The sequence below is a fragment of the Lynx rufus genome, unplaced genomic scaffold (assembly GCF_022079265.1).
Source record: "Lynx rufus isolate CCGP_SWC_20201006 ecotype Redwood Valley unplaced genomic scaffold, mLynRuf1.p SCAF_4, whole genome shotgun sequence".
Taxonomy (NCBI): domain Eukaryota; kingdom Metazoa; phylum Chordata; class Mammalia; order Carnivora; family Felidae; genus Lynx; species Lynx rufus.
The window spans coordinates 118,664,288-118,735,244 of NW_025814856.1; the positions used below are offsets into that span (position 1 = coordinate 118,664,288).

At 43.9% G+C, this 70,957-nt stretch overlaps 3 protein-coding genes across 7 annotated transcripts in view; 1 reads left to right on the top strand and 2 right to left on the bottom strand.

Moving 5' to 3' along the window:
• Window positions 1-7,232: 7,232 nt before the first annotated feature.
• Window positions 7,233-7,666, bottom strand: LOC124523442 (spindle and kinetochore-associated protein 2-like). The gene is given in 2 exon segments (XM_047095235.1): window positions 7,233-7,624; window positions 7,627-7,666. Coding segments are annotated over 2 exon segments (432 nt in total).
• Window positions 7,667-24,873: 17,207 nt separating this feature from the next.
• On the top strand, window positions 24,874-56,953 carry NFE2L3 (NFE2 like bZIP transcription factor 3). The gene is made up of 4 exons (XM_047096995.1): window positions 24,874-25,700; window positions 50,396-50,572; window positions 54,487-54,570; window positions 55,174-56,953. The coding sequence occupies exons 1-4, from the start codon at window positions 25,131-25,133 to the stop codon at window positions 56,410-56,412; spliced, it is 2,070 nt and encodes a 689-aa protein (XP_046952951.1). The 5' UTR covers window positions 24,874-25,130; the 3' UTR covers window positions 56,413-56,953.
• Window positions 56,954-60,698: 3,745 nt separating this feature from the next.
• Window positions 60,699-70,957, bottom strand: part of HNRNPA2B1 (heterogeneous nuclear ribonucleoprotein A2/B1) — a 10,353-nt gene continuing 94 nt past the window's right edge. The window contains exons 1-13 of one of the 5 annotated variants that reach the window (XR_006965285.1): window positions 70,886-70,957; window positions 67,939-67,974; window positions 67,731-67,841; window positions 67,377-67,523; window positions 66,899-67,109; window positions 66,669-66,770; window positions 66,493-66,573; window positions 65,755-65,817; window positions 64,355-64,474; window positions 63,978-64,100; window positions 63,293-63,375; window positions 61,782-61,919; window positions 60,699-61,240 (exon numbers count right to left, since the gene is read on the bottom strand). The exon at window positions 70,886-70,957 is cut by the window's right edge and continues 94 nt beyond it. Coding sequence is in view for 1 of the 5 variants with exons in the window: in XM_047096996.1 (XP_046952952.1) it covers window positions 63,314-63,375; window positions 63,978-64,100; window positions 64,355-64,474; window positions 65,755-65,817; window positions 66,493-66,573; window positions 66,669-66,770; window positions 66,899-67,109; window positions 67,377-67,523; window positions 67,731-67,841; window positions 67,939-67,974; window positions 70,886-70,891 (1,062 nt within the window). In the remaining 4 variants the exon portion in view is untranslated. Of the gene's footprint in view, window positions 61,241-61,781; window positions 63,137-63,292; window positions 63,376-63,977; window positions 64,101-64,354; window positions 64,475-65,754; window positions 65,818-66,492; window positions 66,574-66,668; window positions 66,771-66,898; window positions 67,110-67,376; window positions 67,524-67,730; window positions 67,842-67,938; window positions 67,975-70,885 lie in introns of all 5 variants that reach the window. The other 4 variants (XR_006965284.1, XR_006965287.1, XR_006965286.1 and 1 more) reach the window with 4 other exon arrangements.

Consider the following 70,957-nt stretch of genomic DNA (forward strand, 5'->3'; position numbering starts at 1 on the left):
CACAACAAACGTGCCTGCTAACAGTGAGTGAGCTTGTGGGTTCGCATGCACAGAGGGTGAAAGTTGGTCTGGGTTTTGTTTTTGTTTTTGTTTTTTTCTCACCCTACATTTCCCCTCCTAATGAGTAAGGTGTTTTGTAAAGGATAAAATCAAGCCAGCCTAGAAGGCCTTCAGGGTTTGACAAACATAGGGAGAGATTCTCTCGATTACAAACAAGGAATGGAGTCTGTGAAACTTAGGTGTTTCCGGGTCTCAGAAAGTTGCAGGACAGGGCAGTCCAACTCCACGTGAAAATGTACTAGGGAAACTGGTCATCAGAGTTAAAGCTGAGATTTTTCTTCTAAGGGAAAGCATAACTTGAACGTTTCCCCCATTTCCTGGCCCCACGGCACTGCGGGCTGCTCGCATTGGCTGATGGGTTTGGTGTCCAGACTAACGAGAACCTCCGCGGGATTTAACTGGGATGCCACAGCCGGCCTCTAGAGGTCGCATTTCCTAAAAGAACTTGGGCTTTCCCCGGAGGCAAGGGGAAGAGAGTTGGTGATCGAAGCTCCGGACCCCCAGGTTAAGCCCCCTGAAAACCACCCTTTTGGAGAGAGTGTCCCCAGAAGAGAGGAAACTAAGGTACAAAAGATTGGAGAGCCGTGTGCTTTATTTCAAGACAAAACTGGAAGGTGAAGACAACTGCGCAGGGGTGTGTCCCGCCACGGCCACGGCCCCCAGCCCACCCTCGCTCTGCCACCCCCAACCCCCACCCAGGGCAGACTGTCCCCTGCTGGCTAGAGCGCTGTGGCTTAAAGAGCGTGTCTTTCGTTTGGGGGCGGGGGGGGGGCGGTGAAAAGAGAAGGGTCTCTAAGCACTCTAAGAACAGGGTGAGGAAGCTGGGTCTCTGAGTGGAGCCGGAGGAGGGCCGTGATGTGAAAAGTCAAGCAGCCTTCAGACCCACCCGCCACCAACCAGGAACGGGTTGGGACAGAGGGTTACGACGCCCTGCTCAGCACATTTGCACCTAAGAGAGAGGAAACCAGCCAGGGGTGGGAACTGCTGAATCAGCGCCTCAGTACCAGTGTCTTTATTATTATGATCTTGGTCCTCAATTGTCTCTCCTTTGTCCCCTCCTCTGGGGGTATCGAGGAGAAGGGGTAGATATAGGTTGCTAATGAATTTCTCATATTTCTGTATTTATAACACACAGGAATACATGACTGAATAAATTGGATACAAAGAATGCATGATTCTTTGAGAATTATATGAGAATTCTTGCGTGCAAATTATGTGAAAACCATATGAAAATTTACAGCCTTGGTTGGCTCTTTATTCAGCAAAAAACATTACTTCAAGTTGGTCAATGCAACGTATACCTCCCTTTCACATAGACAGGTTTTCAGTGCAGTTATTGGAAGTAAAATATTTACACTGACCTCCAAGCGTTTTATTTTAGACGAAACGATAAAACACACCCATCTAATAATTTAAGATCAATATGAGGCAGAACAGAATTAGAACCTAACTAGCGCAGAGGTGGATGAAAATCAGGACAGTGATCTAGAGAAGGAAAGCATCAATGGGAGCGGGGGTTTCTGCTCCAGTAAAAGGTTTTGTAGAGAAGAAGCAGGACTCCAGCTGAACTCTGAAAATAATTTGGTTAAGTGTATATGGGAGTGGAGATGAAGGAAGGTTGTTGGAGAAGCAACCACAAAAGTACAGAGCGCACAGTATGGAGGTTCCTTAAAATTTTTTAAATAAAACCACCCTATGATCCAGCAATTCCATTCCTGAGTATTTATCTGGAGAAAACAAAAGCACTAATTCTAAAACACATATGCACCCTCATGTTCATAGGAATATTCTTTACAATAGCCAAGATAGGGAAATAACCTACGTGTCCGTCAGTGGATGAATGGATAAAGAAAATGTGGTATACATATATATAAAGCAATGTTACTCAACCATTAAAAAAAAAAAGTGAAATCGTGCCATTTGCAACATCACAGACCTCAAGGGCATTGTGCTAAGTGAAAGCAGTCAAATAGAGGAAGACAAATCTTGAATGATCTCATTTATATGTGGAATTTTTTTTTTCATGTTTATTTATTCATTTTGAGAGAGGAAAACAGAGCATGAGCAGGGGAGGCACAGAAAGAGAAGGAGAGAGAGAATCCCAAGCAGGCCCTGAGCTATTAGCACAAAGCCCAAGGCAGGGCTCTATCTCGTAAACCATGAAATCGTGACATCAGCCGAAATCAAGAGTCAGCCACTTAACCACCGACTGAGCCACCCACACAACCCTTATATGTGGAATCTTAAAAAAAAAAAAAAAAAAACGAGCACACAGATTTGTGGTTGTCAGAATGGGCGGTTGTGGGTGAGCCAAATGGGTGAAGGGAATCAAAATGCACAAACTTTAATTTATAAAATAAATGTACAACGTGGTGACTATAGTTGATAATACTGTATTGCATAATTGAAAATTGCTAAAAGAATCGATTTAAAAGTTCTCATCACAAGAAAAAAAGTTCTGTAACTATGTATGATGACAGATGTTGACTCGACTTCTTATGGCAATTGTGTTGCAATATATACAAATATAAAATCATTATGTTGCACATCTGAAATTACCATAATATCGTGTGTCAGAAATTACCATAATATCATATGTCAATTATACCTCAATTTAAAGAGAAAGTACAGAAGCAGGATGAGAGGGGCTGTCTGTGCGTGGGACAATGAGATAGATGTCTGTCTGTTGCTCTCCATAATCTGTGACACTGACAAGAATATCCCCCAAGTTACCTGCTCCCTCTACTTCATCATTTAAATTAATCTCCCTCGCTTAATCTTAATCCCCCAAATTGCCAGCCCCTTAATCGCTTAATTTAATCCCCCAAATTGCCTCAACATATCCATGTATTACCCTGTTACACCCCCCAAAAAAGCCCCATGAGCCAAAAATAGAATGGCTCAAAGGGTATCCATAACTTGTCCAAAGTCATAGGACCCCAATTGACATTGGCTGAGTCCAGAGCCTGTACCACTAACTTCTACGCAATTGTATACACCAGGGGTCGGGTGATGGGCAGCACCGAGTGGCATAAAGCTCTCAGATATGTGTTCTTGACCTGCACAGGGTTTAGAAAAGCAAAGTGACCAGACAGCCTGGCTGCCCAACCAGCCTAATTTCTATTCTCCTCCTCTCCTTGCTTCACACATTTATGAGACCTAGCCAGGCAACTGTGCTTGGGATCTTGGGCTGACACTGAGGCAGGGGAAGGGGCAATGGAAAAAAAAAGCCTGTTCTTGAGACTCTTCTAAAAGAAGACTTCGCAAACAAAAGACAAAAGAAGGGAAAGAGATAGGACAAGTCAACAAGGTTTTTCAAAGGCTGTCCGCTACCATCAGAATCCCCTGGGGAACTTGTTAGAAATACAGAGCCCTGGGCCCGGAGAACACGTACTGAGTCTTGGAGATGGCCAAGGAGTCTAAATTTTTAACGAGCTCCCAGGGGTTTCTGATATGCCTTTGTAATTTGAGAACCATTGAATTATACTTGTTCCAGAAAAATTTCTCACAATCATCTACTTTTCCCTTTTTGCAAATATAACTGTTTGCCATATCTAGTGGAAAATAGCATTCACCATCAGTTTCACATATGTCCTAGAAAACCCTCTAATCACCTAACTTTCCTTTCTCTGAGCACTTCTTTTTATCTTTGAGCTTTGGCGTGCCAAACTGAAGTCAGTCCCAAATACGTTCTGGACCAGCCCTCACATCAAAGGGCTTCGTTGTAATCCAGCTCATCTGAGCCGTTTTCACCATTTATTTTCGGTCTGTCATTACCAAGGAGCTGGTCAGTGGCACTGAGAATAAATTTTTCACACTGACCGAAGCCCAGGGTTCATGAGCCACAAGACATATTTGAGGGCCACAGGCAGTCACTAAACCTCCTCCTGCTCATCCTCTGGGAAAGGTGGGCAAGAGAAATCCCTCCAAAGCCTCAGGGCAGTGAGGGGTGCCCATTCCCTTGCCCCTGACTTTGGAAAAAAACTTTACATCTCCATACATTTCCTTTGAAGTTCAGTATGCCTCGACAGACCTTCCCTGCCTGCCACACCCATACACATCCTATTCATCACAGCTCAGAAGTAGTGACCATCAAAATAGTAATCATAAATAGGTTTTGCCCCTCTTATTCTGTCCTACCTTGCTGTAATTTCCCTTTACAGCACTCATCAAAATCTGCAGTGATGTATTTCGTGTTTATTTCGTGCACATCTATGCATCCTACTTGACTGAAGGCTGCATAAAGGCAGAGATCATTTGCTTTGCCCATCCTTGTATTTATAACCTGTTACAATTATAACCTGTTACAATGTCTGGCACATAGTAGGTACTCAATTTTAATATTATTGAATGAATGAATGAATGAATGAATGAATGAATGAATTTACTGACTATTTTCAATGTTGTCAGGCTCTGGGCTAAATGCTACTGATACCGGGTCTGTTTTAATCTTCTCGACAACCTTCTGAGGTAGGTATTATTATTACCCCTTTTGAACAGATAAGGAAGCTGAGGTTCAGTGAGGCTCAAGAATTTGTCAGTCACACAGCTAATAAGCGGGGACCCTTGGATTCAAATATGACTTTGTCTACATCTACAACGCAGCTCTCAGCCACAATACCACACACTTTGAATAATTGCAAATGGTGTTGGGGATAATTAAGATGATGATAAGATAATCATTTAAACACCTCTAAATCAGAAAAAAATCAGAAGACTGATAATACTCAGTGTTGGTGGAGATGTGGATCACTAGGAATTCCTAATACATGGCTGGTAGGCATATATATTAGAAATCATTTTAGGAAAAAGGTTGGCAATATCTAATCCATTACATTATACTTACACTATAGCACAGTGCACGTAGTGAAATATGGATAAGCTGGTGCGGCCACTGTGGAAAGCAGTATAACAATTCCTCAAAACATGGAATTACCATATGATGCAGCAATTCCATTTTGGGGCATATATTTGAAGAGATATTGGCACACCCACGTTCACAGCAGCATTTTTCCCGAGAGCCAAAAGGTGGAAGCAACTCAAGGATCCATCAGTGGATGGATGAATGGATAAGTATACTGCACAGAATGTGGTGTGTGCATATGGATCCGTGGATATGATTTAGCTTTAAAAAGGAAGAAATTCTGGGGTGCCTGAGTGGCTCAGTCAGTTGGGCGTCTGACTTCTGCTCAGGTCACGATCTTTCGGTTCATGGGTTTGAGCCCCGTGTCGGGCTCTGTGCTGACAGCTCAGAGCCTGGAGCTGGCTTCGGATTCCATGTCTCCCTCTCTCTCTGCCCCTTCTCTACTCACACTCTGTTTCTCTCTCTGCCCCTCCCCCACTCACACTGTTCCTCTCTCTCTCTCTGCCCCTCCCCCACTCACACTCTGTTCCTCTCTCTCTCTCTCTCTCTCTCTCTCTCAAAAATGAATCAACATTAAAAAAAAATTTTAGGGGCGCCTGGGTGGCGCAGTCGGTTAAGCGTCCGACTTCAGCCAGGTCACGATCTCGCGGTCCGTGAGTTCGAGCCCCGCGTCAGGCTCTGGGCTGATGGCTCAGAGCCTGGAGCCTGTTTCCGATTCTGTGTCTCCCTCTCTCTCTGCCCCTCCCCCATTCACGCTCTGTCTCTCTCTGTCCCAAAAATAAAAAAAATAAAAAAAAAATGTAAAAAAAAAAAAAATTTTAGAAGTATACTGCCCCGAAAAGGGGGCTCTGACCAGACTACCCATGCCATATTTTACTCCTTTGCTGGGTATCCCTTTTAAGACCATTGGCTGATTGATGCTGGCTGGTTGGTGGTGGACTGTCACCAGGCTGGCAAGAGGTCTGGAAACTTTGAAAACGAGGAAAGGTTGAATGAGAGGGATGCTGGTCTGGAAAGCGCCCATGGGCTTGTTGGAGAGTGTAATCGAGAAGTCCAGCTCTTTGCTTGGCTAAACCACTGTTCTGTTCTCTCTGGGAAATTCATCCTCTTTGATTAAGCGAGTAACCTCAGAAGGAGCCGGATCTACAGAATCAGCCTGGAAAAAGGAAAGGGCAAGTTAGGGGACACAAGAAACCTACCACCAACTACCAGAAAACCTGTCTTATAGACATGGATTCATTCTGGGAAGTTCCAGAGTAGGTTAGAGGCCACAGGGGAACTGTATAAACAGAGCTGGGTAAGCACCTGCGAGATGGGCTCCCTGTGAGGTCTTGGACATGTCCAACCATCTAGATTGGGAGAGATTCCAGAACTAAAGGCTGGGGAGGCCAAAGAAGATGACAGTGTGTCCTCTCCTGCTTTATGCTAATGATTCAAATGCATCCAAATGCTAGGCACCCTGCCCACCAGTAACAGCATTTGGTTTTAGATCCACTCAATGTTGGAGTTGGATTTTCTGTCTAATTCTTCCATAAACCATTCTGATTGTACCATGTGCTAGATTAGCCCTTTTAACAAAAGTTGCGGTCCCTGGAGAATTAAAACTTCTGCCCAGGCTTAGGCTTTACTATTGATAAAGCAAGCCATGCATTCCACTAATAAAAAGCAGTTTAAAGCAGATGCATCTAGTTTATTCTATTTTGCAGACCGGTCATAGGTGCTACCTCCCCTATAAACAGTCCACCATCTTTTCAAGTTTTTTTCCCACATGCTTTTTATTTTTATTTATTTATTTATTTTTCACAGAAAAGCCAATTTATTATTACTAATGTTAGCTTTTGTGGAGGATTTTAGGTCACATATTAGCAGTCTCATCAATAATGTGACCATTACCTATAATCAAGACTTTTCAGAAATAAAATTATATACATATATAATGTATAATATAATACAAATATTTTTTCTACCCATTAATTTCCAAAGCATGCCCATTCATATCTGACTGACCAATAGTACATAAATATCCTTTTATGATAGGCCAGGACATCCATTTTCTCCCAATTATACAAAAACAAATGCAAAATAGTGTTACGTGACTTCCTTGCCTGAAATGATAAGACTGTGTGTACATACATACATTTAAATCCCTTTATTCCCATTCCATGTTTTTGGCTGAACTTTATTCGTATAATATCTGCCCTTCTTATGAAAGACATCTCTATCTCTTCTCTTGTGAAAGGCATCACTATCCAGTTACCCAAGCCAAATCTCCTTCTTCTCCATCCCCCCCACCTCTAGTCACTGAGTGCTAACAAGACATCTTCTTAAATCTTTCTGGGATGGATCTCCTCTCCATTAGAATTCCCTTTTGCAAGCCCACTTCTTCATCAGTCAGAACAAAAGATTTTAATTGCTCTGCTGCAGTTTTCTCTCCTTTAGTCAGTGGTGACAGCTCCACATCTGTTTGCTTTCGTAGTTCTTGTATCATGGTCATCGTCTTATTGACAGCACAAATGCGGTTCTTACTCTCTTTCTGTTCTATACCAATTGGTTTAAAGCGGGCATACAAAGTTTGATATCGAGACTTTATTGCTGACAATTCCTTTAAGAAGGTAACTGGATTTCTCCTGCCTGCTGTATCAGGATGACTAGTCTTGATTTCATATTCCAGCCTGTATTGAATGTAATCCAGATCAGAGCTTTCTGGAACATCAGTTCCAGCTTATCGACCTCCGCCTCCATGTTGAATCCCCCACATGCTTTTTAAAGCATTTCCATATTCTGCAATAAGTGTTTCAATCACCTTTTATGGAAACCCACAAGACACTGAACTTAAGGATTTGTATAAACAGCCACAGGCGGTTGTCTTTCGATACCGTACAACGCACGGTCATGAAGAAGGGACCACAAATAAGTCAGCTGATTGCATGTCACTTTAAAACCACTGAATGTAGACTAAAGGCCGCTGAAAGGTTCTAATCAATACTGACTCCAACTTGAACCCCATGAGAAATGCGAGGTATGATGCCGATGTCTTTTCCTAAATCTGGCGATTTCTTTTCTAAGCAGTAATTAAATCAGTGAAAATGATATAGATTTATGTGAGTTGCTCAAATCTTTTTAGCAGCCATCACGAAACCAAAACCCCACCGATACACTTTACACGTCTGCGATTGGCAAATTTTGAAATGTCAGATCCACGCTAATTTATTTTGCAAGCCACTCCAGGAAAGCCAGGTCTCAGCCCAAGCCTCCCCCTGCCGGTAGGAGAACGGTTCCAGAAAGTCCTCCAGAGCTGACGTCAGGGCCCAGTGGGCTCTCTTTGTCCCTTCGCTGGCACCGTGTGGTGTCCCTGTGAAATTTTCTGCTTCTGCTGCCGGCACTGGCATCAGGTCAAACCTGGTTCAACACTTCAGTGTGTGCTGAGTCAGAACAGGTGCAGGGATGAAGTAACGACTTTGTATCCACATTTGAATATTTCAGCTCATGAGCAAGCTGGCTCAGCTGTGCTTCCTCCTTTCATCTGCCACCCGTTTGCTCAGCCCAGGACCGGTTGTCTGCCCAGCATGACCTGAACAGGTTGCTTCATCCTTGTCATCTGATTGAATTACTGACAGCATGTTTGAAGCTGCCTTTTCGTTCGTAAGAGGCAACTTCTTTCTGCTGTGGAATCATTTCTCCCTTCAGAGCAAAGGGCCCTGGGCCCTGCCGAGACATGGCCCTGAGCTTATGACCGGAGACTGTGGTAGAAGGGAGGCAGTCATGTGTTTGGCCATAGGAGTGTCTCTCCACCTTTCTTTCTTCCAGAGTGGAAGGAAGCACAGAGAAGGAAGAAGCTCCGGCCTCCCTTAGGGACCCAGGAAGGGAAATGAGAAGCTGACTCAGATTCACAAAGAACTTAGCAACGAAAAGGGAGGTCTTCAGCATTTCGTGCTTTCCAAGTGGGCAGTTCCACATGCATACCTACTTTTTACGGTTAATAGGGATTACGAATGAGGGGCTGGCTTGCAGACTGACATGGGCTGAGGTTGCTGCCGATGAGGAAAATCAAAGCAGTCTATTAGAGACGTCAAGTTCTCCTAGACGCCAGTGACGTTTGCCTTTAACACACAAACAGCTTCTCTGACCTCACAACAGAGATGTCTGAGCCTAGGGCTGAGATTCACTAGAATGGTCCGGAGGTGGTGCTGAGAGAAGGCAGAGTTACATAATCAGAGGTGAGAGGCGGAAAGAACTAGATGCCCAATATCCAGAACACTCTCACACACAAGCACAGGGCTGAGGATGTGCCCTGGAGAGGATATGGCCAAGGTGAGAGGGACGAGCACTGGCAGAGTTAGAGAGGAAGGCAGTTGCATTGACAGTCTCAAAATAATTTTTTCAACAAAAAACAAAAGTGTATTTCTGCAGCCCAAAGTGGAAAGGACTTTTGTTTCTTCCGAAACAAACAAAAAAAATGGGGGTAGGTAGATGAAGGAGGCAAAGGAGTCTTGGTCTGGTATTAGCCAATTCTATAAGGAGGTTAAATAGATCCCCAAGCCATCATGAGGGTACAGAGCTGGAGCACTGGGGTGGGCAGGCTGGGGAGGGTGGGAGCTGAAGGGCCGGTTTTCTCTCCCGGGGAAGCTGGGACCAGGGAAAAGCCCCTGGCTGCAGAAAGCCAGGCAAGCCAGTTGGCCTGGACGCCTCTGGACTCGTGATGTGTGGACACTCAGCTGCCTATGCCTGGCAATTTCCAGCACTCTCCCCACCCCACCTTCACCAACCTATTATCAAGAGAAAGGAAAGATATGTTTAATGATCCGAGGGAAGGTTTCCTCTAGAATGAGCCAAATTTTCTCTTCTCATGTAGAAAAGAAAAAGAAAAAACAAGCCGATGGGGCGCTTGGGTGGCTCAGTCGGTTAAGCGTCTGACTTTGGCTTAGGACATGATCTTGTGGTTTGCGAGTTGGAGCCCCGCATTGAGCTCTGTGCTGACAGCTCAGAGCCTGGAGCCTGCTTCGGATTCTGCGTGTTCCTCTCTCTCTGCCCCTCCCCCACTCATACTCTGTCTCTCCCTCTCTCAAAAATAAACATTAAAGAAAATGTTTTTAAAATAAAATACGAGAACCAGAAAAAAAAATTTTTCTAAAGAAAGGAAAAACAAGCTGAGTCATCAGAAAAAAGTTATAATCTTATACTTAGTTGAAACCATAGTGATTATTCTAAAGAAAACAGGTGAGAGACACATGAGACCCACTAGAGATGGAAGCCAGGAGGGGCAATCAGGTAACCCAGGTACACGGTTGACGTGAACTTGGCCACTATCCCCCTTAGAACCAAGACCGCAGCAAACCACGATCTGGGCCAATTGCCATGGAAGGGGGTGCTGTAACCCTCCCTATTGCAAACTGCTGGGGTGTCTGGTGAAAGCAGGCATCATCTTCTGCTTGTGACCTCGAAAGTGCAGAGCACATGGTCAGTACCCTGCATGGCTCGTTGACCAGTGAGAATCTTTTAAAAGCAAATGGATGGGTGAGATGTATTAAAGGGGACAGTTCTTCCTAAAGGCCACATGAAGGGAATACTGTCAAACCTCTGACCCTCAGAAAGTCATTCAAGGAACCTTCTAGATCTTCCCTCCATATGTCTTCCATGTTTACCATCATCTAACCAGTCTGACCATGTCAGCGGTGAGACAGCACCCATGGCAGTGTGACCCGGGAAAATACAATAGGGGACCGCCCTGCATGGGGTCTGGGGCCATGTGGAGTGAAGCCATGAGGGGAAGAGAGAGGGACTGGGGTGGCTCTGGAATCCTCGGGCCACATCAGTGCAGCATTGTCCTAAGGTTTATCCTGACGGGAGGCATCCCAAGGCATCCGGCAAACACTCTAGGGCTGAGGTGATAGTGACATCGATATTTTCTTGCTTGATTTTAGCTTTCATTCCCAGGAACATGATCTCAATTTAGAGTTTCCATGGGAAATTCTGCTAGAAATCTTGCCAGTTCTGCCATCCAGGGCTTCCACAAGTATGCCATCAGCTTATGGCCACTGAGGGAGACTGTCAGGCTGCTTCCAGACAGCTAAGGAACACATTTCTCCAAGTAACCTAGACACTAAGACAGTATTCTCTGAAACATGTATTCAGTACGAAGAATCGTACGGGAAAAAAAAATGTTTGTAGTCACATCAACTTGGGAAATACAGAGCTAAACAAAAGTAAACAGGCTTCTTTGCCCCAGAACTTCCGGGGGGGGGGGCCTCGCCATGTGAGCGGGTGCTGGAATCTACAGCAAGGGTCCGTTGTGTGTAGCCTTTCCCACCCTTCTTGGCCATCAATCCCTCCCTCCCCCACCTTCTTCCTCTCAGAGAACCACATGACCTCAGTTGCCCAGAACAGCGTTGCTTTAATACTAACTGAAAATAAAGGATTAGACCACCTCGAAAGCATGCTGTTGGAACCCTAACGGAATAGGCCGTGATCATCAGTGGTGCCTAAATTCCATAAAGGTGAAAGCCCACAGGGAATGTCACCATGTATGGATCAGGCTGATGCCAACCGAACCCACTGATGCACCCTCATATCACAAAAAGAGAGGCACTCCTAGGTGTGTACACCAAAGAAATAACACAGGCGTTCAAGCAAAAATTGGTACACGAATGTTCATTGCATCACTGTTCACAAAAGTCAAAAGGTGAAAACAACCCAAACGTCCATCGACTGACTGATGAATAAATACAATATGGCATATCTGGGCAACGGAACGTGATTCAGCCATGAAGAGAAATGAAGACCTCACATGTGCTGCAATGTGGATGAACCTTGAGAACACCATCCTAAGTGAAAGAAACTGTCCTAAAAGGCCACATATTATACGATTCCATTTATATAAAATACCCCTGGACACAAAAAGCCATTAGTGGCTTCCAGGGCTGGCGGAGGGAGCGATCGGAGAATGGGTCAAGGGTTTTTTTGGGGGGTGATGGAAAAGTTCTGGAATTAGTGATGGTTGTACAACATTGTGCATGTCCTAAATGCCTCTGGATGGCACACTTTAGTATGGCTTAAATGGTACGTTTGATGTTAGATGTATTTTACTACAAAGAGAGAGAGAAGGAGGGAGAGAAAGCAGTAAAGGAAGGTGTACCTTTCTGATGGGGTGCAACAGGCCGTTCACAGCACCTCCTATGAGATAGTCTTGCCAAAAAATCCAACTCGATTATGCCTCTGGGCTACCAGTTTATAGGAAAACAGGAAAGGGAAACATTCAACAACTCAATGCAGGTGCATTCAGCAAAATGGAAAATGAGGGTCACCTAAGGAACAAATCACCAGGTTTCTTCAACAAATAAAGATAAAGAGGGAAAAAAAGTGGGAGGGTGGACAGTCAGAGTTTAAAAGATTTACAAGACCTATCAGCCGAATGCAATGTGTGAACCATATTTGGATTGTGATTAAACAAGTTAAGTTTGTTTGTTTGTTTGTTCGTTTAAGTATTAACGTGACAACCAAGGACATTTGATTACCGACTGGATTTTTTTTTTTTTAACGTTTATTTATTTTTGGGACAGAGAGAGACAGAGCATGAACGGGGGAGGGGCAGAGAGAGAGGGAGACACAGAATTGGAAACAGGCTCCAGGCTCTGAGCCATCAGCCCAGAGCCTGACGCGGGGCTCGAACTCACGGACCGCGAGATCGTGACCTGGCTGAAGTCGGACGCTTAACCGACTGCGCCACCCAGGCGCCCCTGGATTTTTTTTTTTATATTAAGGAAGTATTGTTAAGCTTGTAGCTGTAATAATGACATTATGGTGATGCAAAAGGATTTTATTTTTAGAAATACATACTGAAGCATTCATGGATGAAAAGATATGTGTGGGATTTGTCATAAAGTAATTCAGTACAAGGAAGGGGAAGAAAATGGATGGCAGTTTAGAAGAAACAAGATTAGCCATAAATTGATAACTGCTGGAAGCTGGGTGTTCTAATTTTGTATTAAGTTTGAAAATGTCAGGGGCACCTAGGTGGCTCAGTCGGTTAAGCATCCAACTTCAGCTCAGGTCACGATCTCGCAGTTTGTGAGTTTGAGGCCCGTGTCAGGCTCAGTGCTGACAGCCCAGAGCCTGGAACCTGCTTCGGATTCTGTGTCTCCCTCTCTCTCTGCCCCTCCTCTGCTTGCACTCTGTCTCTCAAAAATGAATATAACATTAAAGAATTTTTTTTAGAAAATGTCCATCCAAGAAGTATTTTGAAAATACATTGCCGAGCAACGAATGAAAAGAAGGACCTAAGTCTTGGACGTGGGGTAATTTTCTTTTGTCTTTTCTTTTTTTTTTTTTTTTTAACATTTATTTATTTTTGAGAGACAGAGCATGAGCAGGGGAGGGGCAGAGAGAGAGGGAGACAGAATCTGAAGTAGGTTCCAGGCTCCAAGCTATCAGCACAGAGCCCGATGCGGGCTCGAACCCACAAACCGCAAGATCATGACCTGAGCCGAAGTCGGACACTTAACCGACTGAGCCACCCAGGTGCCCCCGGGGGTAATTTTCTAATGATCACATCTCTGGTAGATGTGGGATGTTCAGATTAGACCCAGAAATTGAAAGCCTGGGATTTTTATATTTGCTTTCCATCCTTCCTGCCATGTTTGAGAAAGAAGATAACCATTCTTGTAAAGCAGGGTCGTGTCAAGGAGAGCAAAAATAAAAGCATTTTTTGAATGTTTGCGGCATGCATGTATTAATTTCTTTTTTTTTTTTTTTAAGTTTTTTAGGGGCACCTGGGTGGCTCAGTCGGTTAAGAGGCCAAGTCTTTTTTTATTTTTATTTTTGTTTTTCTTAATTATTTTTTATAGAACACAACGGGGGAGGAGAAGAGAGAAGAGGGAGACACAGAATCCGAAGCAGGCTCCAGGTTCTGAGCTGTCAGCATAGAGCCCGACGCTGGGTGCAAACCCAGAGACCGTGAGATCATGACCTGAGCTGAAGTCGGTTGCCCAACCAACTGAGCCACCCAGGTGCCCCTTAAGCAGCCAACTCTTGATTCATGATCTCACTGTTGGTGAGTTCGAGCCCTGCGTTGGGTTCTGTGCTGACAGTGCTCAGCCTGCTTAGGATTCTCTCTCTCTCCCTCTCTCCCCCTCTATGTAAACAAACAAACAAACAAACAAACAAATAGAAATGTATTATTTTGAGAGAGAGAGCATGAGTGGGGCAGGGGCAGAGAGAGAGAGTTCCAAGCAGGCTCAGTGCCGTCAGCACAGAACCCGATGCGGGGCTGGAACTCACCAACAGTGAGATCATGACCTGAGCCGAGATCAAGAGTTGGCAGCCTAACCAACTGAGTCACCCAGGCACCCCTGCATGTATTAATTTCTTATTCACTATCCTCTAATAGCTTCCCATCCCACTAAGATTAAATATAAATTCTTTACCATGGTCCATGATGTCCAGTATGATTTCGCACCGAATACCATTCTCCCTTCCTGTTGCATAGGCCTCCTGCTATTTTTTGAAAACAGTTGGTATTCTCCTGCCTCAGGGCCTTTGCACTCACTATTCTCACCACCTGGAGTACCCTTTCCCCCAGCTAACTGCGTGGTTCTCTCCTTTATCTCCTTCAAGTCAGACTTTCCCTAGGCACTTCCTTAGGGAACACAGGCGTGTGCTCCCGTGCACATACCATCACTTGCCTCTCCTTTATCTCTTTCCCCCTGCTTTATTTATATCTTGTAGCATTTATTACCCTCCCCCCACCCCTGACAAATTACTTGTTGATTGTCTGTCTGCCCCCAGTGGACTGCAAACTCCAATAGACCTGGGCTTTGTTTTATTCACAAAACAATGCCTGACACACAGTAGGTGCTCATTAAATATTTATGGAATTAATTAATTTAGTGCGCACCCAAAACTGTGTAGGTAAACATGCCCATGTATTCAGGAGGGGGGGGATGGCTGTGGCTGAAATGTGTTTTCATACTGGCCCAGTCCCTCCTGGGTTAGCTGGATCTAGTTAAACTGGGCCAAGATGTCTGCAGGGTATGCAAATGCTTTGCAGTGGAAGGAGATTCAGTCCATTCCAGCGTAGAGCAGGGATCTGGAGGAAGTGTTCTAGAATTCTGCTGAGGCTGGGGTGACTCTTCTTTTCTTGAGAAGAGTGAAATTAGATGAAGGCCCAGCTAAGGAGTGGCAGCGTCTGCTGGGGAAAAAAAACTTGGGAGAAATGACACAAGCGGACAGAGTGTTTAGGGGTCACAAGAATGCAATGGACTCAGAGTCTACAGATGGTTCCAGGTGCTTCAGTGAATTTGTTTCCGGGGAGAGCACACCAATTCACAGATGAATAAGCGATTCCGAGTGGTAAATATTGGACAAGCAACCATGTGTGGGAGGAGAATTGGGCCCTGATAGCTGTCGAATGTATTTGGAAGAATTTCACTCCTGCCCGAGATGACCTCTTGAGCTGCTCTTCAGGTTGCTGTCCAGAGGAATCTGGGTTTTTTTTCTAAAGGAATCCAGGTAGCTAATACCCCCCCTTAGCACCCAGGTCGACAACTCACATTTCAGAAGCTGGGCTTTGTGGGTTATGTACGCCTGCACCCTAAAACTGCAAAGAAACTGAGTTTCCATATGTCGGAGAAGAGAGTCGTGAGCCTATCTCCTCGAGAAACAGCCCGGTTGAAGCCACAGAGTGGGGAGAGGGACCCGTGTCTTCTCAGCTGCTCACTTCCTAGAAAGCTGTACGGCAAAATAGCGTGTTAACGATGTGAATATTTAAATCAACAAGGTGGTCCTGCTGAGCACAAGATTCCTATAGGAAACATTTTGGTAGAATAAATAATCCTTAATGTACAGTTTCAAAAATGAAACACATTTCTGTACTTCCAGTTCCTACATGGCAAAGCATCTCTTGACATCAGCCAGTTTCTGATCTGTAAGCCACCTCGCTGAATTTCAGTGTCAGCTACGCCAAATAACATCTCTTGGCTGTGAAAAGATTTTCTGGCAGGCTCTCAGAGACACGGACAGATGGCATTCCGTTGGGGGTACTCCCAGCTCTTTGTTTTAGCAAATATTGACACTTTTGTAGGAAACAGATCCAGATCCTCTTTCTTCCTAACTCATCTTGGCAATCCTGAAGGTTTGGAGAGAGATAGTTCCATAGAATCGGGACAGTGCACTTGCCACAATTACAAAAGGCATATAGCAAGGAGGGTAATGGTCATGGTTGATTGATGCTCGCAAAGGTCACAAACTAGTAAGCAATATTCTGTGATCACAAATCACTTTCAAATAGCAATGAGAGAGGACAGGTGGGGAGAGGGGACCACGTGAAGGAAAAGCCTCTCCAAAAAAATTCCCATTACTGTAGCAAGTGGTTTTAAGATCCCCAAAATATGTATAAAAAAGAGTGTATCGTGGAGTTATAAAAGTGAAAATATAACAACAACCTAAACCTTCATCAGCAGCAAACTGTTTGACTAAATCAAGATACATCCATATTATAGGATATATTGCAGCCTATAAAGATGACAGTATGGACCTGTATTTGTTTAATATGGAAGATGCAATCAATAGAAGTGTTTTTTAAAATTTTTTAATCTTTATTTATTTTTGAGGGAGAGACAGAGTGTGAGCAGGGGAGGAGCAGAGAGAGAGGGAGACACAGAACCCGAAGCAGGCTCCAGGCTCTGAGCTGTCAGCACAGAGCCCGACGTGGGGCTCGAACTCACAGACCACGAGATCATGACCCAAGCCGAAGTCGGACGCTCAACCGACTGAGCCACCCGAGCGCCCCAGAAGTGGTTTTTTAAAAGCAGGTACGAAAACCAAGTTGTTACAAAAACAACTTATCTTGACAAAATTATTATAGAACTCACATGTTATATACGTTATAAAAATTATTTTTATAAAATGTGTGTGTGTGTGTGTGTGTGTGTGTGTGTCAGAGAGAGAGAGAGAGAGAGAGAGAGAGAGAGATTGCCTGAGGCTTTTGCTGGGGGCCTTGCTGCAAGAGTGAGGGAAAGAACAAAACAAGTCAGGGCAGAGGGAGCCTTGCAGGTAAGACATGGGGACAGGGTAAAAAAGGTTCAAATGGCTTCCAAACCAAGCCTCCCGCCCATCTGTCCTTATCGGAACAGGCCTCCCGAGAGCCAACATCAAAACTCTCTGTTTCAGCATCACCCCTTCCATACCTCGGTTATGAGGGTGCCATGAACTCAGTGGTACCCAGAGTATCCTGATCTTTACTCAGGAAAAATTACTTCCTATATAATAACAAGAACAATGCCAAGATGAAGAGAAATAGTAAACTTGACTGCATTAGTTTTCTAGAACTGCCATGGCAAATTACCACACGAAAAGCTTGGTGACTTGAAACAGAAATGTATCTGTCACATGTGGTTCGGAGGTGACATGTGCAAAACCAAGGTCCTGGGAGAGCTGTGCTCCCCCGGAATGTTCTAGGGGAGAATCCTTGTTGCCTCTTCTGGCTTCCAGTGGCTCCTGGCGCTCCATGGCTTATGGTGGCATTGCTCTGATCTCTGCCTCTGTCTTCACACCGCCTTCTTCTCTGTGTGTCTGTGTCCTTTTCTGTGTGTGTCTGTGTCCTTCCTCTGTGTGTCAGTGGATTCAGGGCCCACCCTAATCTGGTATGATCTCACCTCAATCCTCACCTTATTATATCTGCGGAGACCCTATTTCCAATTTAGGTCACGGCCTGAGGTTTGGGGTGGATGTGAATTTTGGGGGGACTATTCGGCCTACTGTAATATCATAGACAACATTTGTTCAGCAAGCAACAACTCTGACTAGAATTTACCTGTTTAAGGAGCACCTGCGTCACACATCGGTTAAGCGTCCAACTTCAGCTTAGGTCATGATCTCGCGGTTTGTGAGTTCGAGCCTCACGTCAGGCTCAGGGCTGACAGCTCAGAGCCTGGAGGCTGCTTGGGATTCTGGGTCTCCCTCTCTTTCTCTGCCCCTCCCCTGCTCGCACTCTGTCTCTCTCAAAAATAAATAAGCATTAAAGAAATTAAGAATTTACCTTTTTACAAAAGGAGGCGGAAGGCAGGTAGGGATCGGCAGGAGGCTCAGAATCGGTTCTCCATGGCCCAGAAAGCCCTGCCTCTGTCGTGTAGTTTGGCAGAGCGCTGCCTTGGAATTAAGATCTGATAGAGATTCTGGAGTACAGGACAACAAAACTAGGAATTAGAGAAAACTAGCAAGGACAAAGAAACAGTTAAGCAGGAATTATTAATGATGTGCATTACCAAAGAGAACATTACAGCTGCTATCAAAAATATAAATATGCTTGAAGGAGATGATCAAGTAAGTGAGAGACTTCAGGTGCTAAACTAACCATCAGTTCAAAGAATAAAATACCCGTCAACTTTACTAAATAATGGTCAGGGTCGTTGGCCTCAAAACTAGTTTCTTAGTGTAAAGGGGCACTAAGTGGGGCCTCTAGAAACTGGACTTACATTGATCCCCACTCAAGGATTCTTAGGTTTTCTACGCTCTGTATGATCAATGACTTTCCCCACAACCCAAGTTATGTGCAGCTTCCCTATCGTCAAATAATGTGACATTGCAGGATAGAGATCAACGTGTTAGCCTTTCCAGATGTCATCACCCAGGTAGATGTACTAACAAAAAAAGGAAGACACATCAGAAAGTCAGGGGGAGACCCGTACATGTTCCCCTTCCAGTTGGAGATTTAACCAAGAGGAGAGTGTGTTTTCTTCTCCAGAGCTATGTGGTGGTGCTTTTTTAGGACCAAAGGCCTCACAGTCAAGTGAGAACACGAGTTTGGTAGCAATCAAACATGGTTCCTCATTCATTGCCAAGACTTTCAGAGACATTGACGGCAAGAAGGGAACTTAGAAAGCTGTCAGGTTCAAGTTCTCTCTGTGCAGGTAAGAGGCCCAAGGTCCAGATATGTAGGGTCCCCCTTCCAAAATGACTTGTTTAGGTGAAACTAGGATTAGACTCAGGAGTCCCAAGCTTTCTTCATGATATGCTTTGAACATTCTCACCAAGCAGCATTTCTTTTTTTTTTTTTTTTTTTTTTTTTTAAATTTTTTTTCAACGTTTATTTATTTTTGGGACAGAGAGAGACAGAGCATGAACGGGGGAGGGGCAGAGAGAGAGGGAGACACAGAATCAGAAACAGGCTCCAGGCTCTGAGCCATCAGCCCAGAGCCTGACGCGGGGCTCGAACTCAACGGACCGCGAGATCGTGACCTGGCTGAAGTCGGACGCTTAACCGACTGCGCCACCCAGGCGCCCCAGCATTTCTTTTTTTAATTTTTTTTTAACACTTAATCATTTTTGAGAGAGAGACAGAGAGAGACAGAGCATGTGCAGGGGAGGGGCAGAGAGAGAGGGAGACACAGAATCCAAAGCAGGCTCCAGGCTCTGAGCTGTCAGCACACAGCCCAACGCGGGGCTCGAACCCACCAACCGCAAGATCATGACCTGAGTTGAAGTCAGACACTTAACTGACTGAGCCACCCAGGCACTCCAGCATTTCTTAAACACCTAGAGTATAAATGGGTAAAGTGTTGACCTACTTTGAATATGCCACTCTAGGTTTGCATTAGTATATTAAGTCACTGTGAGTGCTAAAATAATATCCTCAGTCGAAAAGAGTAGGTGCTGAATGAGTGGTTTCTAAATGAATGGAATGCAGAATAAGACCAAAGGACAGTGGCTCCCCAGATGTGCCAAAGACAGATATTCAGGCTCTCCTCTTGTCTTGGAAACACTACGAGTCCCCACCTTCCAGCTTCCTTTGCTGCTAAGTGTGGCCATGTGGCCGAGTTCTGGCCAATGGAATGTGAGTAGAAGTCATGGGTGCCACTTTCAGGCCCAGCCCATCAAACCCTCCTCCCATGCTTGGTCTTCACTCTCTTTCTTCATCACCAGCCAATGGAGAAGATGCTGAGGACGGGGAAGAAGACAGAGCCACAATAAGGAAACGGCCTGTGTCCTCAAATGACCCAAAAAAGTGCAGACTCTCCTTATCCCAAACACTTTTTTGAACAGTGAAATAAGAAGTCAACTTTCACTGGGTTAAGCCACTGAGATTTGGGGGTCATTTACTGTAGTGGTTAGCCACTCTGATTCTGTTTGTGTGGGTGGTTAATCAGAACGAGCCCCACAATATTTTAGGTGGTAGGCGCTTCAGTTGTGATGGACAGGACCAAGGTTGGCAATGCTAATTTCTTTTGTTCCCAAACGTGGATGGTGCAAACTCGTAGATTTCTCATTCCCTGCTGATCAGCCTCACTCTGTCTCCCATGCCTCTCTTCATAATTCCCTTTCTGTTGTCTGTGTGTCTTAAACACACACACATACACACACACACACAACGATCAAACTCTGGAACTTTAACCTGAATATAAGAATTCTTATTCATACTACAGAGACCAGGTGGGAGGAAGCAAAACCCTTTAGATTGTGAGTTCCTTGGCATTGGCCTAGCCTTAAACAAACCTATTTCTCACATAAGGAGTCTGAGGCTCCCCAATCGGTGGTGTGTGTTTCATCCTAACAAGACTGTAAGGTAGAAATCAAAACTATACCCTAAATACAGGATTGGTTATTTTTGTGTAATAGATCAAAAAGGAAGAGCACGATACAATTAGGTATCAATTGATTCATCATCACCAAGACTGGTACCAGATAGCAAATGAGGCCATTCTTAAATCTATTTTGCAGAAGCCTTTGGTAAAATGTCTTAACAACTGCAGAGCCATTTAAATTCTAGTGACTAATATCTGTTTGGAAACTAGCGATGCTTAATTCTTCCTCCTAGGTAAAATGACTTCTGCCTGAATTCATGTCGTGGACTTTTAATGGGCTATTTTGCTCAATCCCGGAATTTCTACTACAAATTGAAATTTTTCTGTGGCTAATATTAGCGAAACTTTCAAAAGAAGGATTGCAAAGTTCTAACGTGTTTTCTTTTTTGCTGATTTTGGATAGATACTTACAAGGAGTTGCCACAGAAGAAAGCACGGGAGCTCAATTCACAGCAGCTCTTGATGGCTATGTTTTCATAGTAACTATCCTTCATGCCAAGTTACAATCTTACATTTATGATTGGGGTAAACGAGATTATTGTATCTAAGGACCAGGATGTGCTGCTGCAATGCTACTTGGTAGTTATAAATTATTCATTGACTATATCACTAACCACACAGAACAATTACAGTTGCATTTTCAGTGTTTCTTTCCACTTGTCTGATGTCCTCTTCTGACACAGGGTATGTTAGTTATCTAGGCTGTGTAACAAATTACCCCAAGATTTAGTGGTTGGAAAGAACATTTGTTATCTTAGAGTTTTTTTCTGGGTCACAATGTGCCACTTAGATACATCCTCTGGCTTGAGGGTCTTCTGCAAGGTGTAATCGAGAAGCTAGAGTGGGCTACAGTCATCTCAGACCTCAACTGGGATAAAATGTACTTCAAAGCTCACTCAAGAGACCGTTGGCAGGCCTCAGGGTCTCACTGGCTATTGGCTGAAGACATGAGTGCCTTGCCACATGAGCTTGTTCATAGGGTATTCGCAACACAGAGGCCCTCTCCAAGAAGGCGAGAGTAAGAGATGGAGAGAGGAGGTGAGTGCTATGGTCTGAATTCTTGTGTGCCCCCAAAATTCATGTATTGAAACCTATCCCCCCAAGATGATGTTATTAGGAGGCATGACCTTTGGGAGGTGGGTAGGTCATGAGGATGGAACTATCGTGAATGAGATTAGCGCCTTTATAAAAGCCGCTGAGAAAGCTCCCTTGCCCCTTCCACCAGGTAAGGATACAACCGGATGTCGGCATTCTGCAGCCCGGAAGAGGGTTCCCACCAAAACCCACCCACAGTGGCACATTGAATCTTGGATTCCCAGGCTCCAGAACGATAGACTTATGAGCCACCCAGTCCTATGTTATTTTTTTATAGCAGCCAGAACAAATTCAGCAAGCAAAAAAGAAGCCACTGAGTCTTTTTGTAACTTAACCTCGAGGATGACATCCCATCACTTTTGCCATAGTCTATATGTTAGAAGTAAATCACTAGGCTCCGCCCACACACAGGGCAAGGGGAGCCCAGGAAGTCATCTTAGAACCCGCCTACCTCACAGGAATGCCATTTAAAGCCGTGCTTTGCAAAGTAATCCTGATGAAGGAGCCCTTTTCTTCCCCCCCCACCATCTGTTGAACGTCGATACTTTTTTAAAATAAATATTCATTTCTAAAAAAATAACAAAGGCGTAAAAAAGCAAACCCACTGGATGTCGCATAATGTCAAACTGCTATAAAAACTTCTAAACGCTTTTGATTCTATTACTTACCTCATGAGGACCAGAAACAAATAGTTTGTGGATTGGCACCAGTCTCTGACCATCCTTTGAGTAGCAACAATTTAAGGATTTTAATAAATGCAGGTTACTTTTCAAGGCTGTTACAAGACAATCGTTTGTACTTTTCACTTGGCTACTTCTGGATGGTGGGATTCCAGAAATTTTAAAAAACCTGAGTAGAAGTCATTCCTTCTGTTTGCACTCCACTCTCTCTGCAAACCTAAAACTGGGGTCTTTTGTTTTGATTAAAGTCAAGAGTGTGTGGGACTGATCCTGAGTCTCCTGTTTAAGATTTTACTGCAAGGTCCTTTATAGGCCCTCCTCGTCACTAATCTGTGAGCTAGAATTAAGGCACTTTGGAATGAAGCAGTCTGACAAATAATATGATTATCCACGTGCTTATTTATTTATTCTTTCTTTCTTTATATTTAAAGATTTTTTTTTTATTAAATAATCTCTACACCCAACGTGGGCCTCAAACTCACAACCCCAAGATCAAGAGTTGCACGCTCCACCGACTGAGCCAGCCAGGTGCCCCTCCATGCACATTTTTGAAGATGAGGGACCAACCCCTTTCCCAACTAATGTTAGGAAGTTTGAGGGCCCTTCCTGATGCTAGTCTGTTACTCAGATCCCTGAAAACGCTTCTCAAGTGTAAATTCCTCAACTCAACTGAAAACAATCTTTCTGGAGCACCAACTCTGTGCAAGGTTCTGGAAGATAAGACCTTGAAGAGAGCCCCATCCCTGTTCTCACCTGGTTTACAGCACTTCCTTAATGGTCACGTACATCTCAATATTTTCCCACGTGAGTACATCCTTTCTCTTGTTTCTAAGTGTGTCACATATCTATATCTAATCTCCCTAATAAAATCATAAACTCACCAAGCAAAAGTATCCATTTCATGTCCTTCAGTCTTCGGCAACAGCATCAGGCAATTTAGTAGGTCCTTGTAAAAACCGGAATTCGGTGGACATTCACTGAGCCCAGAGCCTGAATCCCCAGCCCAGGCACTAAGTGCTGTGAACAAGGCTTCTGTCCCAAACCTCACTAGGCTGGCGGTCATCCCTCTTCTTGCCTCTTTGTCACCCCTTAACCCATCCTTCAAGGCTTAAAGCAGAAGCAACTTTAAGAAGTCTGCTTCTGCCCCCCTGATTCTCAGTGGGGAAAATGAAATCTAGTGTGAACTTTTCACACCGGGCCCAGAAGAGAGAACTATGTCGAGAAAGGGGCTTTTAAAAACAAGTCTTTCTTGCTCAGCTCCTCACACAATTGCCAAACCTCAGTTGGTCATCCCCTTCTATTCTCTCCCTGCTCCAAGGAAGGGAGTGAGGGTTAGTAAAAGCTACTTTTGCAAGGCCCCGTACTGAGTACCATGTGAGCACAGAAGTGAGCCAAACAGGTTTTTTTTGTTTTTGTTTTTTTGTTTTTTTTTATCCTCAATAATTTACAATGGGCAAATGAGACATGTCCTCCACTATAATACAAAGTGGAATGGGCCAAGTGTTGCACTGTGGGAGAATATGGGGGGGGGGGAGAGATTAATTCCAAATGGTGAAAATTCAGAGGATGTATTTTTGGGGTAAGCCTCGGAGGACGGGTGACATAAATAATGAGTAACACAGAACACTTTCTATGCCAAGTGCTGTGGTTAGTGGTCTGCATGCATCTCATTTAGGGTTCACAACTCTCCTGGGGAAGTGCTATTATTAAAACCACTTTACAGGGAGGAAACTGAGCCACAGACAGAGGGAGAAATTTGTCCAAGCCAGGCTAGTAAGCGGTGGAGGGGAGGATTTGAACTCATACAGGGTAATTCTAGGGCTGGTGCTCTTAACCCTCTCTTAAGGAACAAAGGGGACCACGTGGCAAGGTCTAGCAGTGTGCAGGGCTTGCTCAGGAAACAGTGAGCTGTGAGGCTGGAGCACAGGGCCTGGAGGGGTGAGGTGGGGGGTGGGGAAGAACAAGGGTTTGGATGGGATGCTGCTTGATCTCAATGGCAGCTGTGGAATCTATATGTCAAACTCCGGGCTTTACAAAGAGTATTTCATCTGACTTCACCACATCCCTACTGGACAGGTACTATTATCCCCATTTTACAGGTAAGAGAACTGAGGTACAGACAAGTTAAGCAACTTAGTCAAGGTCACACGACTGGCTGATGGTGGGGCCAGGATACGAAGTCAAAGGTCATACTCTCAAACCCACTGCGCCAGCCCAGTGTTCTCATGTGGGCGGAAGCCCTTTGCATGCTGCCCAGGGTGTCTGCTTTCCCCTAGTTTACATATCCTGTCCCTTCGCACCCACCTCTACCCCTGACCCCCACCCCCACCCCGCGCCTTCAGATACAGCAGCCAGGCCCCCGGGCACTGGGCTGGGGCCACCTGGTGCCCAGAACAACCTCTGCTCCCAGAAAGCTTTGCGTTCCCCCCGAATAAAGAACCTTTGAGCTGGGGAGCCCCGCCCCATGCGGGCCCCTCCCACGGGCGCGAGCCTGGGGGCGGTCGTGGGCGTGTCCCCGGCGGCAGCGCCCGCGGCCCGGGGCGGAGCCTAGCTGGAGGGGCGGGGCTTGCTTTCAGCGCAGGGCTGCGGGGAAGGCGGGCGGGTTGGGTCTCCGGGCAGGTGGCTCCTCTTCCGCCTCTCCTGAGCCCCTGGCACAGCGCCGGCTGCGGAGGGAGCGTCTTTGTGCCCGGTCCCGGAGCCCGCGACGGCCCCTGCGCGCCTGGGTCCATTGTTTCGCTTCTCGGTCTCTTCCGGGCAGGTGCCCGCAGAGCGCCGGGCCCGCACGTGCCAAAGCGGCGGCCGCAGCAGCGCAGGGACCCGCGGGCGCCAGCAGGGGCGTCCCGGGGCGCGCGGCGGGAGATGAAGTACCTGAAGCCGTGGTGGTCGGACGGCGGCGGCCTCCTGCACCTCACCATCCTGCTGAGCTTGGCGGAGCTCCACCTGGACCTTGACCTGGACCTCTACCTGCTGCTCCCGCCGCCCACCCGGCTCTGGGATGAGCTGCTGCTAGCCAGCGGTCCGACGAGCTCCGCCTATGCACTCAGCCCCTTCCCGGCCTCGGGAGTGTGGGGGCGCGCGGACCAGTTGCACCCCAAAGGCCGCGAGCTGGACCCCGCGGCGGAGTCCGCAGGCCGGCTGCTCCGGGAGGTGCGCGCGCTGGGGGTCCCCTTCATCCCCCGCACCCGAGTGGATGCGTGGCTGGTGCACAGCGTGGCGGCCGGGGACGCCGACGGAGCCCACGGACTGCTCGGCGCCGCCGCCGCCGCCTCCGCCGGGGGAGTCGGCGCCAGCGTGGACGACAGTAGCCAGGCTGCGCCGGGGGATGGCGGGGACCCCCGAGAGGCTGCGAGTAGCCCCTTGGACGCTGGGGAAGAGGAGAAGGCATCCGCAGAACCGACGGCTCAAGTGCTGGACGCCGCAGCGAGCCAGGTAACCGGAGAGCTGGGACTCGAGCACGGTGCTGGGGGAGCTGGCCAGGAGCCCTGGAGTGTTGTGACGGACCCGGGAGGGAGCACACCCGCTCTTCTTCCACCCTCAGTCCCTGGGTGGTTGCAGTTTCGGGATCACTCTCGCCTCCCTTTTTTGTGAATCCAAACAAAAGCTGTTAGTGCTGTCGCTGTGGCTTTTGGGTGTTTGAGAAAGAAGTGGGTGAAATCATCCGTTTGTCCGTAGGGGATACCTTTTTCCTGTGTTTGATGGCTGTCAAGGCTAGTTCGGGGCAGTGGAGGGGAGAAGGGTAACTGGTGATTTTCTCGCCTACGGTTTTCGTTCAGTACGTCGTGTACACGGAGATGTGTTTTTCCGGAACCTGTGTCCGAACCGGGGAATCCAAAAGTGGCCTTGGCCACCAGGAGGACACGTTTCTCTTTAAGAGCTCACTCTCCCGCCTAACGTGATGGCCCCTTCCCGGATTTTAACCCAGTTGCAGTTCGTTTTGGTGCTTGCCTGGATTAAAGTGCCATGGTCAGTGTTCAGTCTGAGGCCAGTTGGTGGACGGTCTGCTGACCTAACCATCCCCAGCTCCTAAAAACCCTCCTCCCTCCTGGAACCTGTGTAACTTCTAATTAGCATAAAGAAAGCATGTGCCCTGGCGGTCACCTAGTGACTTAAGTGCCCTTTGGCTTATGGGTTCAAATCCCTTGGGTTAACTTCCTTTTGAAACAGAGCTCGCTGAGATAGACTGATGGAAGTATCTATGTGGTGCTCCCACTAGCTGCTGGAGTCTAAGGACACTTAGTTCCAATTTTCACAAAACCATCTTGCCCAAAGTTCCTTCATAGTGACCTTTTTAATTGTCTCTTGGCCCAAATCTGAGTGTTAACGTTTGGTATCGATCAACAGGTGTTCCTTGGACATTGTTTTTGTGGAGCGCAATCTCATGCACAATGGGAACTGGGGTAGACGGGTTTGTTTGCTGCTCTTCAGAATTGCCCCGTTTGTGTAGGCAGTTGCCAGACGAGCTTCTCCACCCTCTCCTGGAGGGGTCATTGTGCCGAAGTGCTTGTGATTCACTGTTATGCAGATCCGATCCCTTCCTCTTCCTGAGGCCGGAACTAATGGGATGGGGGTTAGTGCGAGTCTGGGTGGGCTCCTGTGGAAAACAAAAAGTGGAAGGCTCTTCCCACTCACTCATCTAGTCTCGGCCTTCACCTGAATCCTCTGCCTCCTAAGGGGTGGTGCCTGGGGCACTGCAACCTTTCCCGATTCTGCAGCAGGGGAGTGGGGGTGGGGAGAGAAACCCAATGCTCCATGCTGTAGCAGATGGCACCCCCCCCCCACCCCGCTTCATGTCACCCGCCTTGCAAAGCAAACCCGGACCTGGGGAGAGGTGAAGCTGTTCCCTCCCCTTCCCAGCATTACCTTATTTAGTCTCTGCAAACCCGCATTCGGGGAAGCTCTGGGGGCCAAGGCTTGGCCGCACCTCCATGGAGGCCTTGAGCCCAGCTTTCCTAGCGGGGAGAATGAAGTTCCTACGGGGCCGTTCTCCTGGTGTTGCCTTCCTCAGCTAGCACGTGTGGACCTGCTGGACCGTGGCAGCTGCTGGGGTGCCCCGGTGATATGCATCCTGGTGATGATCAGGTGCTGAACACCCTACATTTTCACAGCCAATTCACCTGGATTCGCAAAAACAAAGAAAACATAAGGAAGTTTGGTTGTAAGTTTGTATGTGTTTGGCAATACTTTTTTTTTTTTTTTAAAGCAACCTTGTGAGGTAGGCAGACCGGGCATCCTTCCAAACGATTTGTACTAAAAGAAAATAGAGGACCAGCGATGTTAGGGGACCTGGGTAAAGCCACGCAGTTAATTGGTGCCAGAGGTGCAACTAGAACCTGAGCTTTCGGATCGTAGGCTAACGCTTTATTTTTTTTAAACATTTTTTTTTTTTAACGTTTATTTATTTTGGGGACAGAGAGAGACAGAGCTTGAACGGGGGAGGGTCAGAGAGAGAGGGAGACACAGAATCTGAAACAGGCTCCGGGCTCTGAGCTGTCAGCACAGAGCCCGATGCGGGGCTCGAACTCATGGACCGCAATTTCATGACCTCAGCCGAAGTCAGACGCTTAACCGACTGAGCCACCCAGGCACCCCCCAGGCTAGCACTTTAATTAAGCACTTGTGTCTGTACCCAGGTTCTCTGAACCAGCCTGCAGCTGGGATGGGGGTGATGCCTCCCACTCCTGTCCTCAGCACCACCACTCTCCAGTGCTGGATTGACTTTTTTTTTTTTTTCCAATGTTTATTTATTTATTTTGAGAGCGCAAGCCCGGGAGGGCAGAAAGAGAGAGGGAGAGAGAGAATCCCAAGCAGGCTCCTCACTGTCTGCGCAGAGCCCAGTGCAGGGCTCCATCCCATGCACCTCGAGATCGTGACCTGAACTGCAATCAAGAGTCAATGCTTAACCAGCTGAGCCGGCAGCCCCGGGTTGGCTTTTATTTTTTTATTTTTTTTTAAATTTTTTTTTTTTCCACGTTTATTTATTTTTGGGACAGAGAGAGACAGAGCATGAACGGGGGAGGGGCAGAGAGAGAGGGAGACACAGAATCGGAAACAGGCTCCAGGCTCTGAGCCATCAGCCCAGAGCCTGACGCGGGGCTCGAACTCACGGACCGCGAGATCGTGACCTGGCTGAACTCGGACGCTTAACCGACTGCGCCACCCAGGCGCCCCCCCGGGTTGGCTTTTAAAAGCAGATTGTACCATCCATAATACTGAGGTTACAATTTGAAACCATGACTCTGCGGAAAATGGGCTGGGAAAACAGCGCGGGTTTTTGCAATCCGCAAACCTGGGTTTAGGGATATCACTTACTAATGTGCCCTCATACAGGTTCCTTTAATCATTCCAAGCCTCAGTGTTTCACCTCTCAAGTGGGAGAGTAACACTGACTTCAAGGTTTGTGCGAATTAAATGGGAACAGCATGTGTGAAGCGCCAGCCCCGTGCTTGGAATATAATTGCTGTTCTCTTCTTTCTGCCTCGGTTCTCAACCCACGCTACTTAACCAGTCCCCACTCACTTTGTTTCCTTTTGTCCTGTTTATAAGTCTGAGCTGGTTGTTTGCTTGTTAGGGGGTTGGGTGTGGTGTGTTGCAGCCAGACTGCCTGGTTTTGAATCCCAGCCCTCTACCACTTACAGCTCTGTGACCTTGGGCCAGTTTCCTTGCCTGTCTGTGCTTCATTTTCCTCACCTGCGCGATGGGAATAGTAAAGGTCCCCACCACACAGGATTGTGAGAATCAGTTCATTCCGTGTAGTTGGCTTAGAAGTGTGGGGGTGCCTGGTTGGCTCAGTTGGTTGAGCGTCCAACTTTGGCTCGGGTCATGATTTCTGGTCCATGAGATCGAGCCCCACATTGGGCTCACTGCTGTCAGTGTGGAACCCGCTTTAGATCCTCTGTCCTCTCTCTGCCCCTCCCCTGCTCTTGCAAGGTGGCTACTGTTAACTTCGACAAGAGAGAGTGTTTTGTCCTACAGGAACAGCATAGGTTTGTTTTGTTTGTTTTTATTATTTTTTAAAGTTTATTTATTTATTTTTTTTTTTAAATTTTTTTTTTACGTTTATTTTTGAGACAGAGAGAGACAGAGCATGAACGGGGGAGGGGCAGAGAGAGAGGGAGACACAGAATCGGAAACAGGCTCCAGGCTCCGAGCCATCAGCCCAGAGCCCGACGCGGGGCTCGGACTCACGGACCGCGAGATCGTGACCTGAGCTGAAGTCGGACGCTCAACCGACTGAGCCACCCAGGCGCCCCTAAAGTTTATTTATTTTTGAGAGAGACAGGGAAAAAGAGAGAATACCAAGCAGGCTTCCCTCGGTCAGTGCATAGAGCCCGATGTGGGGCTTGAACTCACGAACCGTTAGATCATGACTTGAGCCAAAATCAAGAGTTGGATGCTTAACCAACTGAGCTACCCAGGTGCCCAGTTTTGTTTGTCTTTAAATAGATAATTTCAGTGGCTTATTTGAGCTGTAGGAGATTCTGGTCTTAACGGTATAATTTTCCATAATTTTTGTACATATGCAAAACTGTTTCGGAGTAGGGGATTTTCCAAGTATCAGAAGAAATACTGCTTTGGTTTCACTTCTTAGCGGGGCCAATCATCATCTGAAAACAGAACCCGGAATTCCCCAGGGTAGACCTGCTTCCCTTCATAACCACAGCCATTCACTCATGACCGATGATGCACGTGTTTTCAAAGTAACGCACAGGTTAAACAAAGAATTGAACAGTTTTTGCAGAATTGAATGTGTGAGCATATGTTGGCCTATAACCAGCCATCAGCATTTCAGAGAGCTGTCTCCCCTTTGAAGCTGAGAGGCTTGTGGTCATCTCGATAATGGTTTCAAGCCCCCAGGAGAGGGACCCTGTGCTGCGTGAGGGGTCCAGCAGGACCTCGTGGGTTAGACTGGGTTTCTTTGGGTCACAGGAAGAATCTAAGCGTAAAGGAAGAGAAAGAAGCTCCTTAATTGTTAAAGTAAAATTGGTTTTTCATTTCAAAAGCAAAGTTAATCAGTCACTGGTGCCTGGGCAGTTGGAGATAGATGAGATCTCAAACACTTGCTTGTTTTTAACTCACGCCTATGATACAAAAGTAGTCTTACACCTTCATACATCGCTGTGTAACCAAGTTTCAGAGGAGGCTCTTTGCTTAAGGACGCAGTGAACATTCACCTATGGCCTTACACAGGAGAAGATGGCATAGGGTCACTGTATCAGTGTCCCAGGGCGGCTCTAACAAAGTGCCACCAACTGGGTGGCCTACACAGCGGAAATTTGTCTCCCAGTTCTGGAGGTGAAAAGTCGGAGGTCAAGGCCTGGTTCATTATGAGGCTGAGAGGGAGAGTCTGTTCCAGGCCTCTCTGCTAACTTCTGGTGGTTTGCTGACCATCTTTGGTGACTCTTGGTTTCTACGGTGTCGCCCCAATCTCTGCCTTCATCTTCACGAGACACTCTCCCTGTGTGCACACCTGTAGCCAAACTTCCCCTTTTGTAAGGACACTGGTCGTACAGGATCGGGGCCCACCCGACTCAACTGATTGCATCTGCATTGACCCCATTTCCAAACAAAGGCACACTCTTAGATACTGAGGGTTATGACTTCAACATGGGAATTTTGAGGGACACGATTCAATCCGTTATGCAGTCACCATCTCCCTTTTCCTGGCAACTCTTGGGGCGTTCACCTTGTTGAGCAAGTAGGCTGCAGCAGTTTCTGGAAGCAGCTGGTCTATGTGTACGATCATTTGCTGCAGGACTTGGTGTAAGCCCATGAGCAAACCTGGGGTGTTTTTTGCTGGCTTCATGTACAACCAACCCCAAGGAACCTTACTTCAGACTTCTTCCAGTCAGTTTTTCACCTCAATATGCGGTTTATAGAAATATCACCCTCTGCAGTGTCCCTTGTATCGTTTCCCTGCTGCTCAGCTCAGAAATCAGAGCGCAGGGCCCGGGCTGGGACTCCCGAGGCAGGCTGGGCCAGTGGTCAAGTTTACTTGACGCTGGAGTCAAACCCGAGGCAGGGGTAGCTGTAGATCTCGGCTCACTGCTGACAGGTTGTGTGATCTGGGGCACACTTTTTAACCTTTCTGTGCCTTGGTTCCCTTATCCGCAAAGTGGGATGGTAAGAGTACTTTAGGGAGTTGTGAGGGTTAAATGAGATCATACAAATTAGGGTTGGTACACAGTAAGCCCTGCTACTGCTGTTAATTCAGCTGGGGCTGTGACGCCCCTGCCCCGATTTATTCCTATTCCTTCTCTTGCCCGGCACAGGTTTCCAAAGCTCACGGTCATCTCTTCACTTTCATCTGGGGAGCGTCCACCAGCTCATTACCTACCTACCAATTCAATCTTTTGTCATTTGAGGCGCCCCATTAGGCTAGTGTGACCCATCTCCCCAGCTGCCCAAGCTGAGCTCATCTCCCACTTAGGTTCTACCTGTGGCCTACTTTCCACCTAAAACTTTCTCCCTTCCTTTTCCCCAGACCGCCCCGTGCTCTCCTGCACCTCACTCTGTCACCTTGGCCCAGAATGTGTCCTTTCATCCCTTCCAAGTCTTTTACTGCTACATTCTCAGACTTCTCTCAACTATCATCACCTCTGCGATAAGCATTTCCTGTTCTTTCCTTTGAGCCCGGCTGCACTGTGTAATGTTTCATAGGTGGGCCTTGGCATCCTCTCCTTGGGACTGCAGCGTCTTGAGCTTGGAAACTGAGTCTTCACTTGAACCTGCAAGTAGCACCAAGGCCAGGGTCAAGGGCAGAGGCCGGTGCAGCCCACCTCTGCTGAGCACTCCTCACCCATCCGTCACGTTGCCTTGCCAGAACTTCCAGAATGCCATGAGCTTGAACGGGTCTTGGGTCATTCAAGGCTAGATAGCGCCCCGACTGGAAAGTAGGTCAGATCTGAAATCCTGATAGGCCGTCTGACCATTTAATGCCAGTTTGAGTGGATGGGGGCCATGGAAAGCCGACTTTCAGGTTGACATGATCATTAATCAGGTGGTGAAATTTAGGATTGCCTAAAGTGATATAGCAAGTTAGTGACCTTGCCCGGAATAGAACAAATCACCACTGTTAAGCACCGAGTAAACCATACCTCCCACACACTACAAAACTTCAAACTTGGGGGAAACACGCTTCCCCCATCTACGGCAGTTTCTTGATATGAGTAGCTTATTCTCAAAATCTAGTTGTTAAGGACCTGTGTTAATATTCCAGTACACCTCTGGGCAGCAGAAGCTGGCTGAGGCTCAGACACACACCTGGGTTGGTTTGGGTTGAGTTGCAGATAGTGGTTGGCAGAGTATGGACAGTGACGTAGAGGCAAGGCATGGCCTTTTGAGGTTGGATAGAACTGGCTTCCCATTGGCATCAGGGTTCTTCGGAGAACAGAACCAGTATGATAAATATACATGTATGCATGTGTATACATCTAGTTTTTTTTTTTTTTTATGTTCATTGATTTATTTTGAGGAGGGGAGGGGCAGAGAGAAAGAGAGAATCCCAAGCAGGCTCCGCACTGTCAGCACAGAGCCCCATGCGGGACTCGAACCCATGAGCCGTGAGGTCACGACCTGAGCTGAAATCAAGAGTCAGACGCTTAACCGACTGAGCTGCCCAGGTGCCCCTATATATCTGTTTTAGAGATTTGTTTCAATTGGCTGATGCAGTTGTGGAGGCTGGCAAGTCCCAACTCTGGGGTCGCTGGACACTCCCAGCAGGCACTGATGCTGCAGGCTTGAGGCAGAATGTCTTCTGCCTCAGTGAAACCTCAGTTTTGCTCTTAAGATCCTTCAGCTGGTTGGATGAGTCTCACTCCGATTAGCAAAGTAATCTTTTACTTAAAGTCACTTGGTTGACTGTAGCTGTAACCACAAGTACAAAATATCCTGACAGTACCACCTCGGTTAGTGTATAATTGCATAACTGAGTACAAGAGCATAGCCACTTTGACACCTGAAACTAACCATCACACCATCCCAGCTCTGGCTCTTCCTGGGCAACCTCTGTGAGCCTTAGTTCCCAGATTGTAGAAGAGGAATATTAATGTCTTTTGGGGAGAGTTCTTATGAGGGTTAAAGAACACTGTATGTCAAAAGGCTAGTATAGTTCCTGGTGTGCTAATAGATGTCTAACAGATGATTTGCTCTTATCGCCCCTGAGCTGGGGGTCCGATCTCCAGGAAACCCCTGTCCTCTGGAGGAAAGCATCAGACTGCTAGGACATGCTGGGACCTGCTTTGCTGGAAATGGCTGAATGGATTGGGGTTGTGCCATGCTGAGAAGATCAGACTGAGGGAGGAACATGATGGGCAACTCAGATATTTGAAGAGCTGTTATGTAAGGGAGGCCTGGAAATTGTGGAGGAGCCAGACCCTGAACGTGAAGGCTCATCCAAAGGAAGAACTTTTGGGCGTGTCTGGGTGGCTCACTTGGTTAAGCGTCTGACTCTTGGTTTCGGCTCAGGTCAGGATCTCATGGTTCGTGAGATCAAGCCCTGCACTGGGCTCTGTGCTGACAGCGTGAAGCCTGCTTGGGATTCTCTCTCCCCTTTTCTCTCTGCCCCTCACTTGCTCTCTCTCTCTCTCTCTCAAAAATAGATATATAAACATTTTAAAATAAATAAATAAAGGAATAACTTTTGTTTGTTTTCAGGTAGGCTCCACACTCCATGTGAGGCTTGGACTCACAACCCTGAGATTAAGGGTCACGTTCTCTACCAACTAAGCCAACCCGGCACACTTTTCTTAGCCTTTCTTTATTTTTTAATTTTTTTAATTTTTTTTAACATTTATTTATTTTTGAGACAGGGAGAGACAGTATGAACGGGGGAGGGTCAGAGAGAGAGGAGACACAGAATCTGAAACAGGCTCCAGGCTCTGAGCTGTCAGCACAGAGCCCGACGCGGGGCTCGAACTCACAGACCACGAGATCATGACCTGAGCCGAAGTCGGCCACTTAACCAACTGAGCCACCCAGGCTCCCCTCTTATCCTTTCTCTAGAGTGGAGTTTCTCCCAAGGTCATCCAGTGACTGCATCATTTACTAAGTTGCTTGTTAAAATGTAGATTTGGGGGCCTACCCCTGATGGGCCGAATTAGAGCTTCTCAAGTGGGGCCTGGGAATCTCCAGTTTATGGGACCTCCCGATGATTCTTAGGTTTCTTTCCCATGGCCTCCCAATATCCCCCCTCCGCCCCCCCCCCCCAAATGGAAGACGTGCCTGGTGTTTTAAAGCTGAAGCCAGATCTCTCTAGTTCCTTGCTGAAGGGTGGGGGACTAGCTTGGCAAAAAACTAATAATGAATGCAAACTACAGTTGACCCTTGAACAATCAGGTTCAGGGTTCTGATGCCACACACAGGCGAAATGCCATGTGTAACTTTTGACTCCCCCCAAACTGAACTGCTGATGGGCTACTGATAACATGAAGAGTTGATGACATATTCTGTAAGTTATGTGCATGATGTTCTGTATTCTTACAGTAAAGGAAGCTAGAGCAAAATGTTAAGAAAATCATGGGGAAGAGAAAAAAAAAACTTTACGGTACAATGCTGTTAAAAACTCCACGTATCAGTGGACGTGCGCAGTTGAAGCCTGTGTTGTTCAAGGGTCAAATATAGCTCATGCATGAATGCAGTTGAAAGCTCGTGCTTAAGTTCTAAAGCAGGCAAAGCCAAGGTAGAAATACCAGAACAGGAGAGAACTTTCTGGGCAGGTGAAAACGTTCTGTGTTGCAGTTAAGATGTGAGTTAAGTGGGTGCCTCCATTTATCGAAATCGTACAGCTAAGGTTTATGCATTCCTGCCTATGTAAATCCTACCTAAATACCGTGCTAGAATAGTTTTGCATGGAGGGATGGAGATACTGATGATAGAAGAATGACAGAGTGCTGATAGTGGCTGAAATGGATGAAGGGTACATTACTATGTTCCGTTTTCTGCTTATTTTATGTGTTTGAAATTTTCAATAGTAAAGAAATACAAACACATTATGCATTTTGAGGCCCACTTGGCCTGTCTTGCCTGCTGGGGTAATCATTTATTTATTCATTAAAGAAATGAATCGTAAATGAATTTTTTTCTAATGTTTATTTATTGAGGGGGGGTGGGGGAAGGCAGAGGGAGAGAGAGAGAGAGAGAGAGAAAGAAAGAGAGAGAGAGAGAAAGAAAGAAAGAATCCCAAGCAGGCCCCGCTCTGCCAGCACAGAGCCCGATGCGGGGCTCAAACCCACAAACCACGTGAGATCATGACCTGAGCCAAAATCAGGAGTCAGACGCTCAGCCGACTGAGTACGCAGGCGCCTCTAAATGAATTCCTACTGCCTACCTCACCACTCCCCCCAACCCCTCAGCCTGCACAGAGGGGCTGCTTGTATGGGAAACAGCTCCTCTTAAAACCAGAGCCTGAAAAAAAATAAAATAAAAATAAAATCAGAGCCTGTGCGCTGGAGCTCATACCCTGTGTCATAGGTGTGGAGGCTCCTATTTAGAAACACCGTTATTTTTACACCTGACTTCTAGTGGGCAGTCACATCAAATAACTTCGTTTCAACCTTGGGGAGCATTCCTGCCAGTTGCTTAGCTGCCTCCCTGCCATGTCCAGGGGCTTCAGAAATGAGTTTAGCTTCTATCTCGTGTTATTATGGGAAAATTTCAAGCATATATTACACGTGGAGAGAATGGCTACCAGGGCCCAAGGTAATGGGACTTCCTGTCTCTGTTATCTGGTTTTAACAGTTACAGTTCATGGGGTCTTGTTTTGTCTATTACAGCCCCCACCCTACCCCCAGACTTCATTTCTTGTGATTCCCCCGGCCAGTTCCCTGCAGAGACTTCTCAAGAGAAGAGAAACAGCCCATCTTTGTTCCTGTCTGACTCTTCCCACTACCTTCACTGACTCAGAAAACCTTCTGTAAATATTTCCGCATATATCCCTAAAATATAAGGACCCTTCTAAACATCACCGGCGCATCACCATTAGCACAACCTAAAAAAATCAACTGTAATTCTTCAATAATCACCAAATTTCCAGTCGGTATTCAGGCTCCCCCAAACGTCTCACGAGTAGTTTTTCCACAGTTGGTTTGTTGGACTCACGATCCAGACGAGATCCACACCTCCCACACCTCGCATTGTAGCCAGCCGGCCGTGTTTGCACGGGAAGGTGATAGACAGACAGAACGTCGCTTCCTGGTCTGGAGTCAGCCCTCCCCATGGCTGCTGCTGTCATCTGCGTGGCACGGAGCGAAGCAAGTGGACGCCAGCGTGGGCAGTGATGTTGCGGTCAGGGCTCTGGCAGGAAGCACAATCTACCCTAGGTGGCTCAGAGGAAGGGACTTCATGAATGATCTCTTATGGGAACAGATGGGGATGTTAGAGGACCCAGAGACTTCCAAAGGGGAAGGGTTGAAAGTTTCCGAAGCTGAATGAGGAGGGGGCCGTCACTGACGATCAAAGCAGAGAAGTGCTCTGGCCTTTCCTTTGTTCGCTGTCCAGACTTCCTGCTTCTGCCGTCCCACTGTTGAACCCAGCTGGAAGCCAGCCTGCCCAGAGTTAGCAGGGGACAGCTTCTGTGGGCACACACAGATCTGGAGGGACAAACAAGAACTAGTGCAGGGGCTAAGATCCGGCCATGAAGGACAAATGCCTGCAGCCAAATCCTGGTTCTGTCACTTAAAAGCTGTGTGACTTCAGGCAAGTTGCTTAACCTCTCTGGGCCTCAGCTTCCTCCTCTGTAACAGGAGATAACAAGAGTACCTACCTCTGAGCAACTTAAATGAGATCACGTATGTGGTGCCTGGCCCACAGCGAGTGCTCAATAAATGTGAACTATAATTATTATAAACAGCTATTAAAAACCACCCAGGCCAAATAGAACACAGCCTCTCTTTATCTGGCTCCTCGTTTCTCTCTAGACCTGATGACTCCAGCTTGCCTCCAGCATAGAGACAGGCCTCAGAATTCTTTGGCCTTCACCCCTCTCCCTCTGATGTCATCCTTCTCGTAGGCAGCACACTGTTCTTTGTCTTTGAAGGTCCATCCAGCCCTAAAGGTCAAAGCAGGTCTCAGTCGTTCCTCCCCCAGAAGCATAAATGAAAGGCCCAGCTAAGCCAGCTGGGACTGTTCACAAAGACTTTTTTCAGGGTCAAGCTCTGCATCACAGTATTGAGGTCCCAATACATTATAATAAGTACAGGCTTGGAAATCATGGTGCCAGTTATCAGGAACTTCAGGGATTTAGCAAGAAGAGAAAAGCCCAGCTTTGCTCCTCTCTTCCCCTTCCCATTACCTCCACTGCCTCAGAAAATTTGCAAGACTTTGCACCTTAACATTGTTGGCGGGGGCGGGGTGGCGCGTCTGTGTTGCTCAGTCGGTTAAGCGTCCGGCTTTGGCCGTGGTCATGATCTCGCAGTTAGTGGGTTTGAGCCCCGCATCCGGCTCTGTGCAGACAGCTCAGAGCCTGGAGCCTGCTTTAGATTCTGTGTCTCCCTCTCTCTCTGCCCCTCCCCCGTTTGCACACAGTGTCTCTCTCTCTCTCTCTCAAAAATAAACATTAAAAAAAAAAGAAACATTCATTGGTGGCACAGGTGAATTACAGCTGGAGGACAGGTGTTGTAAGTTTACAGCCCATCAGGAAAGAAAAGATCCAAAGAATTATAATTTTTAAATAGAATAGGATAGATAGAATGAGATAAGTGTCATAAGAGAAAGCCCAGAAGCCATGGCGTTTTAGAGACAGAAAGACTTGAGTTTTAGCTTAGGGGCCCAAAGTCATAAGGTTGTGGATCCATGGGGAGGAAGAGACAAGTCCCCTCCTAGCAGAGGACTGTGGTGGAGAGAACGTTTCTAGCAGGTGCCGGTTCAGTCCAAGTCATTGGACTTGTAGAAGTGTTGAAGTGCTCCAGCTCACAAGTTTACGGTGGCTTCCTATGGCAAGTGTGGAAACTTTTTTTTTTTCTTAATTGAGTCCCAGCCCCACAAGAGTAAAAATCACCTACACACAAATAAAAAGTAACTTAATGATGGGTTTGACTTACCCACTCTTTAAATTAAGAGCATGGACCATAAATCTCCAGTATATACAACAGTACTCGTAAAACACATATGCTCTGTGTCTCAGCCCCATGTCACTGAGTTGAGAAAAACAGGAAGAGAAGAGAGCAAAGATGATAATTACTGGTATCAGGGTCAGGTATGGCTTTCTCTTGACATTCTGATGGAGTTGCCAGCAGTTAGTAATTGCAACTCTTGAGAATGAAAAAGCGGTGGAAAGGAGTCGTAATTAGTATAACATCTTAATGTACAAAGTGCTTTTTCTCAACGAATCCCTTAAAATGTGTGTTAGAAAATATCCTTCCACTCTACAGACAAGGAAACTGAGGGTCATAGTGGCCCAAGGTCACACAGCTGATAGGAGTAGGATGAGCCTTTTTACTCGGCCATTTTTGGATCTGAACCCTCCTTTGGGCTTTTGAGGTGCCTTGCAGGCTGTGCAAATTATATTTCAAGTGCCATAGGCCTTTTTTACTTTCTAAATAGAAATGTCATATCACATCCTCTACCCCTCCCTGCCTAGAGATCTGGCCTCCCCTTTCTTCTCGCCAAGAGAAAATTGCTAACTGTGCTGTCACAAATTGGGTTCTCTGGGGAGGGGACTCTGAGACCCAAGTTTAGTGTGCAGGGTGATTACAAGGGAGTGACTGTGGGCGCTACAACTAGGGAAAGGGGGACAAGAAAGCGACGGGGCAGAAGTCAAGCTTGGTGCAACCTCAGGAAACGAGCAGCTTCCGGGCTGACACGGCTCGTCACAGTTGGCCAGGCCTTTATACCGTCCCTGGTCAGCCTGGGTTACACAACTGGGTTACACACTGACCCGGGGAAGATTCTTCTCATTCATCACTTCTCATAGCACGTTTCTGTTCACTTTCTAATAGCTCGCAGCAGCTGGCACTTGAATGTGTAAGTGAAGGAGCAGCTAAGAAAATACTGAGTGCCCGAGGCTGTGCGGGTTCAAGTGTGTCTCTTCCCTGGGTCTTTGGAATCTTATTTGCCATCAAGATTCTTGATAGTTAGCAGTCTGCTCTGTCGTCCTCTGTCACCCTCACAGAGAGGGTGAGCATTTGGGACAGTCTTTGTGCCTGTTGTCCAGCTTGTTAATAGCACCCTCCTACCCTTTCAAAAATGGACTGGTTTGGGGCGCCTGGGTGGCGCAGTCGGTTAAGCGTCCGACTTCAGCCAGGTCACGATCTCGCGGTCTGTGAGTTCGAGCCCCGCGTCAGGCTCTGGGCTGATGGCTCAGAGCCTGGAGCCTGCTTCCGATTCTGTGTCTCCCTCTCTCTCTGCCCCTCCCCCGTTCATGCTCTGTCTCTCTCTGTCCCAAAAATAAATAAATGTTGAAAAAAAAAAAATGGACTGGTTTGGGTGCTAAATTGTCTGGCCACTTACGGATAGACCCTCGGAGAGGCAGAACTGGAAAGGGCCCTCTCCGGAGACTAGGTGGTACTCAGCACTGAAGTGAAGCAAGCCCTCCACGTCTCACCGCCTGCCTCTCCCGCCTCCCTCGATGTGGCCAGAGAGGAGGAGAGACAGTACCTGCGGGCAGCACAGCTCAAATTCCTGCTCCGACCTTGACTTTCCTCCCTTGGCTCCCCTGGCTAGCTCCAAATGCCTCCATCCTTAGGAGTATTTGCAAATCCTCTCACACGTAGACTCCGCCCCCAATTTGAATCTAGAGCCCCGCCTCCACTGTCTTCATGTCACCACCTGCTTCGTGGGTACATTGAGAGCCCCAAGATCATTGCTGCTAAGGAGCTGCGTTTTTGAACTTTTAATTAGCAAAATATGTTTTTAACGTTATTTATTTTGGGAGAGAGAGAAAGCAAGAAGGCGAGCAGGGGAGGAGGAGAGAGAGAGAGAAAGAGAGAGAGGAAGAGAGAATCCCAGGCAGGCTCTGTGCCGTGAGCGCAGAGCCCCACGTGGGGCTCCCTCTCATGAACCACGAGATCATGACCTGAGCTGAAATCAAGAATCTGACGCTTAACCGACTCAGCCACCTTTTAATTAGCAGAGCATTAAGAAAGTGGATATGTTCAAATACCACCGATGATGATGTAAATCAGCCCTTTTGGGAGGGTTGTTTGGCATACCCCATGAAAGAAGTTGAAAACATCATCAGCACGATTTATTTAAAAAGTTAAAAAATACAGGGGTGCACCCCTACTTGGGATTCTCTTTCTTCCTCTCTCTCTCCCTCTCAAAATAAATAAAGTTTAAAAAAAGTTAAAAAATATTAACTGGTGTGGGTAGATTTCAAGAATTCTTTCAAACTTTCCAATAGGGAATTCTATTACATAAAGCTTCCCAAATCTCTTTTTTCAAAACCAGCACAACAGTGATACCAAGACCTAAAAAAACAGATCAAAGAAATCTAAGAATTACTCTTACGCGTGTTCATGCAGAGTATTAAGTAAAATATTAGCAAGAGATACAAGAAATGTGGATGCAAAAAAATATTTTTTAAATGTTTATGTTACTTATCCATTGTTGCATTAACAAATTGTCCCAAATTTAATGGCTTAACACAACAAATATTTATTATCCCATGGTGTCTATGGGTTAGAAATTCTGGGGCCCCTTGGCTGGCTGGTTCACATTCAGGGTCTCATGAAGCCTTAATCGAGGTGTTGGTTGGGTTGTATTTATGTGAAGGCTTGATTGAAGCTGGAGAATACACTTCCGAGATGGATCAGTCATGGCTGTGGCGAGAAGCCTCAGTTCCTCGCCATAGAGAGCTTGATCTTCCAGCTCACGTGATGGCTTTCACCAGAGCAAGTGATAGGGAGCAAGGAAGAAGCCAGTGCCATAATCATCCCTTCCACCTTGCTTGTTCGAAGCAATTCACTAGGTCCAGCCCCCACACGAGCTGAGGGGAATTAAGCTTTACCTCTTGGAGGAAAGAGTGTCCAATAATTTCTGGGCATAATTTTTAAATCCTTTTATTTCATTTTATTTTTTTTATTAATAATTTATTTATTTTTTAACTTACATCCAAGTTAGCATCTAGTGCAACAATGATTTCAGGAGTAGATTCCTCAGTGCCCCTTACCCAGTTAGCCCATCCCCCCTCCCACACCCCTTCCAGTAACCCTCAGTTTGTTCTCCATATTTAAGAGTCTCTTCTGTTTTGTCCCCCTCCCTGTTTTTATATTATTTTTGTTTCCCTTCCCTTCTGTTCATCTGTTTTGTCGCTTAAAGTCCTCATATGAGTGAAGTCATATGATATTGGTCTTTCTCCGACTAATTTCACTTAGCATAATACCCTCCAGTTCCATCCACATAGTTGCAAATGGCAAGATTTCATTCTTTTTGATTGCTGAGTAATACTCCATTATATATATATATATACACACACACATATACATACACACACACACACACACACCCCACATCTTTATCCATTCATCCATCGATGGGCATTTGGGCTCTTTCCATACTTTGGCTATTGTCGATAGTGCTGCTACAAACATTGGGGTGCATGTGCCCCTTCAAAACAGCATCCCTGTATCCCTTGGATAAATGCCTAGCAGTGCAATTGCTGGGTCATAAGGTAGTTCTATTTTGAATGTTTTGAGCAACCTCCATACTGTTTCCCAGAGTGGCTGTGCCAGCTTGCATTCCCACCAGCAGTGCAAAAGAGATCCTCTTTCTCCACGTCCTCACTAGCATCTGTCGTTGCCTGAGTTGTTAATGTTAGCCATTCTGACAGCTGTGAGGGTGGTATCTCATTGTGGTTTTGATTTGTATTTCCCTGATGATGAGTGATGTGGAGCATTTTTTCATGTGATGGTTGGCCATCTGGATGTCTTCTTTGGAGAAGCATCTGTTCATATCTTTTGCCCATTTCTTCACTGGATTATTTGTTTTTTGGGTGTTGAGTTTGATAAGTTCTTTATAGATTTTGGATACTAACCCTTTACCTGGTATGTCATTTGCAAATATCTTCTCCCATTCTGTTGGTTGCCTTTTAGTTTTGCTGATTGTTTCCTTCACTGTGCAGAAACTTTTTATTTTGATGAGGTCCCAGTAGTTCATTTTTGCTTTTGTTTCCCTTGCCTCTGGAGACGTGTTGAGTAAGAAGTTGCTGTGGCCAAGATCAAAGAGGTTTTTGCCTGCTTTCTCCTCAAGGATTTTGATGGCTTCCTGTCTTACATTGAGAACTTTCATCCGTTTTGAGTTTTGTATATGGTGTAAGAAAGTGGTCCATGTTCATTCTTCTGCATGTCGCTGTCCAGTTTTCAGCCACTTGCTGAAGAGACTGTCCGTCTTTTTCCATTGGATATTCTTTCCTGCTTTGTCAAAAATCGGTTGACCTTTAAATCCCTTTAATCCTCAATATCCATTTCTACTTTTTAAAAAATACCTTCAGAAATAAGGATAGACCTTCCCACCACTAAATCCTCAAATACGTTCTTCCATCTACTTCCTCCTAATCTTGAAATAAAAGCTCTAATTTCACCTCTTTCTGAATCAGCCGCACCACTTGTACTTTGCAATTTGCCCTCTGTTGCCTTCTGTGGGACCTTGCTTTACCGTTACTCTGTCTCCTAAACCATTCCCTTACAAAGGTACTGTGGTTTCTGTTGTCTCTAAAACCGAACAAAACACTGCTCTGTCATATGTCACTCACTTCATAGCCAACATTCCTGAAGAATTGTCTGGATGCTGTTTCTAATTTGTCAGTTCCCATTTATTCTTCTATACAGTATCACTGGCTTTGACCCTAAATTGACCTTTTTTTTTTTTTTTTTTTTTTAGTTTATTTATTGAGAGAGAGAGAGGGAGAGAGAGAATATCAAGCAGGCTCTGTGCTGTCAACACAGAGCCCGACTCGGGGCTTGAACTCACGAACCGTGAGATCATGACCTGAGCCAAAATTAAGAGTCTGATGCTTAACCGACTGAGCCACCCAGGCACCCCCTAAGTTGATTGTTTTCAGGCCGCCACCAACTTTCTTATTGCTAAAATTACTACTACTTTTCTGTCTTTACCATGTGCAACCCCCAAGGAGCACTCAACACCATCAACCACTCCATTCTTCTTGAAACGCTCTCAGATTCTGACGCATTGCTCTCCTTTGGCTGCCCTGCATCTCGCTTTCTGTCCTCCTCAGCGTCTTTGCCAGCTCCTCTGCCTGACCACGGGATGTTGCAGTTCCTCAGGACCCAGTGCCGAGCCCCTTTCCCTTGCTTTGTCCTCTCTTGCTGGAATCTTGCTAGTTCCTGTAGGGTTTTGTCTCTGCTGCCACTGTTGAGATGTTCCCAGTTTATACCTCCAGTTCACACCTTTGCTGTAAATTCCGGATTCTAATCTCACCAGTGTGTGTAATAAGGCATTTCTACCTGACTTTTCACGTCTCACATTTAACATGTCCAAATTAAACAACTCACTCACTGTCTTTCTGCCGTTCTCTCCATAACTGTCCACCAAGTTATTCAAGCCAGAAATCTAGGAGTCATTATTTTTAAATGTTTTTATTTATTTCTGAGAGTGAGAGAGTGCACATGAGCAGGGGAGGGACAGAAAGAAAGGGATCTGAAGCGGTTTCGCAGCGAGCCCCGCAGTGAGCCTGATACGATGCTCCAACTTACAAACCTTGAGATCATGACCTGAGCGGAAGTCAGATGCTTAACCGGCTGACTGAGCCGCCCAAGCGCCCCTAGGGGTCATTCTTAATTCTTCTCTTTTCTTGATCTCCCATTTCCAGTCCATCAACAAGCCCTGCATATTCTCTCTCTACAAGATAGCATGGATTTTCTCTTTCTTACCACCACCTTCTTCCATATTGTCATCTACTGTCCCTTAAATTATTGTAGTAGCCTCCCCACTGGTCTGTGTCCCCACTTCTGCTCTTGCACTTCTGCAGAGACTGGATGGGTGGCGGGGGAGTAAAAACAACCCTATGCCATTAATGATCAATAGGAAAAAGACCAACACCCTGATGGCAAAATGGGCAAAGGCCATAAACAGTTCGCAGAAAAGGAAATACAAAGGCTCTCAACCACACTCGGTAAGACCAAGTAAAATTACAATGAGATACCAGTTTTCATCTATCAAGTTGGCACTTTTATCCATTGTTGGTAGGGATTTAAGTTACCACAAACATTTCTGAAGGGCTCTTGGGTAGAATCTGTCAAATAAAAAATGTGCATCTCCATTGACCTAGCATAGGTTCTAGGAATTTGTTCTGCTTGCACACGTCTGCAAAGAAGTATGGATGAGGACGTTTTAATATTGTTTGTTAGGAGGAAATGTTGGAAACAAGTGAATATCCATCATTTAGAAACTAATGAAACACGTTATGGTAACAGGCACATGAGCGCGCTCTTGGGATGTTACCCGTTGCCTTTGATGTATTCCTCTTTTTGTTTCTTTAGATCTCGGCTCAAATACCACCTCCCCTGAGAGCCCTTCCCTGGCCACACACTAAAGGGGGTCTCCTCTTTCCTCTTTCACTTGCCGTCGTTTGCAGTTATTTTGTTAGTTCACTTGTATTTTCGGCTCCCTGCCTTTGAATGTGAACTCTGAAGGGGCAGTCTGAATTTTTCACTCTTGCAGCCCCCAGCATCTAGTATGTATTGATTGAACGAATGACTAAAAACTGCTGAATCTCGAATAAAAGTCCATGTGTTATCCTTGCTGATGGTGAATCATTAAAAGTATTCCCATTAGAGGTGCCTGGGTGGCTCAGTCGGTTAAGTGTCTGACTCGTGATCTCAGCTCACGTCTTGATCTCAGGGTTGTGAGTTCAAGCCCCGCATCGGGATCCATGCTGGCCATGAAGCCTACTTTAAAAAAAAAAAAAAAAAGGCATTCCTATTAAAGTCATGAGCAGGATGAGAACGTCAGGTATGATGGTCTGGTTCAAATGTGTATTTGATCCTCATCCCCCTTTCTAGCCCAGGGCTCCCCAAACTCTTGGTTTCCTAAAAGTTAAGAGCAGTGGGAGCATCTTTTGCTATAATATTTGGTCTTTGGCCCTCAGCTCTTAAAATAGTTCTAGAGTAAAATAGTTCTAGAGCCGTAAAGGTAAAATGAACGTCTTGTTATTTACAACAAGCCCCTTGCAACCACTCTCGATTTATGTTAATGAGGTGGCCTTTGTAAAGTCCCCAGAGGTGGGGTGCCAAGGCCACCACCCCCCTTACCTCTCAGACCTCTGGGGAAGCTGCCATCTGGCAGCTCAGTTGTGACCAGCGGTCAATGATTTAATCAGTCGTGCCTGCCAAGTGAAGCCGCCATTAAGAGAAGCCCCAAGGTGTGGCGTTCAGAGACCTTCCAAGCTGGTGAGGATGTGCAAGAGTGGCACGCCCTGGGGGTGGAGCCTCCTTGCCCCTTCCCGCATACCTCGCCCCTGGTGCCCCTGGTGGTTCCTGAGTTGTATTCTTTTATAAAAAAATGGGAACCTCGTAAGTACAATTTTTTTTTTCCTGAGATCTGTGAGCCACTCCAGCGAATTAATCAGTCCCGAGGAGGGGGTCGTGGGTGGTTCCGAAGCACGCACAGGTGACAACCTGGACCGGCACTGGACATCCGAAAGAAGGGGCATGGGCAGGCTTGTGAGAGCAAGCGCTCAACCTGTGGCATCTGGTGCTCTGCTCGGTTAGGTAGCATCAGAATTGAGTTAAAATGGGAGGACGCCCCGCTGTGTTGCAGAATCGCTTCGTGTGTGGAAACCTACATCTGGCGGCAAATGAAATAGTGCCGTAGTTAGTAGAGTATCCAGAGGAGACGCACTGAGTGCTTTCCTGGAATCAAGGGTCACTGTTACTATTAAGCATACCGGAAGCATACCCAAAGCAATTAGGCAAGAAGACGAAAATATGAATCTAAATAGTGGAAAGGATGAGGGGAAAATAATAAAGCAATTGATACGGCTATTGTACACTTCAGGAAGAAAATAACAGACTAGCAGAAAATTTAATGGAAGAATACTTCTGGGTCAACCCTTTGCTGTTGCATTGACCAAAGTGACTCTGCCATGTATGGATTTTTAGGGTCACTCTTTAGTGAGGTAGAACCTCAAACTTTAAAAAAAGCCACAAGAATAGCATATATCCTTTACTCGGGTTTACCTGTTGTTTGCATTTTGCCCCATGACCTCCCTGTTTTATTTATTTATTTATTTATTTTTAAATTGTTTTTTTTTTTTAATTTTTTTTAACATTTATTTATTTTTGAGACAGAGAGAGAGAGAGCATGAACAGGGGAGGGTCAGAGAAAGGGGGAGACACAGAATCTGAAACAGGCTCCAGGCTCTGAGCTGTCAGCACAGAGCCCAACGTGGGGCTTGAACTCACGGACCACGAGATCATGACCTGAGCCGAAGTCGGCCGCTTAACCGACTGAGCCACCCAGGCGCCCCGATGACTTCCCTTGTTTTATAATTATCGCTAGCTATCTCTACAGAATTCTTTTGGTCGTGAGACATTTAAGAGTGAGTTGAAGCTGTTTTGTCCCTCAGTACCGAAATACTTAAGTGTATATTTATCAAAATTATCAAAATTACGAAATGAACCTAAATCTAAGACCGTTGTCTAATCTGTCCATATTCACATTTTATCTATGATCACAGAAATGTCCTATATAATACTTTTTCCTCCTGGATCAGCATCTAACCCAGGGTCACACATTGTATTCAGTTGCCAAGTCTCAGGCACCTTCCATCTGGAAAAGTTCCTGTCTTGGATTTCTTAAACTCTAGATTTTGGAAGCGCATCAGACAGTTATTTGTAAAATGGCCCCAATTTTTATTTGATATTTCCTTGTGACTATGTTGAGATTATGAGTTTTTGGCAGGAATATCACAGAAGTGGTCATTTATACTTCTCCATATCGTATCAGAAGGCACATGATGTCAGTTTATTTCCATTTTGTGATGCTGGAATCTACCATTAGGCTTAGGTGGTGTTGGCCATGTGTCTCCTGTTGTGTTATTTTTCTCTTTGTAATTAAGTTATCTGTGAAGTGATACTTGAGACTATTACACTACCTTGTTTCTTGTCAAACTTTTACTCCCTAGTTTTAGCATCCCTTGATGATTTTAATTGCATTCTACTGTAAGAGATTTCCTTTTTCCCTCATTTACTTGTTTGTGTTCAAATGGACTCTGATTCTTCTGTTTAACTCATTTAATGAGTTATTCATTATTAAAGGATTTTTTTCTGCTTCTTGTAACGTGAACAGTGGTCATACAGAACTTCTCTACCTTCAGTTTTTCTCTTCCAGAGTTTTTAGGCAGGCCATTACCGCTCTTAAGTACCCCCCCCCCAAAAGCCTTTCCAGACTAAAGTCTGCTTGGTTTCTTTATCGGCTTCACCCAGGCCTGTATTAGCTACCTGTTCCCTCTGTTTTGTTTCTGTAACTTTAGACTTAACATATTCCTCTGTTTGCAAGTCCACATGTGTCTATACATGTTGTATTAACTCACATACTACAGATTAATGAAAAGGACCTCGCTTCATGGCTCTAAACCAGGTCATGCAATTTAGAGTTTAGAAGCTCCTAAGCCCAAACAGCGAATTTGTAAACAAAGTAAGCTGCCTCAGGAACCCAGAATTTGTGAATTTGTTTATCTTCAGGCTTAACTCTCCCTCAAAATAAATAAACAAACCTTAAGAAAAGAAAGGAAAGGAAAAGAAACCTTGCTTTGGCAGGAGAGCCATTAAAAGAATGATGACCCATCACCTTTTTCTTCCTTCCCCAAATTTAGGTAGGAATCAGCACGTCATTGCAGGAAAGAGCAAGACAATAGCAGCTCACCAGTTGGAAGCAGGTCCCTACCAGAGTCTGCGGATGTTGTGTCTAGGAATTCGTCTATTCCACAAGTATCTACTAAGGGTCTACTATGTGGCTGGTGCTAAATGCTATGAAAAAAAAATTATGAAGCAAGGGAAATAGATATTGATGGGAGAGGAGAGGTGCCTTTTTATTTATTTGTTTTAAATAATAGTAACATGGTGATTTTGACTAGAGACCTGAACTTCAAAGCCACGGGGTGGGGAGTGGAGGAGTGAGCAGAGGGAGAGCCCTACAAGCAGAAGGAACAGGAAACACGAGCTGGGAGATGGGGTGGTGTCTGGTGCCTGAGACTGAGCCTTGGGGGGGGGGTACTGCCTTGTTTAGAGGCGGTGAACATGAAGCTTCAGCCAAAGAGAAGTAGCTGGTGAGGTAAGATGATAGAGAAGGTACTCGGATGCCAGGTGAAGAAGCTGTTTCCAGAAGGAGGGAGTATCTAAGGGAAATGTTGACGGGGTCCGGTAAGGTGAGTGCGGAGAACTGTCCGACTTGGGGAGACCCTGGTGAGGTGTTTCAAAATTCCCACAGGAGTAGGTCCAAGAGAAAATGCATGGAGACCAGAGGACTCTTCGGAGGATTGTGCTCTAAAAGGGACCAGAAGAATGGGATGGGATCCAGAGAGTAACATGGGACACCAAGGGAGGGATTTTTAAAGATGAGAGGTGGTGTAGATTCGTAGGCTGGTGGGAATAATCCAAAAGACAGGAAATAATTGACGCAGAAGAGGACAGAGTAGCAGAAGCAGTGTCCTTGAGCACAAGAGTGGGGTCATGCAGAGAGACCGACTGAGACAGGAACAAGACCGACCCCAGGTCAGGAGGGAAGCTGAGAAGGTCAGAGTTCAGTCCAGCGAACAGAGAAGCCAGTAAACCAAGTGGGCCACTAGCACGCGTGCTTCTTCTTTCTGCTCGTCTTGATTTCTTTCCTTGCTTCTGGCATCTGTAGATTTTACATTCCTTTGACCTTCATGTGTTTTTATTTGCTTGTTTTGTAAAATTAGCATTTCTGTGCATTAAGAGTATGGGCGTGGTGCTGATGTCCTGGAATTAGCCCAGTGTACGTACTATCCCTCCTGAAAGAGAAAAGTTACAAATAGATCCTTTGATGGAGCAGCTGGGTGGCTCAGTTGGTTAAGCGTCCTGTTCTTGATCTTGGCTCAGGAGCCCTGCAAATTGTCAGGCTGCTGAGAGCCAGAAGCCTGCTTGGGATCCTCTCCTCTCTGTCCCTCCCCTTCTCGCATGCGAGCACGCTCTCGCTCTCCCTCTCTCTCAAAATAAATACACTTTAAAAACGGGGGCGCCTGGGTGGCTTCAGTCGGTTAAGGGTTCCGCTCTTGATTTCGGCTCGGGTCATGATCTCAGTTTCGTGCGTTCGAGCCCCACGTCAGGCTCTGCGATGATAGCACAGAACCTGCTTGAGATTCTCCCTCTCTCTCTCTGCTGCGCCCTTAGTCACACTCTTTCTCAAACAGAAGTAAAAATAAATTAAAAAAAAAATAGATCCTTTGAAAGCATTTGAGCAGCTTTGATCTTATGTTAGAGGGGGGAGAATTGTAAGCCTTTAATATAATTAAAAGTATCAGTATATACAGTGTATGTTAATGGTCGACTCTTATGTCTCCAATTAAATTGAAAAGTAGTAGGACTCATATAAGCAAGCATAGTTGAAAATCTCTATGGAGGGGCACTTGGGTGGCTTGGTCGGTTTCAGCTCAGGTCATGATCTAAAAAAATTTTTTTTAATTTAATCTCTGCAAGTTCTATAGAAAGGTGTAAGTAGTGCCTGCTGTATTAGGGCAGGAGAGATGTAATGAACGATGCCGATGTCTCATTGAATTAACATAAAAATACCTATGGAGATGTTAGTCTGAGCTTTGTTGTTAACGTCTGTTAACGTTTTTTCTGGTTTTAAAAGAAGTAACATTTGTTGTGGGGCACCTAGGTGGCCCAGTCAGTTAAGAGTCCCACTCCTGATTTCAGCTCAGGTCATGATCTCATGGTTGGTGGATTCGAGCCGTGTATCAGGCTGTCTGCTGAGCGTGGAGTCAGCTTGGGCGTCCCCCCCCTCCCCCCCGTCGCTGCCCCTCCTCCCCCTCTCAAAATAAATAAACTTAAAAAAAGTCATTTCTTTGATACTGAAATAATGTAACGCCAGTCTTACCTTTTGACCTGTTTTTTTAAATGATCACTGAGCAGTGTTAGGCAGTTTTAAAGGTTTGACTTATTTGATGAAATACAGATTTCTGCTTAGCACATTTTTGGCTATTTTTATAGGAGAATGAGGTACTAGGAGAGAGACATCAAGAAGTGGGTCACAGCTCCCAGAACGAGGAAAATGAGCAAAGAGTATCAGCCCAAGAGCAAAAACTACAGCATAAGAATGAGGATGCACGCGAAGCAGCAGATAAACCTGACTGGGAGGCAGAAAAGACCACTGAATCTAGAAATGAGGTAAGCGTATCAATATCCAAGCGTGTTTTGGCTAGAAGGTATATTTTATGGCTTTGACAGTATGTGTGTCAGTAATGAATTCTGCATGTAAGGGTGCCCTACTATAAGCAAATCAGATATATGAAAAGATATTTTAATTGTGGAAGTGGTTATGATTCACAAAGGAATCAGCCCATAGAATTAGTAATCTCTGGTTAAACTCCAGATTGGGGGGAGGGGATGGGTATATATGTATTTACACACACACACACACACACACACACACACACCCCATCCAGGAGGTTGCTAGCAGGTTTTGTGTTTGCCATGGCAAGGAATAGAGGACTAGCATGCTAAACCCAGGAATCCTCAACCAGCCATCTGCAGAGGCACCCAAGCTCAGAACTTGAAGGCAAATGACCCCTCAATACACCAACTAGGTCTTGAGCTCAAATCCTCAGTGTCCCTGTAGGCCGTGCTGAATTCAGGAGCCTGCCTACTTTGTACCTCTAGCCTGGCCCAGTGGGACAGCCTCTTTAAGAGAGAGAGACAGAAACAGAGACAGAATTCGTCAGCAAAAAGCCTGACGTGGGGCTCAAACTCCTAAACCATGAGATCATGACCTGAGCCAAGGTCGGACGCTTAACCGACTGAGCCACGCAGGTGCCCCCCTCCTTTTGCTATTTTTCACCATACCCTTTTGCTGTGAGAGAGGCCAGGCTGAGAGCCGGATTCTTTCTGCAGCCTGTGCTTCCCCTCCTCCTTTCCATTGGACCATACTCTGTTTCTACTCAGCCCTGCCGGGGTTCTGCTCCACAAGCCTGGCAAACAAATCCTCCAAACACAGGCCTGGAGGTACCACAGACCCCAGACCACTCGGCACTTCCACTTAGAAGGTGCATCCTTGTAGGTCTTGCCCTGATGGTGCTCTCAGCCGTGACTTGCCCCAGACAAGGAACCATGTGTTTGTATTTAACATGAAGGTTTAGGAAGAATGATTAGGCTGACCATTTTGCACCTCAGGTATGGAATGTGTCTTGTAAGAATGGCTCAGTTGTCTGTTTTTGTGCGAGATCTATACCCAGCTAAACAAAAAAATAAAGCAATTAAGTAATGGATCAACCAAATCCTTTGAGACCAAAGGTCTCAAAATTGCTCTTTATAATTTCTTAAAGTGTTGTAGACAGGAGAACTCTGTTGCATGGACTGCAAACAGATTTAAGGTGCTCATATCATAGGAAGCATGTATTAGCCCATCTGATAAGATTCTGAAGAGAAGTGAGGGTTTCTTGTTTTTAAGAGGTGAGAGCAGGTTAAAGGGAAACACCGAAGAATAGGGAAACTCCCAAGGATGAATAGCAACATGAAGCCACATGAAACCATTATTCCCATCAGGGCAGAAGGGAACCTGGGGAGAAAGAGAGCTCAGTTGTCTCTAAGGCACATTTGTCTCTCCTTCCATCTCAGACCTTTCTCCCCTGTGGATCCAGTAAGGGTTAGCTCCTGTGTTCCATCTCCGGGGGCACTGAAGACAAGGGAACAAGCAAAGGTGTACAGAAACCTATCTGACTAGCCTGAAGGATCAGTCCAGAATTCATTTTAAGCAGAATGGGCTTTATACCCTTCCCTCACTGTTGTAAATATTAAGGCTTTCTTTTCTGCAAATAGCATTATTTACTCACCATTAAGGATTTTCACAGGATTCCAGATTTGTGCTGATACTCATTCTCACACACTCGTGACCATCTGCAAATTTTGGTTAGTGGCTGGGCAGGACTAATGGCCCAAGTTTGGGGTCATTAACAGAATAGGACACTACTAAAATTTCTTAAGAAATGAAGAATCATTTTAAGTTAACAGTCACGTTAGCAAATACGTCTTCTCCCCACTAAGAATGTGTGATTTGCCAGTAAAAAGAAACTGTATCTACGAATTTAGCTTAAGTGGTCATATAGCATCCATAGAAAGCACAGAAAGCCTTCTATTTGTTGTATGTTATGGGCCTCAAAAACAAGGAATTTGGTAGAAGAGGAAATGAAGTCAAGTATTAGTATAGACTTAGAATACTTCACACTGGTCTGAACCCTCAAAAAGGGAAACCTGAAAGTAAAAAGTGGAGGGAGGGGAGTCAGGAATGTGAACTTGCTAACACTTAAAACCCCTAGGATAGAACAAAAATGGAAATCCAGATTTTAAGTGCATAGCAGAACTCAGAAGCAGGAAAAGGAACTCAAGATAGTATGCAGCAAAGAGGGGACTCAAATCGAGAGTTAGACTGACCCCAAAGCTGAAGAAGCCCCAAGGAGGTATTGGATACAAATTTCATGACTGGGGTTGAATAGATGAGAAGTGAGGTCTCAAGTCCATACATGGGGGAGTGGGGGGGGGGGGAACCTAAGTTCCCCACCTAAAGCCTAGAATTTATAAAGTCTCTTTGTTCAGGAGGTAGGGACTAGGGCAACCCTAGCCACCACCAAGAAGACAGCAAAGAAGTCCATTCGTCCTTAGAAATCAGAAGTCCAAATGGGCCCCAAGGTTTGATTTGGAGTCTGAATCTGCACTACCATTGTTACCAGGAATCCTGAGCCGAGAAGGCAAAGTCTACAAGATGATATAAAAAATGGTCCTTGCAGAGAAAAATAAAATTTAATAGTAAGTTGGTAACCCTTGGTGTGTGATTCCCATGGAAACCGTTCCCAACAAAGATGAACTCACCTTTAAATATAAAGGGGGCACTTGGGAGCCTCAGTCAGTTAAGCATTGGACTCTTGATTCCAGCTCAGGGCATGATCTCGCAGTTCATGGGTTTGAGCCCTACCTCAGGCTCTGCCTCAGTAGTATGGACTACTTGGGATTTGCTCTCCCTCTCTGCCCCTCCCCTGCTCATACTGTCTCTCCGTTTCTCTCAAACATTTAAAAAACTTTTTAATAAAAAAAAGTCTCTCAGAAAAGACTAGAAGTATGAAGGTGAAGCACCGTTCAGAGTGTTTATGGCAAAATATTTTGAAAATTAAAATGATCTTAGGACACTCAGATTAAATACCAAGCAGAGTAGGGGCGCCTGGGTGGCTCAGTCGGTTAAGCGTCCGACTTCAGCTCAGGTCACAATCTCGCGGTCCGAGAGTTCGAGCCCCGAGTTGGGCTCTGGGCTGATGGCTCAGAGCCTGGAGCCTGCTTCTGATTCTGTGTCTCCTTCTCTCTCTCTCTGCGCCCCTCCCCCGTTCATGCTCTGTCTCTCTCGGTCTCAAAAATAAGTAAATGTAAAAAAAAAAAAAATTTTTTTTTAAATAAATACCAAGCAGAGTAAATAAAAATGAATTAAGTCCCCAAATACATCCAGCTGAAATAGGACAGCAATTTTAAAGGGAAAAAAAAAATCTTTAAATTACTGGAGGAAAAAAGATTGGCATAACAACAGATGGATAGCAAACATCAATAGCGATGCATGCCTTAGTGCAAAGCACGAAGGGAAAACATTAAACCTGATCATCTTAACAGATAAATCATTGTTTAAGCATGAAAGCAAAGTAACTCCAGGTTCCAAAAATGAATTTGCCACCGATGGAGCCACTCTAAAAAGATCAAAGGAGTTATTTCAATTAACCTGAAGGCTGAGGATGAAGCAGTGAGTGAAATTGGCAAAACATTTTGGAGAAGTCTAAATACGTATTTGACTTGTAAAAATTACAGAATTTGGTAACCAATTTAGAAGGTAAAAATAAGGCAGAACAATACTAGGCAAAAATTATATGGAATGTGGTTAGGGCAAGAATGGGGGAGATGTTTGGAGTTCAAGATTCTTATTTTAAGGAGGGATATTAAAATATTGAGTACTGAAAAAGATCTAAAAATTCCAAAATAGGGATGAAAATCCAGTGGAGAGAGCCCCCAAGCAACCTTCCTAAATGAATGGTGCACCTTACGTTTTTTTCTAGAGATCTCTAAATGGGACAGACACTGCTTTCTCTCTGGAAGACTTGTTTCAGTTGCTTTCATCACAGCCTGAAAATTCACTGGAGGTAATTGGAAACCTGACTTTTATCCTTGTAGGAAAATCACTGATCTGTGAACGTATTTAACTTCTTTAAGCTGAATGACATGGTTTAGCTTGTACAATAGGATCTACTGGTGGTGTATTAAATGCAGGTTTAGGATTATTACTTTTTATAGAAATACTTGAATTTTGGAGAATTTGCTAAATTATATATCCTTCTAAATGATCACAAGCATATTGAACAGAATGGCAGTAAACATCAGACATACCAAGGCATACTTCATACTTCAGACTAGCATAATTTACCTTAAAAAAAAAAAAACCTGCACCCACCTTCCCCAGACTTCTTCACTGTAACTGTTAATGTTGACTGTTGCATCTATAAAGCAGCAAATTACTACAGTAATTGTTTTAACATCAAGGCCAGCTTTTAATACTAATTGAATCAAACTTTCCCCAAAAATAGCATCGTTCACATTTCAGCTCACATTGCATGTTGTATTTTCCTGTATTTAAAGTGATTCATAGCTAACAGCATGTTTGTAATAGAGAAAAGTGCTAAATTAGGTACTAGAACTATTGAAATAGGGTTATGTGTATTTAAAAAGTTTTTTCTTTCCCTTTTCAGGGCCTCTTACTTGGAGATACTCCTCCAGTAAGTATCAACGATGGCATGAATTCAACATATAATGTGAATTTTAGCCAGGCTATAAGTCACGATGTGAATCTACATGAGGCCATGTTGCTGTGTCCTGACAATACGTTTAGAAGAGATCCAGTAGCAAGGACTTCACAACCACCACAAGAACCATTTCTGCACTTAAATTCTCATACCAATTCTGAGCAGACCCTTCCTGGGACTAATTGGACAGGATTTCTTCCCCTTGTTGGCAATCAGATTCATCTAACAAGTGAGGATCTTCTACATGACCTTGATATAAATATATTTGATGAAATAAGTTTAATGTCTTTGGCCACAGAAGAAGGTTTTGATCCAATGGAAGTTCCTCAGCTTTTTCAAGAACCAGATTCCGATTCTGGGCTTTCCTTAAATTCAAGCCACAATAGTACCTCTGTCACCAAATCTAATTCTTCCCATTCTATGTGTGGAGGTGCTACAGGTTCTAGTAGTGACCTTGAATCTCTCTCCCACCATGACTTGGAAGGGGCTGTGGGAGGCTACTACCCAGAACCCAATAAGCTTTGTCACGTGGATCATAGGAGTGATTCTGGTTTTCATGGGGATCTTGCATTTCAACACCTATTTCATAACCACACTTACCACTTACAGCCAAGTGGTATAGAATCCACTTCTAATTCTTTTTCACGGTATGGGAAGTCACAGAAAATACGGGGTAGATGCCTCAATGACACAGACAGAAACTTAAGCCGTGATGAGCGGCGTGCTAAGGCATTGCATATCCCTTTTTCTGTAGATGAAATTGTCGGTATGCCCGTTGAGTCTTTCAACAACATGCTCAGCAGGCACTATTTGACAGATTTACAAATGTCACTCATCCGTGATATTAGAAGAAGAGGGAAAAATAAAGTTGCTGCTCAGAACTGTCGTAAGCGCAAACTGGACATAATTCTGAATCTTGAAGATGACGTATGTAACTTGCAAGCAAAGAAGGAAATCCTTAAGAGAGAACGAGCCCAGTATAACAAAGCTATTAACATACTGAAACAGAAACTGCATAACCTGTATCGTGATATTTTTAGTAGGCTAAGAGATGATGAAGGTAGGCCAGTCAATCCGAACCAATACACTCTTCAGTGCAGCCAAGATGGAAGTGTTTTGATTGTACCCAAGGAACTGATGACCCCGGGCCACAGAAAAGAAAACCAAAAGGGAAAAACAAAGTGAAGAAATTGAAGGCGGATCCATCAATATACCTTATGCATGAGGTATCAGAAACTGATACATGGTCACAAACCATTGAAACTGCTTCAAAGTTTAGCACAAGTGTTCTAAATATCTTAAGTACTGCTACTTGACAGGGCTACATTTTGAAGCTTTTATGGAGAAGTTTGGGAGAAGCCACAACTTTTTTCACGAAGTCCTACTGCATTATATGCATGATTCTTAAGTACTATTTATGAAGAACAGGGTGACATGAAAAACTGGATTAAGACAGCCCAGTCTTTGAGCTAATACTGGATGTGGATGTAATTAATTTTAAACGTATTTTGGTTTTTATAAAGGACTTGAAATGCAAAGTAGCCTTAATGTTTTTATTTAGGTAGCACTGACCTACAGTTCTACAAAAGCTATTTTAACTGGACTTTTATGAATGCAACCTATTGTGGAAATAAATCTTACAGTTGAATTTATAAAATAACTTTCCCCTTTTATACAGAAGTTCTAAGCAAATCATCCACATTTAGGAATACGGGTGACAGATCTAGTAAACGGAGCATTGTATTTTTAAAATTTGCACAGACTGATCAGAATCTAGCCAAATTATAGTATACCAGCTAAACTCATTACGGGAAGTCACTCCTTCAACCTAATAGCCACAATCTCTAAACCAACATGCCAAGAACAAAAATAGAGCTTCAAAATATTAGAGTACGTTAGGGTTCAATGCCTAAGGACAAAGACCTTTATAGTTACATAAGGGTTTATGCTTCCTTTAAGTAGAACATAAGTACCTGCATATAGGGTAAGAGAACTACCTGGGCAAGTTAGGCCAGCCCATAGAATAGGCTGCACATCTAGAATATGGATGTCCCCCTGCAAAAGGCTCACATAACATGAAAACGTTAAGTCACGCAAGGATACAAACCAATTGTAGAGGAAAGGGAAGTCAGTAGATGGGTATGGACTTTATAACCAAAAGAATTGGAAATACTAGAATCACAAAACTTAAAATTAAGAGCACATATGGGGGAGGGGGAGAGACTACCAAGCAGCCTACATGAAGTGCAGAGCCCAAGGGGCCATATAGCTCACAAACGGGGGGCGGGGATCACGACTAGGACCTGAGCTGAAATCAATTTCAGGCACCCCATCCTAGAAATTTAAGTGGCATTTGAGATGAAGCTCAATGAGCTTATTTCAGCAGTAAGATGGTAAAAAAAAAATGTTATCAGGAATTTCTGCCCTAGTGGTCTACCAGAGTATCACAAGTCAGAGTACTACTTTGTAGAAATGCTTCCAGATCTGGTCAGTTTTGTACAGTAACTTAAAATCTGTTTAGACTGGTTTTGTAAGGGAGCACACCTCCAATTGTAACTTGATCCTTGATTTTAACAAGACACATTCCCCCCAGAAGTTACTTACGTCAAATCTTCAATTTGAGCTTCTGTATTACCAATTTACTTGTAGGTCTTCAAACTACAAGTACCATCATACACTGTATTAACAGACTAGGCATGGTCCTCTAATCCTTGAAAGCACAAGCACAATGACCAACTACACTCAAAGCATCAAATGCAGGTAAATAAGGCACCTAAAGGTAACATGGACTCAAGACAGTCACAATAACTAAAAACTTAAAACTGTCTGGAAGGTATTTGGTCCATTGTGACCCGAAAAGTAAATCCATCAAGCTTCCTCCAAAGTTTTATCTAACCTTTTCACGAGTTTCCAATGGCCTCAAAAATCACAATGGCTTCAAAGCACGTAAATGGGAGCTTTCCCACAATATGCCAGTTTCAGCAATGGAAATCCCACACCAAAATTTCAGCCTAAACACTCTTGCAGATTGACCTGGATACCCAGATTGACTAAAATGTTCTTGCTAGCTAGGAAGTAGTCTTAAAATGGAGTTAGCCTGGAGTTCAGAGAATTGGTGAATGTTGGAAAAAAGGAGCAATCTGACCTAATTACTTTAAATATCAAAACCTAATTGAAACTATGTATTTTACTGGGTATAACTTGATTCAAGTTAAGTTATACCCAATTATCTGACCCATTTCCTGTTTATCACTCCAGTCAATCTGAACAAACCATGGCTCAGGAGACAGCACCTTTTTGGAGACTACATCAAAGTAAGATTTTAAGGGGAGAGTTACGTGAACTTCGTACCTAATGTGTTCCCAAGTATTTGGTACAGGGTTTACAAATGCAAACTGTAAGGGGATCACTAAGATCTACACAGTTGAGACGAGTATATCTACTCAAACATCTTGTAGTTTATAGTTTACCTTTGGCTGCTATGAAATAACACGTTTTGGTGAACACCTTTGTGCATAAGGGCCAACTCCCATCCCAGTTTGAGTTGGACCCAACATGAAATTAGTCTTACCTTCTTCACCTATGGGGAAAAAAACGTATTCCTGTTAAGCCATTCCTTCAATTACAAAGTTTCAAGAAATCTTAACAGATTCTCATCTTTGTTTTCCAGATAAAGCCATCCCGTTTCAAAAGTAGCCTCAATAGGCTGCAATGTTGAACAAAGTCTTAGAGAAGGTGAAATTAGATTCTCCACTGTACAATCTCCATGTAACATGTGGTAAACAAGAATGTCTGGATTATTTGGGTCCCCCGTCAAGGCTGGTTCCAGTTCCAACAGCGACCAGTGGAACTCAGGACACAATTTGCACACACCCAAGCCCCAGAATGGAGAATGCAAGTGCTTTTATCCTTCTTGATCCGTCTTCCTCCTGAATTTGCCCCTTTCTTGGGTAGTCTACTACTCACCTCACTAATTTGACCAGTCACCAAAAGACCCGTTTCAGCTAACAAGTTATTGTTGTAGTCACAGTGGTATGGCATTGAAGCTGGTTGGGGAGTATCAATCATCTAGGCATTCATTCCAAAGATAACACACATACATAAAATGTTGCGAAGAATGTGCATGTGCTTTTTGGTATATTGAGATTCATGTTTTCTACTTGGCAAGGAACCCATACTTGTGAGCTGGTTAACCGTCATTACTAAGGTGCCAAGATTAAGATTCTTTTAACGTTTCCTTGAATTAACCCCGTACTCTTAGTACAAATAATTTCTAATCACTTGTAGGTCTTAGCTTGCCTTCATACACCAGACTAATGAAAACTTTAAACACAATAGAAAGATCAAGTTTCAAAAACTTTCAGTGAGTAACACTCTAGTGTGGGAGCCAGCCCTCAATTTGGCTCCCAATGATGCTAGCTTCTCAGTAATCTTGTAAGTAAAACCCTTCAATCTGTAGAACATGACCAATACACAAGGTAGCGTCACTTCCAAACACTGATCCTATTTGGAGGCTTTGGGTTGCTCTTGGGATAGCTCACTACTGGGGAGGGAATGGCCAGCATCAACTTGCCAGTCCTGTCAGTATGCCCTAATCAAATTTTTCCTAACCGCAACCTTGAGCTTCTGCAGAGTCACAGCTGCAGTTTGCAGTTTAAGTTGTTGACCTGCAAAGTGATGAGTTCATTGTTGCTCTGAACTAAGTATTGAGGTTAAGGGTTAATTAATTAAAGCCGGTTTTAGAAATACTACACATGTATCAAAGGTTGTGATTTCCTCCTGGTAGAAAACTTACACAAAACCCACACTTCTCTCACGTTCTTAAACAGTTCAATATACAACATACACATGGGGAAAATGCCTGTGGAGTATTCAACATTACCTACTCAGTTGAAGTAAGCCAGTGAGCTTGATGTGCATTTTTCCCATTTGTGCAGATTAAGGGTTAGGTACTTAACGTTGTGTTAGCATACCAACTTGATTTACCTTTCAAGTTCAACTTCTTGGTAGAGTTGGGCATTTCTAAAACCTTCAAAAAATTTACCTAACTTTGAAGCATTCTCACAAGTTCACAGTTGATGGACGCACCTACTGTTTGAAACAAAACAGTTCATCTTCTTTCGGCCATTAGTTTAACTTACCTGTGAGATACCTCATCAAAACCAAAACAACAAAAAGTTAAATCAACCTTCCTATGGATCTTTCATTATTTCAGGTAAACATCCAAGGCACTGCTTATTAAAACTCCGTCCACCATGTTTAACCCTTAAAAAAGACAACCACTGAAACGAAGTTTGAGATGCATATAAAGCTACTGGACATCTGAGAAACTGGTATGAGATGGTGTCTCAGTGCTTTGCCCTTAACTGGGACCACTCTAGTTGTTTAAAATATTTGCAAAAACGCCACCAGCAATGTTAAACATAACAAGGTAAAGCGAGAAAACTAGAGCAGTATTCAAACGCTGAATGTACAGTATAAAAAGAATGGCATTTTATTAGGGACAGCCAATAATGTCCACAATGCTTTTCTTGACTATTAATATTGAAATAAAAATGGCAATATGCATAGCTTTGTGAAACTGCTTTAAAACTCTAGGGGATGGCAATCTTTTAGACAACTGTAAGTTGATAGAACAAGATTCACACATTTTATGTGTAAACATTACACCAAGTATTTGAATACAAAAGTGTTTATTTTATAAACTTTATATTTAAAATAGAATTTTAATCTGTCTACTCACAAAACCTAATTTAAAACATGATACATTTCTCTATCTAGCTTACTTGATGTTACTCTTTTACAAACAGTACTCAATTTGTAATGGTTTTATATTAAGAACCTGTACTAAATGATGTATTTTATCAGAAAACATTTCCCTTTAATCTTAAAGTGCTTTTTTTTAAATGAAGGCACCAACAAGAACTACTTTCAGATGGTACAGTATTTCTTATTTCTTGAAGACTCTGTGGTTGACCACTTCTTCATTAGTTACCTGCAGCAAGACACCTTCCTGCCAAAGGAAAAAAAAAGTATCTGAAGAAGTTTATCATGTTTGTCCAAAGAACCTAAATAACTTCAGTGGTGGTCTTAGGATCAAAGAAGACTCACTGGTGCATACAGTAGAATAAGCCCTGATAATCACATTCCTGAAAAGGCAATAAAGCCAGGCAAATCAAACTGTTGACACTTAAATGAATTTCAGCAGCCAACCTACATCTCTCCTATAAGGTAGGGGATTGGAAAGAATTACCACATTTAAACCTAAATATTTAGTACTTGATACATACAGGATTTATAATGTAGACACTTTATTCATAAATATAAACTATCATCTGAAAAGTTTCAACCATTTTACCCTACCTTCTCCTGAGCCTGACCCTGATAAGCATGTACAACTAGGAACAACCATATAACAGAAGAACAAAATTCTTTATTTTTAATAAAAACCACTAGTTCACTCAAAATGCTTGATCCAAGAAATGTGAATACACAAGGGTGTAATGATGGGTAATTTCATGATTTATTGAACTTGCAGCCTAACTTTTACCTACCATTTTACTACCAACACCACTGAAGGAACCAAGAAAAGCTTTATTAATGATCACTTGGCTTGCGCCTCAGCTGTTGAAATGAAGCACTTTACAGTCTTTGTGGCAGCAGAATATACTTGTCCATGGTTCATATCAATGCTAAATTCCAGCAGGGAAAAAAATGATATGTTAAGCACCTGAATCTTCATAGAGGGAGGAGGGGGTGGGAAAGAAGGGAAAAAAGGGGGGAAAAAAACAACCAAAATAATTTAAGTAAATGACAGATTGGAAAACAGGGTTTATAAGATTCTCTTGAGTTTATAAATTGTTAAACTCAAATTTATAGCTATGTTAAACTACATAAGAACCACTATACTGAAAGACCATTGAAGAGTAGTATTAGTTTATCTTTTGGGGAGGAAAATTAAGAAAGGAAAAGTAAATAAGATCTTACCTAAAGAAGTTTAACTGAAGCTTAGAACTATTTTGCTCTACACCCTCAGCTTTCGTTGTCATCCTTATAAACTACTGTAGTTAAAGCTTTGTAGAAACAGCACAGTTTTTTAAGACTGGCTGAACTTAGTAGCCGTCAAGAGTTCTCTTGTACTAGACCTGTATCCCTGAAGAGTACCTCGCTGGGGTTATTTCCTTTCCTTGCATTGAAGAAGCAGCATCTAAAAGATCTAAAAAGGTGTTTCTCTTTGCAGAGATATCCCTTAAGTTATCTAGATAATTTAATCCTGATGAATTGCAGACAACACACTTATATCTGACCAGCATTTATCTTACACAAATATAACAACAACTTTGCAAAGGACCTTAATTATACTACCCACTCCTTAACTTATTTAAAATAAAAAGTCTATAATTACACAATTTCCTTTAGAATTATTTTATTAAATCATAAATGTACAACAGCTTCTTAACTCTACACACGCACTTAAATTTTTTTAAAGGAAAAACGTTATGTCTTATTACACCATGATCCTGGCTAATAGCTTTTCAAAACTTTGAGAAAAATCTTAAAAAAGGTTTCACATGTCACCTGAAACTTACAAATTTAACATTATCAAAGAAGGAATGCTTCTACACTCTTACAAAGACCACTAGAAAGAAACAACAATTAAAAAGCTAAGAAACTGTCTCAAAGGCATTTTTTTTTTTTTTACAATCCTTCCTCCACAGTAAGGTAATGTTATTAAATAATCCAATCCATTCACAAAATGGCTCTCTGCATCTGCTCTGGTGTCTTCTGCCATATCACTGCATATTTATGCATGACTGAGATAAGAGTTTCCTTAACATTGTTATTTCGATAACCTGAAGCTGTTCTGTTACCTCTGGGCTCTCATCCTCTCCTATTTATACAGTGAAGCCTGTTTCAACAGAAGTAAAGAGTAAAAAAAAAATAGGTTATGAAATTATCCATCTAACCAGATTTTAAGGAAAGATAACATGATCCTAAAAAGCTTTTACTCCTGGCAGCTAGATCTCCCAAGACAATAATAAGGTAAAACTCAAAAGCTACTTACCCATGGCAAATAGGAAGAAGCTCAATATCGGCTTCTCCCTCCATAACCCCCACTTCCTCCACTGCCTCCAGGACCATAGTTTCCTAGAATTGTTAAAAACAGCAAGAGAAAGCAAATTTACTCCCATTTTCTGCAATTAGCCTAATAGTATCTATAATCGATTTCTATTTTATAGACATACACTCCTTGAAACAAGCAGCTCATAACCTGTTACCTGCTTCTAGTCAACCTATTACTCGGGAAATGATTTATCCAGACTCACAAAAAGGTTAATTTGCCCTTTACAATTGAGAACATGATCTACCACAATCATTTGGAGTAAGATCAAAAAAAAAAAAAAAAAAAAAAAGACAAAAAATCGGTTTGGTTCTGCTGAAAACTTTAAGAGCTCAATACTGTGAAATAAAGGTTTGTGATTTAACTTTCAAAGAGAAACATAGAATTTAATATAGCTTGCAATGTGCTCAATTTTATTTGGCTTTTTAAAAAGTAATCAGCCAAAGAAAAAGAGCCCCACCTGAAGTGTCTAACCTACTTTTGTAAGTCCTAAATATTCTATACCACTGAATATCCAATCCCATCATTTTAGTTATCATAATGGAAATGTTACTCAAACTAGCAATTAAAGTGTCTTAAGACTAATCCTTTAATCACACAAAATAATTTAAAGAACCTTATAAATTACCTCCACCATATGGTCCCCCCATGTTCCTGCTACCACCAAAGTTTCCACTCTTCATTGGACCATAGTTAGAAGGTTGCTGGTTATAATTTCCAAAATCATTGTAATTTCCACTTCCGTAATTTCCTGTGAAAAAATCGGAAGAATAGGTTTTGCATCATGACTTTCAAAATAACATATTCCAACATTCAACCAGCGACATACGCTAAATATTTAGGACAAAATCTCCCATAAAAACAATCAGAATAAATGCAAAACACCTATCTACAACTCTACAGTTTAAGGCAACTATTGACAACATTGAAATAAAAATCTCACTTGTTAAATCATTTTAATTCCAATCCAAATTCCCACATAAAGGTTGCAGGTGAAGTTATTACCTCCTCCATAGTTGTCATAACCACCTCCGTAGCCCCCACCCTGGTTGCCATATCCAGGTCCTCCACCACCATATCCTCCTCTTCCTCCTCCATAACCAGGGCTACCTCCAAAATTGCCACCTATTATAAAATAAGCCTTTAAGTAATTACTTAGTATTTTCAATACCATTTGAACTGTCTTATCACACCCATTTCCAACTTTCCAAAACACATTCTTATAAGCAAAATATTTATTCTACAAAACCTCTTCCGTAACAGCCTCAAGGGCAGAATAGAGTATGTATGCTTGATAAACATTTAGAGGCAGGGAACACCTCCTCACAACCAACGGGATAAAAACCTTTACAGAGACCAATACTTGCAATGCCATAGCTGTTCTCCCCTAACACCAAAGATATATAAGATTCGTACAGGTACTTTCAAAAGTTTGTATTTTGTGTAAGGATTGGGGGGTGGGGGCAGATGAGAAGCATAGGCAAGCGGGATAAAAAAGCCACACACCTCTACTGGTCCAAAATATTAAGTTCCAAACATGCTTCCTGATAAATAACCGTGTCTCTTAAATAATATACCCACGACACCCTTCTGAGTAGAAATGGGGGGAGGACCAGAAATTAGCAAACTTGCATCTAATTAAAAAACTTAGAATGGTAGTCTCAAATTATTGAGGTGCAAGAACTCCTCTTTCTCTTAATACCAATTAATATCTGGACTTCAAAGCAGAATTGAAACAGTTGAGATGTTGGAGTAACTCAGTTACGCTTAAGGAGTGGCAAAACCAGCAATCGCGTCTACTACTAGCTCAGTTTATAACATCCCTTTCTTAATAGGATATTTGTCAGCAAATATTAACTTTCCTGTACTCCAACAGAACATATATCTAATACATTTATTATGTAACAGTAATTCACAACTTAGCTAAACCCAGGAAGAATGTTGTGTATTTTAGAAATTCTTTTGGTGACTTTTTACAAGTTATCTTATGGGACTTAACCTTCGTAAGAGACTAAAACAGCACAACTGCTTACATATACTTCCTTTGACATGTTAACCATGATCACGTCTATTGGTTTGTAGTTTTTCAGGAAAACAGCACATGAAATACATATCTAATTATTTTGCTTGAGAAACAATGGGATATAGTATGACAGCATCTATAAATTCTAATTTAAAATCCACTGAAATAATTTGCAACCTGTAAACACCTACAAGCAAAAATATCCTTTCCATAAAAAATGCAAATTATGAAGGAATAGCCAAATAATGAAACACTATCACCTAAGCCCTTTACAAAACATAAAATGCAAAACACTTAAAATTTTATGTACACACTTAACTGGACAAACACAAATAGGGTTTAAATCTTTAAGTCACAAAAACCGTATGTGAAAGAAACTGACCTCCAGGTCCTCCTCCATACCCATTATAGCCATCCCCAAATCCGCGACCACTTCCATATCCATCTGTTAGAAACAGGAAAAACGTTATTAAATCCTGTCCACCCTATTTAATTTCTCTTCCTGCTTTCCTCCACCCTCTTTATTAGTACCTCTCAATGAAAATTATCAGGAACCAACCTCCTTGTGCCAGAACACTGGTGTTTACTGGCGTATTCTTAAAACACAAATTGTGTAATTAGATCTCATGAGAATAACTGCCTAAACAAGAGGCTCAGACTTGGCAAGTCTCAATTTAAGAGATTCCATTTATCTATAAAGAATGAAGTTGGGTGAGAGAAACAACTGGTTTTCTGTTGGCACCTCATCACATTAGTAAGCCAAGCCAAACAAATCTGAAACCTAAAGCCAAAAACAACAACAAATACACAAAGCCTCCACAGTATTTTCACTCCTGATTCAGGGGGTCCCTCATTTTTTAAAGTAACTGTAGTAGCACCTAATTTTTTTAAAAAGTTGATTACCTTAAAAAGATCTCTGCAATGGATTGTTCTGGATTAGAATTTAGAAAATTATACTTTTAGCTATAACCTCTTACCTGACCAATTCAGAACATCCCAGCGTAATACAACCTACTTAACCCTTCAAGGTAACTTTAAAAACACTGGATTTCCTGAATCTAATTAAAACTAAGTTTTTAAACAAGCATATTCACCTTTCTATTCACGCAGGTGAACTTACCAGATCCTCCTCTAAAGTTACTTCCCGGGCCTGGTCCAAAATTTCCACCACCACCACGAGAATCTCCAAAACCGAAGTTGCCTGCAATGAACAACCAGGTTAGTAACAGGCATTTTATTAAACAAATCTTGAAAAAATAAAATAAAATACAGTAAAATAAACGACTTAGACGTTACCTCCTCTTCCACTTCTAGAACTCTGGACTTCCTGCATTTCTTGTCTAGACAGAGCCTTTCTTACTTCTGCATTATGACCATTGATGGTATGATATTTCTGCACTGGAATGAAAAGTTCGTACTCTATTACATCAATATTCTTTACCAACAACTTGTACAATTTACCTTTTAATAAACAAACCCAAAAATTAATGAAAAGAGCCATACACCTAGAGCTTACAGACACTTACACACAATTTTATCCACGGGATCGTGATCATCAAAGGTAACAAATCCAAAGCCTCTTTTCTTTCCAGACTGCCTATCAGTAATTATCTCAATGGTATCAATCTTTCCATACTCTTCGAAGTAATCTCTAAGATGATGTTCCTCAGTATCTTCTTTAATTCCACCAACAAACAGCTTCTTCACAGTTACGTGAGCCCCTGGCTTTCCAGATTCCTGAAAAAGGAAAAAAAGAAACTACCTTAACAAAACAAACCAAAACATGATTTAGAGCACAATATCTAGGTACCAAAGGTAGTTTCTATTCTATGATAAAATACCACCTAAAGCAATAGCTTATAACTAAAAAACTAGTTTCAGAAAAGTAGGGAAATCTAGGAAAATCAAGAGACACAAGACTGACAGCTTTAAAGTGGCAAGATTTAAGTTATGTATAAAACTTAGTTACTTTCATATTTACTGACAAAGTTCTATTTTGCTCACCTCTCTTGCAACAGCACGTTTTGGCTCAACCACTCTCCCATCAATTGAATGAGGTCTTGCAGCCATGGCAGCGTCAACCTCAGCCATGGACGAAAAAGTTACAAAACCAAATCCTCTTGATCTTTTGCTTGCAGGATCTCTCATGACCTTAAAAACAAAAAACAAAAAACAAAACAAAAAAAAAAACAAAGGGGAAACTTTAGCATTTCTTATTACTTGTGTTATGAAAAAGCAGTTTGAATGATGAGCAATTTTCATGAACATGGCTTTAAAAATAGCTTACTCAACACGTTAAACTTAGGAGTCCAAAAGTTGAAAGGCTAGCATCTATAGACATTTTTACATTTAACGTACCACACAGTCTGTAAGTTTCCCCCATTGCTCGTAGTAGTTCCTCAAACTTTCTTCTGTGGTTTCAAAGCTCAAGCCACCAATAAAAAGTTTACGGAACTGTTCCTTTTCTCTCTGCAAAGGAAAACATCATTTCAATTTTTATTTACATTTCCTCTTTGTATGCAGGAAATTAAATTCTTAAATATGAGGTGACCTGCTGGCAGAGTACCTTTTTCCTCTCCAAAGGAACAGTTTCTAAAGTTTTCTGGGGGGGAAAAAAAAAACTTACATCAAATTTAAACCATATGTTAAACTGCATATTAGTTGCGTTACACCAAAAAAATTGCCTCAGCTGAACTACTACACAAGTTTCAAAGTCATTAATGCTTGATCCAAATTTACTTGACATTAAATTATTTTAACATGCCTTAATCTTAAAAAAAATTTTCTGTAGAGAGAGGAGCAAACCTAGTCCTTGGTCATTGAAAGTTTAAAGGATTGTTACTAACTTTAGATTCAATCCTATTGTCCACATCAAATAAAGTGCCTTTTAAATACTCATTGTAAACACTTTTTCTTTTAAAACATAAAGAACTGTTGGTTCTTGTAACTCACAATTTACCATTTCAGGATTCAGTATCTAAAACTGACATTTATTTTCCCTTTACTGCTCCCTCTGGTGGTGATTCTTATGTATTTCAGTCCAAAAAAAAAAAAAACAAAAAACCCCCCACACACACCACCAAACCTTGTAAAAATCATTCTTCCCCCATACACCAACTCTCCATGAGAAAAAAAATCCTTAAACATCAATGCATTTACCAAAACATCCCTATAAAATCTGCCTCTCTCTTCTGACCAAGGGAGAAATACCTTTTATGACTAACAGTGTTCAGAGCTTTAGAAGTTTTTAACATAACTCATTTTTTGTGGGCATGCTTGTATTTGGTATTTACAAAACACAAAAAAATCTAGTACATTACTGAACCGTATATAAATGCAGTACAATGTTGCTGTAATCTCACTTTTCAAGAACCATAAAAGCTTAAATGACCACTGTTAACTTAGTTTTTGTATTACCACAATTTACACTTCATTGATGCAGTAAAAAAACCCAAAACTCGAGATATCGACCTTAACGGCCATCTGGCAGACTACAAAGCACAAGTGTCTCCAATTTTACGGGGGGGGGGGGGGGGGGCCGGAAACCTGGGCAGAAAAAACGTTAACCCCTTTAAACCACCAAGCAAATATATGTTGCATTAACAGCCGGTATCTTCGGCTCTCAATTAAGATGGGTTGTTATGCTTCGTTTTCAGATAACTAGGATAAAAATTTAAAACAGGTATTCAGAAGCCAGAATAGGTCATAGTGCCCAGAAACATCTGCTGTGAGTCTATAATACAAATCAAAGGTCAAATAAAATTTTCCATACAAGAGACTTTATTACCAGCTAGTACTACATACAGCTCAGGCCCGTGGAGGTTACTACTTCTATGCACGAAAATTCCCCAACAGCTCAAAAAAATAGTGGTAAGTATACAATTAGAGATTTTTTTTCCTCTGTTCTCAGAATTATATTTTTAAAAGCTCAACAAATTCTCAAACTACCTCCTAAAGCCTTCAAAAGACCTGTTAAATGATTATCTGACACATTGATATTTAAATTAACCTAATTTTACTTAACTTAGTCTAACTATTATAAATCAGTTTTTACAACCCAAATAAATTACGCAAATACAAAAGCACATTTACAACAACTTTTACACATCACTAACAAAAGGCAAAAACTCATTACTTACCTCAGTTTTTCCAAACTTACCCGATGTCCACTATCGATTACAAACAAAGTTATTTTATAAGCGTGCTTAAGAAAGAAAATACCCAACCAGGCCCCCTTCGCTGGAGACCTTTTTGCTTATCAATGTAATGATCAACCATCATAGCAAACATAAATGAGAAAAGCAAATGACAAAGTTCAAATACATAGTGGCCAAGCCTGAAAACAAGTTTTGTACGTAACCGTTAAAAGCAATTAAAGACTGAGCCACGTTTTAACTGAAGACCAAAAGTTTTTATTTTACTTCCCTCTTAATTTCTAGCTTATCACAAGACCCTCTAGTCTTACCCAGAAAAGATTACATTTCCCAGCAAAAATGTTATTTACCACGAATATCTTACAATTCAAGGAATCCTTACGGGATCGTGAAACCAACCCCCCCACCCCCGTCCCCACTGCCACCCCCAATCGGTACTAACTTAATGGCTCCCCTTTTTATGTCTAAAGTTTCCTGCAATTCAACTAGCTTTTAAGTCACCGCAGACTCCGATAAAACCGTTACCCAAAAAGCGAGGGCTGGAAAACAAAATGTTCTCTTTGTAATATGGCTTCCCTTAAAACTCGGCCCGACACCCTAGGTCGTTTTACCTCCTCTTACACCGGTGTGAACCAGCCCCGGGGAACCGACTCCCCCACCCGCCCGCTCTTCGGTGTGGCTTCTGAACGCAATGGCGCCATTTCATCGAGGGGAAAGCAAAGAGCCTCTAACGAGCTGCGCAGGACTTTAAAGATCCAAGCTCCCCCAAACCCTCGGAATCCACCCCGAAACGGCATGAGAACAACCCGAAAACAAAGAAAAATAGTTAACCACTTCTCTTCTTCCGTAAAGGAACGATACTAGCAGAATCCAAAGACTGAAAAGAAAAACGCTGCGAGGAAGGAAAGGAATGAAAATGGCGGCCGCCAAATCCGGTTCCCGGGAGGGGGGGGAGGGGAAGCTCCGCAGCCTCGCTCCGGAGGATCCGAAGCCCGCCGAAAAGCTCAAACGCGGGGACGCCAGAGCCCCCAAATCAGCGTGCTTTGAAAAGGGAGTAAGAATTTCCGCCTCCGCGCCCCACTTTTCGCCAAACCAGGACTGCGTCCGCCATGTGGAAGTTCCCCATCCCCCACCCCCAGCAAAGGGAAATGGCGCCGGCAGGCTGAGGGTGGGGAAGATACTGTTCACAATCCGGCCTCCGCTAACGACCTCTCCTCAAAAATATCCTGAGACGAGCCGCTTTTGAAGTGGCCCAATTTCACCGCCGCTCTCCCACGGAGGCGGATGGCCGACTTCCACCGAGGCGCCAACGGCCTCGCTATGCCCTTTTCAATAACTCATTGATTTCAAACCCGTTACCTCCATCGCGGACTCAGTCGCCTCAGCCCGATTTCCCGCAGCCGAGCGAGATGAGAGAGATCTCCGCGGACG

What these genes read in the sequence shown, in the direction of transcription:
- NFE2L3 (XM_047096995.1), top strand. Translation starts at nt 25,131, where the DNA reads ATGAAGTACCTGAAGCCGTGGTGGTCGGACGGCGGCGGCCTCCTGCAC. An exon ending in TGGACGCCGCAGCGAGCCAG is followed by an intron (nt 25,701 to 50,395) that starts GTAACCGGAGAG and finishes CTATTTTTATAG; the next exon opens with GAGAATGAGGTACTAGGAGA. An exon ending in AGCCTGAAAATTCACTGGAG is followed by an intron (nt 54,571 to 55,173) that starts GTAATTGGAAAC and finishes TTCCCTTTTCAG; the next exon opens with GGCCTCTTACTTGGAGATAC.